Source organism: Schistocerca piceifrons, chromosome 4, assembly GCF_021461385.2.
Source record: "Schistocerca piceifrons isolate TAMUIC-IGC-003096 chromosome 4, iqSchPice1.1, whole genome shotgun sequence".
NCBI lineage: Eukaryota > Metazoa > Arthropoda > Insecta > Orthoptera > Acrididae > Schistocerca > Schistocerca piceifrons.
The window spans coordinates 804,705,138-804,777,226 of record NC_060141.1 but is presented as its reverse complement, the minus strand read 5'-3'; positions in this window follow the sequence as shown (position 1 = coordinate 804,777,226).

The window sequence follows — 72,089 nt, the reverse complement described above, 5'->3', positions numbered from 1 at the left end:
AACACATAGTATTTCATAGCGACGCAATTTCTGTGTTAATTAGTCAATGTGAGGAAGCGAGGGATGCGTTAAAGAAGGAATAGTGCATCGGACAGGAGAAACTCGTGTCCCAAATGAATATCCAATCGTTTCCGTAGAAACGTTACTCAATTTAGAAGGAGATGTCATAGAACGTATAGTATTTCATAGCGACGCAATTTCCTTGTTAATTCGTCAATGTGAGGGAGCCAGGCATGCGTTACAGGTGGAATAGTGCATCGGAAAGGACATAGTCGTATCCCAAAGGAGAATCCTGTTGTTTCCTTAGAAACGTTACTCTCTTAAGAAGGAGATGTCATAGAACCCATAGTATTTCATAGCGACGCAATTTCTGTGTTAATTCGTCAATGTGAGGGAGCGCGGGATGCGTTAAAGAACGAATAGTGCATCGGACAGGAGAAACTCGTGTCCCAAAAGAATATCCAATCGTTTCCGTAGAAACGTTACTCAATTTAGAAGGAGATGTCATAGAACCCATAGTATTTCATAGCGACGCAATTTCTGTGTTAATTCGTCAATGTGAGGGAGCGAGGGATTCGTTGAAGAAGGAATAGTGCATCGGACAGGAGAAATTCGTGTCCCAAAAGAATATCCAATCGTTTCCATAGAAACGTTACTCAGTTTAGAAGGAGATGTCATAGAACCCATAGTATTTCATAGCGACGCAATTTCTGTGTTAATTCGTCAATGTGAGGGAGCCAGGGATGCGTTAAAGGAGGAATAGTGCATCGGAAAGGACATAGACGTATCCCAAAAGAGAATCCTGTTGCTTCCTTAGAAACGTTACTCTCTTAAGAAGGAGATGTCATAGAACCCATAGTATTTCATAGCGACGCAATTTCTGTGTTAATTCGTCAATGTGAGGGAGCGAGGGATGCGTTAAAGAAGGAATAGTGCATCGGACAGGAGAAACTTGAGTCCCAAAAGAATATCCAATCGTTTCCTTAAAAACGTAACTCTATTTTGAAGGAGATGTCATAGAACCCATAGTATTTCATAGCGACGCAATTTCTGTGTTACTTCGACAATGTCAGGGAGCGAGGGATGCGATAAAGGAGGAATAGTATATCGGAAAGGACATAGTCGTATCCCAAAAGAGAATCCTGTTGTTTCCTTAGAAACGTTACTCTCTTAAAAGGAGATGTCATAGAACCCATAGTATTTCATAGCGACGCAATTTCTGTGTTAATTCGTCAATGTGAGGGAGCGAGGGATGCGTCAAAGAAGGAATAGTGCATAGGACAGGAGAGACTCGTGTCCCAAAAGAATATCCAATCGTTTCCGTAGAAACGTTACTCAATTTAGAAGGAGATGTCATATAACCCATAGTATTTCATAGCGACGCAATTTCTGTGTTAATTCGACAAGGTGAGGGAGCGAGGGATGCGTAAATTAGGAATAGTATATCGGAAAGGACACAGTCGTATCTCAAAAGAGAATCCTGTTGTTTCCTTAGAAACGTTACTCTCTTAAAAGGAGATGTCATAGAACTCATAGTATTTCATAGCGACGCAATTTCTTTGTTTATTCGTCAATGTGAGGGAGCGAGGAATGCGTTAAAGAAGGAATAGTGCATCGGACACGAGAAATTCGTGTCCCAAAAGAATATCCAATCGTTTCCATAGAAACGTTACTCATTTTAGAAGGAGATGTCACAGAACCCATAGTATTTCATAGCGACGCAATTTCTGTGTTAATTCGTCAATGTGAGGGAGCGAGGGATGCGTTAAAGGAGGAATAGTGCATCGGAAAGGACATAGTCGTATCCCAAAAGGGAATACTGTTGCTTCCTTAGAATTGTTACTCTCTTAAGAAGGAGATGCCATAGAACCCACAGTATTTCATAGCGACGCAATTTCTGTGTTAATTCGACAATGTGAGGGAGCGAGGGATGCGTTAAAGAAGGAATAGTGCATCGGACAGGAGAAACTCGAGTCCCAAACGAACATCCATCCGTTTCCGTGAAAACGTTACTCAATTTAGAAGGAGATGTCATATAACCCATAGTATTTCATAGCAACGCAATTTCTGGGTCAATTCGACAAGGTGAGGGAGCGAGGGATGCGTTAAAGGAGGAATAGTATATCGGAAAGGACATAGTCGTATCCCAAAAGAAAATCCTGTTGTTTCTTTAGAAACGTTACTCTCTTAAAAGGAGATGTCATAGAACCCATAGTATTTCATAGCAACGCAATTTCTGTGTTTATTCGTCAAGGTGAGGGAGCGAGGGATGCGTTAAAGAAGAAATAGAGCATCGGACAGGAGAAACTCGTGTCCCAAATGAATATCCAATCGTTTCCGTAGAAAAGTTACTCAGTTTAGAAGGAGATGTCATAGAACCCATAGTATTTCATAGCGACGCAATTTCTGTGTTAATTCGTCAATGTGAGGGAGCGAGGGATGCGTTAAAGAAGGAATAGTGCATCTGACAGGAGAAATTCGTGTCCCAAAAGAATATCCAATCGTTTCCATAGAAACATTACTCAATTTAGAAGGAGATGTCATAGAACCCATAGTGTTTCATAGCGACGCAATTTCTGTGTTAATTCGTCAATGTGAGGGAGCGAGGGAGGCGTTAAAGGAGGAATAGTGCATCGGAAAGGACATAGTCGTATCCCAAGAGAGAATCCTGTTGCTTCCTTGGAAACGTTACTTTCTTAAGAAGGAGATGTCATAGAACCCATTGTATTTCATAGCGACGGAATTTCTGTGTTAATTCGTCAATGTGAGGGAGCGAGGGATGCGTTAAAGAAGGAATAGTGCATCGGACAGGAGAAACTCGTGTTCCAAATGAATATCCAATCGTTTCCGTAAAAACGTTACTCAATTTTGAAGGAGATGTCATAGAACCCATAGTATGTCATAGCGACGCAATTTCTGTGTTACTTCGACAATGTGAGGTAGCGAGGGATGCGATAAAGGAGGAATAGTATATCGGAAAGGACATAGTCGTATCCCAAAAGAGAATCCTGTTGTTTCCTTAGAAACGTTACTCTCTTAAAAGGAGATGTCATAGAACCCATTGTATTTCATAGCGACGCAATTTCTGTGTTAATTCGACAATGTGAGGGAGCGGGGGATGCGTAAAGGAAGAAATAGTGCATCGGACAGGAGGAATTCGTGTCCCAAAAGAATATCCAATCGTTTCCGTAGAAACGTTACTCAATTTAGAAGGAGATGTCATAGAAACCATAGTATTTCATAGCGACGCAATTTATGTGTTAATTCGTCAATGTGAGGGAGCGAGGAATGCGTTAAAGAAGGTATAGTGCATCGGACAGGAGAAATTCGTGTCCCAAAAGAATATCCAATCGTTTCCATAGAAACGTTACTCAATTTAGAAGGAGATGTCATAGAACCCATAGTATTTCATAGCGACGCAATTTCTGTGTTAATTCGTCAATGTGAGGGAGCGAGGGATGCGTTAAAGGAGGAATAGTGCATCGGAAAGGACATAGTCGTATCCCAAAAGTGAATCCTGTTGCTTCCTTAGAATTGTTACTCTCTTGAGAAGGAGATGTCATAGAACCCATAGTATTTCATAGCGACATAATTTCTGTGTTAATTCGTCAATGTGAGGGAGCGAGGGATGCGTTAAAGAAGGAATAGTGCATCGCACAGGAGAAACTCGAGTCCCAAAAGAATATCCAACAGTTTCCGTGAAAACGTTACTCAATTTAGAAGGAGATGTCATAGAACCCATAGTATTTCATAGCGACGCAATTTCTGTGTTACTTCGACAATGTGAGGGAGCGAGGGATGCGATAAAGGAGGAATAGTATATCGGAAAGGACATAGTCGTATCCCAATAGAGAGTCCTGTTGTTTCCTTAGAAACGTTACTCTCTTAAAACGAGATGTCATAGAACCCATAGTATTTCATAGCGACGCAATTTCTGTGTTAATTCGACAATGTGAGAGAGCGTGGGATGCGTTAAAGGAGGAATAGTATATCGTAAAGGACATAGTCGTATCCCAAAAGAGAATCCTGTTGTTTCCTTAGAAACGTTACTCTCTTAAGAAGGAGATGTCATAGAACCCATAGTATTTAATAGCGATGCAATTTCTGTGTTAATTCGTCAATGTGAGGGAGCGAGGGATGCGTTAAAGATGGACAAGTGCATCGGACAGGAGAAACTCGTGTCCCAAAAGAATATCCAATCGTATCCGTAGAAACGTTACTCAAGTTAGAAGGAGATGTCATATAACCCATAGTATTTCATAGCAACGCAATTTCTGGGTCAATTCGACAAGGTGAGGGAGCGAGGGATGCGTTAAAGGAGGAATAGTCTATCGGAAAGGACATAGTCGTATCCCAAAAGAAAATCCTATTGTTTCTTTAGAAACGTTACTCTCTTAAAAGGAGATGTCATAGAACCCATAGTATTTCATAGCAACGCAATTTCTGTGTTTATTCGTCAATGTGAGGGAGCGAGGGATGCGTTAAAGAAGAAATAGAGCATCGGACAGGAGAAACTCGTGTCCCAAATGAATATCCAATCGTTTCCGTAGAAAAGTTACTCAGTTTAGTAGGAGATGTCATAGAACCCATAGTATTTCATAGCGACGCAATTTCTGTGTTAATTCGTCAATGTGAGGGAGCGAGGGATGCGTTAAAGAAGGAATAGTGCATCGGACAGGAGAAATTCGTGTCCCAAAAGAATATCCAATCGTTTCCATAGAAACATTACTCACTTTAGAAGGAGATGTCATAGAACCCATAGTGTTTCATAGCGACGCAATTTCTGTGTTAATTCGTCAATGTGAGGGAGCGAGGGAGGCGTTAAAGGAGGAATAGTGCATCGGAAAGGACATAGTCGTATCCCAAGAGAGAATCCTGTTGCTTCCTTGGAAACGTTACTTTCTTAAGAAGGAGATGTCATAGAACCCATTGTATTTCATAGCGACGGAATTTCTGTGTTAATTCGTCAATGTGAGGGAGCGAGGGATGCGTTAAAGAAGGAATAGTGCATCGGACAGGAGAAACTCGTGTTCCAAAAGAATATCCAATCGTTTCCGTAAAAACGTTACTCAATTTTGAAGGAGATGTCATAGAACCCATAGTATGTCATAGCGACGCAATTTCTGTGTTACTTCGACAATGTGTGGTAGCGAGGGATGCGATAAAGGAGGGATAGTATATCGGAAAGGACATAGTCGTATCCCAAAAGAGAATCCTGTTGTTTCCTTAGAAACGTTACTCTCTTAAAAGGAGATGTCATAGAACCCATTGTATTTCATAGCGACGCAATTTCTGTGTTAATTCGACAATGTGAGGGAGCGGGGGATGCGTTAAGGAAGGAATAGTGCATCGGACAGGAGGAACTCGTGTCCCAAAAGAATATCCAATCGTTTCCGTAGAAACGTTACTCAATTTAGAAGGAGATGTCATAGAAACAATAGTATTTCATAGCGACGCAATTTATGTGTTAATTCGTCAATGTGAGGGAGCGAGGAATGCGTTAAAGAAGGTATAGTGCATCGGACAGGAGAAACTCGTGTCCCAAAAGAATATCCAATCGTTTCCGTAAAAACGTTACTCAATTTTGAAGGAGATGTCATAGAACCCATAGTATGTCATAGCGACGCAATTTCTGTGTTACTTCGACAATGTGAGGTAGCGAGGGATGCGTTAAAGGAGGAATAGTGCATCGGAAAGGACATTGTCCTATCCCAAAAGAGAATCCTGTTGCTTCCTTATAAACGTTACTCTCTTAAGAAGGAGATGTCATAGAACCCATAGTATTTCATAGCGACGCAATTTCTGTGTTAATTCGTCAATGTGAGGGAGCGAGGGATGCGTTAAAGAATGAATAGTGCATCGGACAGTAGAAACTCGAGTCCCAAAAGAATATCCAATCGTTTCCGTAAAAACGATACTCAATTTAGAAGGAGATGTCATAGAACCCACAGTATTTCATAGCGACGCAATTTCTGTGTTACTTCGACAATGTGAGGGAGCGAGGGATGCGATAAAGGAGGAATAGTATATCGGAAAGGACATAGTCGTATCCCAAAAGAGAATCCTGTGGTTTCCTTAGAAACGTTACTCTCTTAAAAGGAGATGTCATAGAACCCATAGTATTTCATAGCGACGCAATTTCTGTGTTAATTCGTCATTGTGAGGGAGCGAGGGATGCGTTAAAGAAGGAATAGTGCATCGGCCAGGAGAAACTCGTGTCCCAAAAGAATATCCAATCGTTTCCGTAGAAACTTTACTCAATTTAGAAGGAGATGTCATATAAACCATAGTATTTCATAGCGACGCAATTTCTGTGTTAATTCGACAATGTGAGGTAGCGAGGGATGCGTTAATGGAGGAATAGTATATAGGAAAGGACATAGTCGTATCCCAAAAGAGAATCCTGTTGTTTCCTTAGAAACGTTACTCTCTTAAACGGAGATGTCATAGAACCCATAGTATTTCATAGCGACGCAATTCCTGTGTTAATTCGTCAATGTGAGGGAGCGAGGGATGCGTTAAAGAAGGAATAGTGCATCTGACAGGAGAAACTAGTGTATCAAAAGAATATCCAATCGTTTCCGTAGAAACGTTACTCAATTTAGAAGGAGAAGTCATAGAACCCATAGTATTTCTTAGCGACGCAATTTCTGTGTTAATTCGTCAATGTGAGGGAGCGAGGGATGCGTTAAAGAATGAATAGTGCATCGGACAGTAGAAACTCGAGTCCCAAAAGAATATCCAATCGTTTCCGTAAAAACGATACTCAATTTAGAAGGAGATGTCATAGAACCCACAGTATTTCATAGCGACGCAATTTCTGTGTTACTTCGACAATGTGAGGGAGCGAGGGATGCGATAAAGGAGGAATAGTATATCGGAAAGGACATAGTCGTATCCCAAAAGAGAATCCTGTGGTTTCCTTAGAAACGTTACTCTCTTAAAAGGAGATGTCATAGAACCCATAGTATTTCATAGCGACGCAATTTCTGTGTTAATTCGTCATTGTGAGGGAGCGAGGGATGCGTTAAAGAAGGAATAGTGCATCGGCCAGGAGAAACTCGTGTCCCAAAAGAATATCCAATCGTTTCCGTAGAAACGTTACTCAATTTAGAAGGAGATGTCATATAAACCATAGTATTTCATAGCGACGCAATTTCTGTGTTAATTCGACAATGTGAGGTAGCGAGGGATGCGTTAATGGAGGAATAGTATATAGGAAAGGACATAGTCGTATCCCAAAAGAGAATCCTGTTGTTTCCTTAGAAACGTTACTCTCTTAAACGGAGATGTCATAGAACCCATAGTATTTCATAGCGACGCAATTCCTGTGTTAATTCGTCAATGTGAGGGAGCGAGGGATGCGTTAAAGGAGGAATAGTGCATCGGACAGGAGAAACTCGTGTCCCATAAGAATATCCAATCGTTTCCGTAGAAACGTTACTCAATTTAGAAGGAGATGTCATAGAACCCTTAGTATTTCATAGCGACGCAATTTCTGTGTTAATTCGTCAATGTGAGGGAGCGAGGGATGCGTTAAAGGAGGAATAGTGCATCGGAAAGGACTTAGTCGTATCCCAAAAGAGAATCCTGTTGTTTCCTTAGAAACGTTACTCTCTTAAGAAGGAGATGTCATAGAACCCATAGTATTTCATAGCGACGCAATTTCTGTGTTAATTAGTCAATGTGAGGAAGCGAGGGATGCGTTAAAGAAGGAATAGTGCATCGGACAGGAGAAACTCGTGTCCCAAATGAATATGCAATCGTTTCCGTAGAAACGTTACTCAATTTAGAAGGAGATGTCATAGAACCCATAGTATTTCATAGCGACGCAATTTCCTTGTTAATTCGTCAATGTGAGGGAGCCAGGCATGCGTTACAGGTGGAATAGTGCATCGGAAAGGACATAGTCGTATCCCAAAAGAGAATCCTGTTGTTTCCTTAGAAACGTTACTCTCTTAAGAAGGAGATGTCATACAACCCATAGTATTTCATAGCGACGCAATTTCTGTGTTAATTCGTCAATGTGAGGGAGCGCGGGATGCGTTAAAGAACGAATAGTGCATCGGACAGGAGAAACTCGTGTCCCAAAAGAATATCCAATCGTTTCCGTAGAAACGTTACTCAATTTAGAAGGAGATGTCATAGAACCCATAGTATTTCATAGCGACGCAATTTCTGTGTTAATTCGTCAATGTGAGGGAGCGAGGGATTCGTTGAAGAAGGAATAGTGCATCGGACAGGAGAAATTCGTGTCCCAAAAGAATATCCAATCGTTTCCATAGAAACGTTACTCAATTTAGAAGGAGATGTCATAGAACCCATAGTATTTCATAGCGACGCAATTTCTGTGTTAATTCGTCAATGTGAGGGAGCCAGGGATGCGTTAAGGAGGAATAGTGCATCGGAAAGGACATAGACGTACCCCAAAAGAGAATCCTGTTGCTTCCTTAGAAACGTTACTCTCTTAAGAAGGAGATGTCATAGAACCCATAGTATTTCATAGCGACGCAATTTCTGTGTTAATTCGTCAATGTGAGGGAGCGAGGGATGCGTTAAAGAAGGAATAGTGCATCGGACAGGAGAAACTCGAGTCCCAAAAGAATATCCAATCGTTTCCTTAAAAACGTAACTCTATTTTGAAGGAGATGTCATAGAACCCATAGTATTTCATAGCGACGCAATTTCTGTGTTACTTCGACAATGTCAGGGAGCGAGGGATGCGATAAAGGAGGAATAGTATATCGGAAAGGACATAGTCGTATCCCAAAAGAGAATCCTGTTGTTTCCTTAGAAACGTTACTCTCTTAAAAGGAGATGTCATAGAACCCATAGTATTTCATAGCGACGTAATTTCTGTGTTAATTCGTCAATGTGAGGGAGCGAGGGATGCGTCAAAGAAGGAATAGTGCATCGGACAGGAGAGACTCGTGTCCCAAAAGAACATCCAATCGTTTCCGTAGAAACGTTACTCAATTTAGAAGGAGATGTCATATAACCCATAGTATTTCATAGCGACGCAATTTCTGTGTTAATTCGACAAGGTGAGGGAGCGAGGGATGCGTAAATTAGGAATAGTATATCGGAAAGGACACAGTCGTATCTCAAAAGAGAATCCTGTTGTTTCCTTAGAAACGTTACTCTCTTAAAAGGAGATGTCATAGAACGCATAGTATTTCATAGCGACGCAATTTCTTTGTTTATTCGTCAATGTGAGGGAGCGAGGAATGCGTTAAAGAAGGAATAGTGCATCGGACAGGAGAAATTCGTGTCCCAAAAGAATATCCAATCGTTTCCATAGAAACGTTACTCAATTTAGAAGGAGATGTCATAGAACCCATAGTATTTCATAGCGACGCAATTTCTGTGTTAATTCGTCAATGTGAGGGAGCGAGGGATGCGTTAAAGGAGGAATAGTGCATCGGAAAGGACATAGTCGTATCCCAAAAGAGAATACTGTTGCTTCCTTAGAATTGTTACTCTCTTAAGAAGGAGATGCCATAGAACCCACAGTATTTCATAGCGACGCAATTTCTGTGTTAATTCGACAATGTGAGGGAGCGAGGGATGCGTTAAAGAAGGAATAGTGCATCGGACAGGAGAAACTCGAGTCCCAAACGAACATCCAACCGTTTCCGTGAAAACGTTACTCAATTTAGAATTAGATGTCATATAACCCATAGTATTTCATAGCAACGCAATTTCTGGGTCAATTCGACAAGGTGAGGGAGCGAGGGATGCGTTAAAGGAGGAATAGTATATCGGAAAGGACATAGTCGTATCCCAAAAGAAAATCCTGTTGTTTCTTTAGAAACGTTACTCTCTTAAAAGGAGATGTCATAGAACCCATAGTATTTCATAGCAACGCGATTTCTGTGTTTATTCGTCAAGGTGAGGGAGCGAGGGATGCGTTAAAGAAGAAATAGAGCATCGGACAGGAGAAACTCGTGTCCCAAATGAATATCCAATCGTTTCCGTAGAAAAGTTACTCAGTTTAGAAGGAGATGTCATAGAACCCATAGTATTTCATAGCGACGCAATTTCTGTGTTAATTCGTCAATGTGAGGGAGCGAGGGATGCGTTAAAGAAGGAATAGTGCATCGGACAGGAGAAATTCGTGTCCCAAAAGAATATCCAATCGTTTCCATAGAAACATTACTCAATTTAGAAGGAGATGTCATAGAACCCATAGTGTTTCATAGCGACGCAATTTCTGTGTTAATTCGTAAATGTGAGGGAGCGAGGGAGGCGTTAAAGGAGGAATAGTGCATCGGAAAGGACATAGTCGTATCCCAAGAGAGAATCCTGTTGCTTCCTTGGAAACGTTACTTTCTTAAGAAGGAGATGTCATAGAACCCATTGTATTTCATAGCGACGCAATTTCTGTGTTAATTCGACAATGTGAGGGAGCGGGGGATGCGTTAAGGAAGAAATAGTGCATCGGACAGGAGGAACTCGTGTCCCAAAAGAATATCCAATCGTTTCCGTAGAAACGTTACTCAATTTAGAAGGAGATGTCATAGAAACCATAGTATTTCATAGCGACGCAATTTATGTGTTAATTCGTCAATGTGAGGGAGCGAGGAATGCGTTAAAGAAGGTATAGTGCATCGGACAGGAGAAATTCGTGTCCCAAAAGAATATCCAATCGTTTCCATAGAAACGTTACTCAATTTAGAAGGAGATGTCATAGAACCCATAGTATTTCATAGCGACGCAATTTCTGTGTTAATTCGTCAATGTGAGGGAGCGAGGGATGCGTTAAAGGAGGAATAGTGCATCGGAAAGGACATAGTCGTATCCCAAAAGTGAATCCTGTTGCTTCCTTAGAATTGTTACTCTCTTGAGAAGGAGATGTCATAGAACCCATAGTATTTCATAGCGACATAATTTCTGTGTTAATTCGTCAATGTGAGGGAGCGAGGGATGCGTTAAAGAAGGAATAGTGCATCGCACAGGAGAAACTCGAGTCCCAAAAGAATATCCAACAGTTTCCGTGAAAACGTTACTCAATTTAGAAGGAGATGTCATAGAACCCATAGTATTTCATAGCGACGCAATTTCTGTGTTACTTCGACAATGTGAGGGAGCGAGGGATGCGATAAAGGAGGAATAGTATATCGGAAAGGACATAGTCGTATCCCAATAGAGAATCCTGTTGTTTCCTTAGAAACGTTACTCTCTTAAAAGGAGATGTCATAGAACCCATAGTATTTCATAGCGACGCAATTTCTGTGTTAATTCGACAATGTGAGAGAGCGAGGGATGCGTTAAAGGAGGAATAGTATATCGGAAAGGACATAGTCGTATCCCAAAAGAGAATCCTGTTGTTTCCTTAGAAACGTTACTCTCTTAAGAAGGAGATGTCATAGAACCCATAGTATTTAATAGCGATGCAATTTCTGTGTTAATTCGTCAATGTGAGGGAGCGAGGGATGCGTTAAAGATGGACAAGTGCATCGGACAGGAGAAACTCGTGTCCCAAAAGAATATCCAATCGTATCCGTAGAAACGTTACTCAATTTAGAAGGAGATGTCATATAACCCATAGTATTTCATAGCGACGCAATTTATGTGTTAATTCGTCAATGTGAGGGAGCGAGGAATGCGTTAAAGAAGGTATAGTGCATCGGACAGGAGAAATTCGTGTCCCAAAAGAATATCCAATCGTTTCCATAGAAACGTTACTCAATTTAGAAGGAGATGTCATAGAACCCATAGTATTTCATAGCGACGCAATTTCTGTGTTAATTCGTCAATGTGAGGGAGCGAGGGATGCGTTAAAGGAGGAATAGTGCATCGGAAAGGACATAGTTGTATCCCAAAAGTGAATCTTGTTGCTTCCTTAAAATTGTTACTCTCTTGAGAAGGAGATGTCATAGAACCCATAGTATTTCATAGCGACATAATTTCTGTGTTAATTCGTCAATGTGAGGGAGCGAGGGATGCGTTAAAGAAGGAATAGTGCATCGCACAGGAGAAACTCGAGTCCCAAAAGAATATCCAACAGTTTCCGTGAAAACGTTACTCAATTTAGAAGGAGATGTCATAGAACCCATAGTATTTCATAGCGACGCAATTTCTGTGTTACTTCGACAATGTGAGGGAGCGAGGGATGCGATAAAGGAGGAATAGTATATCGGAAAGGACATAGTCGTATCCCAATAGAGAATCCTGTTGTTTCCTTAGAAACGTTACTCTCTTAAAAGGAGATGTCATAGAACCCATAGTATTTCATAGCGACGCAATTTCTGTGTTAATTCGACAATGTGAGAGAGCGAGGGATGCGTTAAAGGAGGAATAGTATATCGGAAAGGACATAGTCGTATCCCAAAAGAGAATCCTGTTGTTTCCTTAGAAACATTACTCTCTTAAGAAGGAGATGTCATAGAACCCATAGTATTTAATAGCGATGCAATTTCTGTGTTAATTCGTCAATGTGAGGGAGCGAGGGATGCGTTAAAGATGGACAAGTGCATCGGACAGGAGAAACTCGTGTCCCAAAAGAATATCCAATCGTATCCGTAGAAACGTTACTCAATTTAGAAGGAGATGTCATATAACCCATAGTATTTCATAGCAACGCAATTTCTGGGTCAATTCGACAAGGTGAGGGAGCGAGGGATGCGTTAAAGGAGGAATAGTATATCGGAAAGGACATAGTCGTATCCCAAAAGAAAATCCTATTGTTTCTTTAGAAACGTTACTCTCTTAAAAGGAGATGTCATAGAACCCATAGTATTTCATAGCAACGCAATTTCTGTGTTTATTCGTCAATGTGAGGGAGCGAGGGATGCGTTAAAGAAGAAATAGAGCATCGGACAGGAGAAACTCGTGTCCCAAATGAATATTCAATCGTTTCCGTAGAAAAGTTACTCAGTTTAGTAGGAGATGTCATAGAACCCATAGTATTTCATAGCGACGCAATTTCTGTGTTAATTCGTCAATGTGAGGGAGCGAGGGATGCGTTAAAGAAGGAATAGTGCATCGGACAGGAGAAATTCGTGTCCCAAAAGAATATCCAATCGTTTCCATAGAAACATTACTCAATTTAGAAGGAGATGTCATAGAACCCATAGTGTTTCATAGCGACGCAATTTCTGTGTTAATTCGTCAATGTCAGGGAGCGAGGGAGGCGTTAAAGGAGGAATAGTGCATCGGAAAGGACATAGTCGTATCCCAAGAGAGAATCCTGTTGCTTCCTTGGAAACGTTACTTTCTTAAGAAGGAGATGTCATAGAACCCATTGTATTTCATAGCGACGGAATTTCTGTGTTAATTCGTCAATGTGAGGGAGCGAGGGATGCGTTAAAGAAGGAATAGTGCATCGGACAGGAGAAACTCGTGTTCCAAAAGAATATCCAATCGTTTCCGTAAAAACGTTACTCAATTTTGAAGGAGATGTCATAGAACCCATAGTATGTCATAGCGACGCAATTTCTGTGTTACTTCGACAATGTGAGGTAGCGAGGGATGCGATAAAGGAGGGATAGTATATCGGAAAGGACATAGTCGTATCCCAAAAGAGAATCCTGTTGTTTCCTTAGAAACGTTACTCTCTTAAAAGGAGATGTCATAGAACCCATTGTATTTCATAGCGACGCAATTTCTGTGTTAATTCGACAATGTGAGGGAGCGGGGGATGCGTTAAGGAAGGAATAGTGCATCGGACAGGAGGAACTCGTGTCCCAAAAGAATATCCAATCGTTTCCGTAGAAACGTTACTCAATTCAGAAGGAGATGTCATAGAAACCATAGTATTTCATAGCGACGCGATTTATGTGTTAATTCGTCAATGTGAGGGAGCGAGGAATGCGTTAAAGAAGGTATAGTGCATCGGACAGGAGAAATTCGTGTCCCAAAAGAATATCCAATCGTTTCCATAGAAACGTTACTCAATTTAGAAGGAGATGTCATAGAACCCATAGTATTTCATAGCGACGCAATTTCTGTGTTAATTCGTCAATGTGAGGGAGCGAGGGATGCGTTAAAGGAGGAATAGTGCATCGGAAAGGACATAGTCGTATCCCAAAAGTGAATCCTGTTGCTTCCTTAGAATTGTTACTCTCTTGAGAAGGAGATGTCATAGAACCCATAGTATTTCATAGCGACATAATTTCTGTGTTAATTCGTCAATGTGAGGGAGCGAGGGATGCGTTAAAGAAGGAATAGTGCATCGCACAGGAGAAACTCGAGTCCCAAAAGAATATCCAACAGTTTCCGTGAAAACGTTACTCAATTTAGAAGGAGATGTCATAGAACCCATAGTATTTCATAGCGACGCAATTTCTGTGTTACTTCGACAATGTGAGGGAGCGAGGGATGCGATAAAGGAGGATAATATATCGGAAAGGACATAGTCGTATCCCAATAGAGAATCCTGTTGTTTCCTTAGAAACGTTACTCTCTTAAAAGGAGATGTCATAGAACTCATAGTATATCATAGCGACGCAATTTCTGTGTTAATTCGACAATGTGAGAGAGCGAGGGATGCGTTAAAGGAGGAATAGTATATCGGAAAGGACATAGTCGTATCCCAAAAGAGAATCCTGTTGTTTCCTTCGAAACGTTACTCTCTTAAGAAGGAGATGTCATAGAACGCATAGTATTTCACAGCGACGCAATTTCTGTGTTAATTCGTCAATGTGAGGGAGCGTGGGATGCGTTAAAGGTGGAATAGTGCATCGGACAGGAGAAACTCGTGTCCCAAAAGAATATCCAATCGTATCCGTTGAAACGTTACTCAATTTAGAAGGAGATGTCATATAACCCATAGTATTTCATAGCAACGCAATTTCTGGGTCAATTCGACAGGGTGAGGGAGCGAGGGATGCGTTAAAGGAGGAATAGTATATCGGAAAGGACATAGTCGTATCCCAAAAGAGAATCCTGTTGTTTCCTTAGAAACGTTACTCTCTTAAAAGGAGATGTCATAGAACCCATAGTATTTCATAGCGACGCAATTTCTGTGTTAATTCGTCAATGTGAGGGAGCGATTGATGCAGTAAAGAAGGAATAGTGCATCGGAAAAGACATAGTCGTATCCCAAAAGAGAATCCTGTCGTTTCCATAGAAACGTTACTCTCTTACGAAGGAGATGTCATAGAACACATAGTATTTCATAGCGACGAAATTTCTGTGTTAATTCGTCAATGTGAGGGAGCGAGGGATGCGTTAAAGAAGGAATAGTGCATCGGACAGGAGAAACTCGTGTCCCAAAAGAATATCCAATCGTTTCCCTAGAAACGTTACTCAATTTAGAAGGAGATGTCATAGAACCCATGGTATTTCATAGCGACGCAATTTCTGTGTTAATTCGTCAATGTGAGGGAGCGAGGGATGCAGTAAAGAAGGAGTAGTGCATCGGAAAGGACATAGTCGTATCCCAAAAGAGAATCCTGTCGCTTCCATAGAAACGTTACTCTCTTAAGAAGGAGATGTTGTAGAACCCATAGTATTTCATAGCGACGCAATTTCTGTGTTAATTCGTCAATGTGAGGGAGCGAGGGATGCGTTAAAGGAGGAATAGTGCATCGGAAAGGACATAGTCGTATCCCAAAAGAAAATCCTGTTGTTTCCTTAGAAACGTTACTCTCTTAAGAAGGAGATGTCATAGAAACCATAGTATTTCATAGCGACGCCATTTCTGTGTTAATTCGTCAATGTGAGGGGGCGAGGGATGCGTTAAAGGAGGAATAGTGCATCGGAACGGACATAGCCGTATCCCAAAAGAGATACCTGTTGTTTCCTTAGAAACGTTACTCTCTTAAGAAGGAGATCTCATAGAACCCATAGTATTTCATAGCGACGGAATTTCTGTGTTAATTCGTCAATGTGAGGGAGCGAGAGATGCGTTAAATAAGGAATAGTGCATCGGAAAGGAGAAACTCCTGCCCCAAAATAATATCCAATCGTTTCCGTAGAAACGTTACTCAATTCAGAAGGAGATGTCATAGAACAAATAGTATTTCATAGCGACGCAATTTCTGTGTTAATTCGTCAATGTAAGAGAGCGAGGGATGCGTTAAAGGAGGAATAGTGCATCGGAAAGGACATAGTCGTATCCCAAAAGAGGATCCTTTTGTTTCCTTAGAAACGTCACTCTCTTAAAAAGGAGATGTCATAGAACCCATAGTATTTCATAGCGACGCAATTTCTGTGTTAATTCGTCAATGTGAGGGAGCGAGGGATGTGTTAAAGAAGGAATAGTGAATCGGACAGGAGAAACTCGTGTCCTAAAAGAATATCCAATCATTTCCGTAGAAACGTACCTCAATTTAGAAGGATATGTCATAAAACCCATAGTATTTCATAGCGACGCAATTTCTGTGTTAATTCGTCAATGTCAGGGACCGAGGTATGCGTTAAAGGAGGACTAGTGCATCGGAAAGGACATAGTCGTATCCCAAAAAAGAATCCTTTTGTTTCCTTAGAAACGTTACTCTCTTAAGAAAGAGATGTCATAGAACCCAGAGTATTTCATAGCGACGCAATTTCTGTGTTAATTCGTCAATGTGAGGGAGCGAGGGATGCGTTAAAGGAGGAATAGTGCATCGGAAAGGACATAGTCGTATCCCAAAAGAAAATCCTGTTGTTTCCTTAGAACCGTTACTGTCTTAAGAAGGAGATGTCATAGAACACATAGTATTTCATTGCGACGCCATTTCTGTGTTAATTCGTCAATGTGAGGGGGCGAGGGATTCGTTAAAGGAGGAATAGTGCATCGGAAAGGACATAGTCGTATCCCAAAAGAGAATCCTGTTGTTTCCTTAGAAACGTTACTCTCTTAAGAAGGAGATCTCATAGAACCCATAGTATTTCATAGCGACGCAATTTCTGTGTTAATTCGTCAATGTGAGGGAGCGAGGGATGCGTTGAAGAAGGAATAGTGCATCGGACAGGAGAAATTCGTGTCCCAAAAGAATATCCAATCGTTTCCATAGAAACGTTACTCAATTTAGAAGGAGATGTCATAGAACCCATAGTATTTCATAGCGACGCAATTTCTGTGTTAATTCGTCAATGTGAGGGAGCGAGGGATGCAGTAAAGAAGGAGTAGTGCATCGGAAAGGACATAGTCGTATCCCAAAAGAGAATCCTGTCGCTTCCATAGAAACGTTACTCTCTTAAGAAGGAGATGTCATAGAACCCATAGTATTTCATAGCGACGCAATTTCTGTGTTAATTCGTCAATGTGAGGGAGCGAGGGATGCGTTAAAGGAGGAATAGTGCATCGGAAAGGACATAGTCGTATCCCAAAAGAAAATCCTGTTGTTTCCTTAGAATCGTTACTCTCTTAAGAAGGAGATGTCATAGAAACCATAGTATTTCATAGCGACGCCATTTCTGTGTTAATTCGTCAATGTGAGGGGGCGAGGGATGCGTTAAAGGAGGAATAGTGCATCGGAACGGACATAGTCGTATCCCAAAAGAGATACCTGTTGTTTCCTTAGAAACGTTACTCTCTTAAGAAGGAGATCTCATAGAACCCATAGTATTTCATAGCGACGCAATTTCTGTGTTAATTCGTCAATGTGAGGGAGCGAGAGATGCGTTAAATAAGGAATAGTGCATCGGAATGGAGAAACTCCTGCCCCAAAAGAATATCCAATCGTTTCCGCAGAAACGTACCTCAATTTAGAAGGAGATGTCATAAAACCCCTAGTATTTCATAGCGATGCAATCTCTGTGTTAATTCGTCAATGTGAGGGACCGAGGTATGCGTTAAAGGAGGACTAGTGCATCGGAAAGGACATAGTCGTATCCCAAAAAAGAATCCTATTGTTTCCTTAGAAACGTTACTCTCTTAAGAAGGAGATGTCATAGAACCCAAAGTATTTCATAGCGACGCAATTTCTGTGTTAATTCGTCAATGTGAGGGAGCGAGGGATGCGTTAAAGGAGGAATAGTGCATCGCAAAGGACATAGTCGTATCCCAAAAGAAAATCCTGTTGTTTCCTTAGAACCGTTACTGTCTTAAGAAGGAGATGTTATAGAACACACAGTATTTCATAGCGACGCCATTTCTGTGTTAATTCGTCAATGTGAGGGGGCGAGTTATTCGTTAAAGGAGGAATAGTGCATCGGAAAGGACATAGTCGTATCCCAAAAGAGAATCCTGTTGTTTCCTTAGAAACGTTACTCTCTTAAGAAGGAGATCTCATAGAACCCATAGTATTTCATAGCGACGCAATTTCTGTGTTAATTCGTCAATGTGAGGGAGCCAGGGATGCGTTAAAGGAGGAATAGTGCATCGGAAAGGACATAGCCGTATCCCAAAAGAGAATACTTTTGTTTCCTTAGAAACGTTACTCTCTTAAAAAGGAGATGTCATAGAACCCATAGTATCTCATAGCGACGCAATTTCTGTGTTAATTCGTCAATGTGAGGGAGCGAGGGATGCGTTAAAGAAGGAATAGTGCATCGGACAGGAGAAACTCGAGTCCCAAAAGAATATCCAACCGTTTCCGTGAAAACGTTACTCAATTTAGAAGGAGATGTCATAGAACCCATAGTATTTCATAGCGACGCAATTTCTGTGTTACTTCGACAATGTGAGGGAGCGAGGGATGCGATAAAGGAGGAATAGTATATCGGAAAGGACATAGTCGTATCCCAATAGAGAATCCTGTTGTTTCCTTAGAAACGTTACTCTCTTAAAAGGAGATGTCATAGAACCCATAGTATATCATAGCGACGCAATTTCTGTGTTAATTCGACAATGTGAGAGAGCGAGGGATGCGTTAAAGGAGGAATAGTATATCGGAAAGGACATAGTCGTATCCCAAAAGAGAATCCTGTTGTTTCCTTAGAAACGTTACTCTCTTAAGAAGGAGATGTCATAGAACGCATAGTATTTCATAGCGACGCAATTTCTGTGTTAATTCGTCAATGTGAGGGAGCGAGGGATGCGTTAAAGATGGAATAGTGCATCGGACAGGAGAAACTCGTGTCCCAAAAGAATATCCAATCATATCCGTTGAAACGTTACTCAATTAAGAAGGAGATGTCATATAACCCATAGTATTTCATAGCAACGCAATTTCTGTGTTAATTCGTCAATGTGAGGGAGCGAGGGATGCGTTAAAGGAGGAATAGTGCATCGGAAAGGACAAAGTCGTATCCCAAAAGAGAATCCTGTTGTTTCCTTAGAAACGTTACTCTCTTAAGAAGGAGATGTCATAGAACCCATAGTATTTCATAGCGATGCAATTTCTGTGTTAATTCGTCAATGTGAGGGAGCGAGGGATGCGTTAAAGAAGGAATAGTGCATCGGACAGGAGAAACTCGTGTCCCAAAAGAATATCCAATCGTTTCCGTAGAAACGTTACTCAATTTAGAAGGAGATGTCATAGAACCCATAGTATTTCATAGCGACGCAATTTCTGTGTTAATTAGTAAATGTGAGGGAGCGAGGGATGCGTTAAAGGAGGAATAGTGCATCGGAAAGGACATCGTCGTATCCCAAAAGAGAATCTTTTTTTTTTCCTTAGAAACGTAATACTCTTAAGAAGGAGATGTCATAGAACCCATAGTATTTCATAGCGACGCAATTTCTGTGCTAAATCGTCAATGTGAGGGAGCGAGGGATGCAGTAAAGAAGGAATAGTGCATCGGAAACGACATAGTCGTATCCCAAAAGAGAATCCTGTCGCTTCCATAGAAACGTTACTCTCTTAAGAAGGAGATGTCGTAGAACCCATAGTATTTCATAGCGACGCAATTTCTGTGTTAATTCGTCAATGTGAGGGAGCGAGGGATGCGTTAAAGGAGGAATAGTGCATCGGAAAGGACATAGTCGTATCCCAAAAGAAAATCCTGTTGTTTCCTTAGAATCGTTACTCTCTTAAGAAGGAGATGTCATAGAAACCATAGTATTTCATAGCGACGCCATTTCTGTGTTAATTCGTCAATGTGAGGGGGCGAGGGATGCGTTAAAGGAGGAATAGTGCATCGGAACGGACTTAGTCGTATCCCAAAAGAGATACCTGTTGTTTCCTTAGAAACGTTACTCTCTTAAGAAGGAGATCTCATAGAACCCATAGTATTTCATAGCGACGGAATTTCTGTGTTAATTCGTCAATGTGAGGGAGCGAGAGATGTGTTAAATAAGGAATAGTGCATCGGAAAGGAGAAACCCCTGCCCCAAAATAATATCCAATCGTTTCCGTAGAAACGTTACTCAATTCAGAAGGAGATGTCATAGAACAAATAGTATTTCATAGCGACGCAATTTCTGTGTTAATTCGTCAATGTGAGAGAGCGAGGGATGCGTTAAAGGAGGAATAGTGCATCGGAAAGGACATAGTCGTATCCCAAAAGAGGATCCTTTTGTTTCCTTAGAAACGTTACTCTCTTAAAAAGGAGATGTCATAGAACCCATAGTATTTCATAGCGACGCAATTTCTGTGTTAATTTGTCAATGTGAGGGAGCGAGGGATGTGTTAAAGAAGGAATAGTGCATCGGACAGGAGAAACTCGTGTCCTAAAAGAATATCCAGTCGTTTCCGTAAAAACGTTACTCAATTTTGAAGGAGATGTCATAGAACCCATAGTATTTCATAGCGACGCAATTTCTGTGTTAATTCGTCAATGTGAGGGAGCGAGGGATGCGTTAAAGGAGGAATAGTGCATCGGAAAGGACATAGTCGTATCCCAAAAGAAAATCCTGTTGTTTCCTTAGAACCGTTACTGTCTTATGAAGGAGATGTCATAGAACACATAGTATTTCATTGCGACGCCATTTCTGTGTTAATTCGTCAATGTGAGGGGGCGAGGGATTCGTTAAAGGAGGAATAGTGCATCGGAAAGGACATAGTCGTATCCCAAAAGAGAATCCTGTTGTTTCCTTAGAAACGTTACTCTCTTAAGAAGGAGATCTCATAGAAGCCATAGTATTTCATAGCGACGCAATTTCTGTGTTAATTCGTCAATGTGAGGGAGCGAGGGATGCGTTGAAGAAGGAATAGTGCCTCGGACAGGAGAAATTCGTGTCCCAAAAGAATATCCAATCGTTTCCATAGAAACATTACTCAATTTAGAAGGAGATGTCATAGAACCCATAGTGTTTCATAGCGACGCAATTTCTGTGTTAATTCGTCAATGTGAGGGAGCGAGGGAGGCGTTAAAGGAGGAATAGTGCATCGGAAAGGACATAGTCGTATCCCAAGAGAGAATCCTGTTGCTTCCTTAGAAACGTTACTTTCTTAAGAAGGAGATGTCATAGAACCCATTGTATTTCATAGCGACGAAATGTCTGTGTTAATTCGTCAATGTGAGGGAGCGAGGGATGCGTTAAAGAAGGAATAGTGCATCGGACACGAGAAACTCGTGTCCCAAAAGAATATCCAATCGTTTCCGTAAAAACGTTACTCAATTTTGAAGGAGATGTCATAGAACCCATAGTATGTCATAGCGACGCTATTTCTGTGTTACTTCGACAGTGTGAGGTAGCGAGGGATGCGATAAAGGAGGAATAGTATATCGGAAAGGACATAGTCGTATCCCAAAAGAGAATCCTGTTGTTTCCTTAGAAACGTTACTCTCTTAAATGGAGATGTCATAGAACCCATAGTATTTCATAGCGACGCAATTTCTGTGTTAATTCGACAATGTGAGGGAGCGGGGGATGCGTTAAGGAAGGAATAGTGCATCGGACAGGAGGAACTCGTGTCCCAAAAGAATATCCAATCGTTTCCGTAGAAACGTTACTCAATTTAGAAGGAGATGTCATAGAACACATAGTATTTCATAGCGACGCAATTTATGTGTTAATTCGTCAATGTGAGGGAGCGAGGAATGCGTTAAAGAAGGAATAGTGCATCGGACAGGAGAAATTCGTGTCCCAAAAGAATATCCAATCGTTTCCATAGAAACGTTACTCAATTTAGAAGGAGATGTCATGGAACCCATAGTATTTCATAGCGACGCAATTTCTGTGTTAATTCGTCAATGTGAGGGAGCGAGGGATGCGTTAAAGGAGGAATAGTGCATCGGAAAGGACATAGTCGTATCCCAAAAATGAATCCTGTTGCTTCCTTAGAATTGTTACTCTCTTAAGAGGGAGATGTCATAGAACCCATAGTATTTCATAGCGACGCAATTTCTGTGTTAATTCGTCAATGTGAGGGAGCGAGGGATGCGTTAAAGAAGGAATAGTGCATCGGACAGGAGAAACTCGAGTCCCAAAAGAATATCCAACCGTTTCCGTGAAAACGTTACTCAATTTAGAAGGAGATGTCATAGAACCCATAGTATTTCATAGCGACGCAATTTCTGTGTTACTTCGACAATGTGAGGGAGCGAGGGATGCGATAAAGGAGGAATAGTATATCGGAAAGGACATAGTCGTATCCCAATAGAGAATCCTGTTGTTTCCTTAGAAACGTTACTCTCTTAAAAGGAGATGTCATAGAACCCATAGTATATCATAGCGACGCAATTTCTGTGTTAATTCGACAATGTGAGAGAGCGAGGGATGCGTTAAAGGAGGAATAGTATATCGGAAAGGACATAGTCGTCTCCCAAAAGAGAATCCTGTTGTTTCCTTAGAAATGTTACTCTCTTAAGAAGGAGATGTCATAGAACGCATAGTATTTCATAGCGACGCAATTTCTGTGTTAATTCGTCAATGTGAGGGAGCGAGGGATGCGTTAAAGATGGAATAGTGCATCGGACAGGAGAAACTCGTGTCCCAAAAGAATATCCAATCGTATCCGTTGAAACGTTACTCAATTTAGAAGGAGATGTCATATAACCCATAGTATTTCATAGCAACGCAATTTCTGGGTCAATTCGACAAGGTGAGGGAGCGAGGGATGCGTTAAAGGAGGAATAGTATATCGGAAAGGACATAGTCGTATCCCAAAAGAGAATCCTGTTGTTTCCTTAGAAACGTTACTCTCTTAAAAGGAGATGTCATAGAACCCATAGTATTTCATAGCGACGCAATTTCTGTGTTTATTAGTCAATGTGACCGAGCGAGGGATGCGTTAAAGAAGGAATAGTGCATCGGACAGGAGAAACTCGTGTCCCAAATGAATATCCAATCGTTTCCGTAGAAACGTTACTCAGTTTAGAAGGAGATGTCATAGAACCCATAGTATTTCATAGCGACGCAATTTCTGTGTTAATTCGTCAATGTGAGGGAGCGAGGGATGCGTTAAAGAAGGAATAGTGCATCGGAAAGGAGAAATTCGTGTCCCAAGAGAATATCCAATCGTTTCCATAGAAACGTTACTCAATTTAGAAGGAGATGTCATAGAACCCATAGTGTTTCATAGCGACGCAATTTCTGTGTTAATTCGTCAATGTAAGGGAGCGAGGGAGGCGTTAAAGGAGGAATAGTGCATCGGAAAGGACATAGTCGTATCCCAAGAGAGAATCCTGTTGCTTCCTTAGAAACGTTACTCTCTTAAGAAGGAGATGTCATAGAACACATAGTATTTCATAGCGACGAAATTTCTGTGTTAATTCGTCAATGTGAGGGAGCGAGGGATGCGTTAAAGAAGGAATAGTGCAACGGACAGGAGAAACTCGTGTCCCAAAAGAATATCCAATCGTTTCCATAGAAACGTTACTCAATTTAGAAGGAGATGTCATAGAACACATAGTATTTCATAGCGACGCAATTTCTGTGTTAATTCGTCAATGTGAGGGAGCGGGGGATGCAGTAAAGAAGGAGTAGTGCATCGGAAAGGACATAGTCGTATCCCAAAAGAGAATCCTGTCGCTTCCATAGAAACGTTACTCTCTTAAGAAGGAGATGTCAAGGAACCCATAGTATTTCATAGCGACGCAATTTCTGTGTTAATTCGTCAATGTGAGGGAGCGAGGGATGCGTTAAAGGAGGAATAGTGCATCGGAAAGTACATAGTCGTATCCCAAAAGAAAATCCTGTTGTTTCCTTAGAATCGTTACTCTCTTAAGAAGGAGATGTCATAGAAACCATAGTATTTCATAGCGACGCCATTTCTGTGTTAATTCGTCAATGTGAGGGGGCGAGGGATGCGTTAAAGGAGGAATAGTGCATCGGAACGGACATAGTCGTATCCCAAAAGAGATACCTGTTGTTTCCTTAGAAACGTTACTCTCTGAAGAAGGAGATCTCATAGAACCCATAGTATTTCATAGCGACGGAATTTCTGTGTTAATTCGTCAATGTGAGGGAGCGAGAGATGCGTTAAATAAGGAATAGTGCATCGGAAAGGAGAAACTCCTGCCCCAAAATAATATCCAATCGTTTCCGTAGAAACGTTACTCAATTCAGAAGGAGATGTCATAGAACAAATAGTATTTCATAGCGACGCAATTTCTGTGTTAATTCGTCAATGTGAGAGAGCGAGGGATGCGTTAAAGGAGGAATAGTGCATCGGAAAGGACATAGTCGTATCCCAGAAGAGGATCTTTTTGTTTCCTTAGAAACGTTACTCTCTTAAAAAGGAGATGTCATAGAACCCATAGTATTTCATAGCGACGCAATTTCTGTGTTAATTCGTCAATGTGAGGGAGCGAGGGATGTGTTAAAGAAGGAATAGTGAATCGGACAGGAGAAACTCGTGTCCTAAAAGAATATCCAATCGTTTCCGTAGAAACGTACCTCAATTTAGAAGGAGATGTCATAAAACCCATAGTATTTCATAGCGACGCAATTCCTGTGTTAATTCGTCAATGTGAGGGAGCGAGGGATGCGTTAAAGGAGGAATAGTGCATCGGAAAGGACATAGTCTTATCCCAAAAGAAAATCCTGTTGTTTCCTTAGAACCGTTACTGTCTTAAGAAGGAGATGTCATAGAACACATAGTATTTCATAGCGACGCCATTTCTGTGTTAATTCGTCAATGTGAGGGGGCGAGGGATTCCTTAAAGGAGGAATAGTGCATCGGAAAGGACATAGTCGTATCCCAAAAGAGAATCCTTTTGTTTCCTTAGAAACGTTACTCTCTTAAGAAGGAGATGTCATAGAACACATAGTATTTCATAGCGACGGAATTTCTGTGTTAATTCGTCAGTGTGATGGAGCGACGGATGCGTTAAAAGAGGAATAGCGCATCGGAAAGGACATAGTCGTATCCCAAAAGATAATCCTGTTGTTTCCTAAGAAACGTTACTCTCTTAAGAAGGAGATGTCATAGAACCCATAGTATTTCATAGCGACGCAATTTCTGTGTTAATTCGTCAATGTGAGGGAGCGAGGGATGCGTTAAAGAAGGAATAGTGCATCGGACAGGGGAAACTCGTGTCCCAAAAGGATATCCAATCGTTTCCGTAGAAACGTTACTCAATTTAGAAGGAAATGTCATAGAACCCATAGTATTTCATAGCGACGCAATTTCTGTGTTAATTCGTCAATGTGAGGGAGCGAGGGATGCGTTAAAGGAGGAATAGTGCATCGGAAAGGACATAGCCGTATCGCATAAGAGAAGCCTGTTGTTTCCTTAGAAACGTTACTCTCTTAAGAAGGAGATGTCATAGAACCCATAGTATTTCATTGCGACGCAATTTCTGTGTTAATTCGACAATGTGAGGGAGCGAGGGATGCGTTAAAGGAGGAATAGTACGAGGGCAGTTCAATAAGTAATGCAACACATTTTTTTCTCGGCCAATTTTGGTTGAAAACACCGGAAAATTCTTGTGGAGTATTTTCAAACATTCCCGCTTCGTCTCGTATAGTTTCATTGACTTCCGACAGGTGGCAGACCTGTACGAAGCTGTTAAAATGGCGTCTGTAACGGATGTGCGTTGCAAACAACGGGCAGTGATAGAGTTTCTTTTGGCGGCAAAACCAGGGCATCTCAGATATTCATAGGCGCTTGCAGAATGTCTACGGTGATCTGGCAGTGGACAAATGCACGGTGAGTCGTTGGGCAAAGCGTGTTTCATCATCGCCGCAAGGTCAAGCAAGACTGTCTGATCTCCCGCGTGCGGGCCGGCCGTGCACAGCTGTGACTCCTGCAATGGCGGAGCGTGCGAACACACTAGTTCGAGATGATCGACGGATCACCATCAAACAACTCAGTGCTCAACTTGACATCTCTGTTGGTAGTGCTATCACAATTGTTCACCAGTTGGGATATTCAAAGGTTTGTTCCCGCTGGGTCCCTCGTTGTCTAACCGAACACCATAGAGAGCAAAGGAGAACCATCTGTGCGGAATTGCTTGCTCGTCATGTGGCTGAGGGTGACAATTTCTTGTCAAAGATTGTTACAGGCGATGAAACATGGTTTCATCACTTCGAACCTGAAACAAAACGGCAATCAATGGAGTGGCGCCACACCCACTCCCCTACCAAGAAAAAGTTTAAAGCCATACCCTCAGCCGGTAAAGTCATGGTTACAGTCTTCTGGGACGCTGAAGGGGTTATTCTGTTCGATGTCCTTCCCCATGGTCAAACGATCAACTCTGAAGTGTATTGTGCTACTCTTCAGAAATTGAAGAAACGACTTCAGCGTGTTCGTAGGCACAAAAATCTGAACGAACTTCTCCTTCTTCATGACAACGCAAGACCTCACGCAAGTCTTCGCACCCGAGAGGAGCTCACAAAACTTCAGTGGACTGTTCTTCCTCATGCACCCTACAGCCCCGATCTCGGACCGTCGGATTTCCATATGTTTGGCCCAATGAAGGACGCAATCTGTGGGAGGTACTACGCGGATGATGAAGAAGTTATTGCTGCAGTACGACGTTGGCTCCGACATCGACCAGTGGAATGGTACCGTGCAGGCATACAGGCCCTCATTTCAAGGTGGCGTAAGGCCGTAGCATTGAATGGAGATTATGTTGAAAAATAATGTTGTGTAGCTAAAAGATTGGGGAATAACCTGGTGTATTTCAATGCTGAATAAAACAACCCCTGTTTCAGAAAAAAAATGTGTTGCATTACTTATTGAACTGACCTCGTATATCGGAAAGCACATAGTCGTATCCCAAAAGAGAATCCTGTTGTTTCCTTTGAAACGTTACTCTCTTAAAAGGAGATGTCATAGAACTAATAGTATTTCATAGCGACGCAATTTCTGTGTTTATTCGTCAATGTGAGGGAGCGAGGGATGCGTTAAAGAAGGAATAGTGCATCGGACAGGAAAAACTCGTGTCCCAAAAGAATATCCAATCGTTTCCGTAGAAACGTTACTCAATTTAGAAGGAGATGTCATAGAACCTATAGTATTTCATAGCGACGCAATTTCTGTGTTAATTCGTCAATGTGAGGGAGCGAGGGATGCGTTAAAGACGGAATAGTGCATCGGACAGGAGAAACTCGTATCCCAAAAGAATAACCAATCGTTTCCATAGAAACGTTACTCAATTTAGAAGGAGATGTCGTAGAACCCATAGTATTTCATAGCGACGCAATTTCTGTGTTAATTCGTCAATGTGAGGGAGCGAGGGATGCGTTAAAGGAGGATGAGTGCATCGGAAAGGACATAGACGTATCCCAATAGAGAATCCTGTTGTTTCCTGACAAACGTTATACTCTTAAGAAGGAGATGTCATAGAACCCATAGTATTACATAGCGACGCAATTTCTGTGTTAATTCGTCAATGTGAGGGAGCGAGGGATGCAATAAAGAAGGAATAGTGCATCGGAAAAGACATAGTCGTATCCCAAAAGAGAATCATGTCGTTTCCATAGAAACGTTACTCTCTTAAGAAGGAGATGTCATAGAACAAATAGTATTTCATAGCGACGCAATTTCTGTGTTAATTCGACAATGTGAGGGAGCGAGGGATGCGTTAAAGAAGGAATAGTGCATCGGACAGGAGAAACTCGTGTCCCAAAAGAATATCCAATCGTTTCCGTAGAAACGTACCTCAATTTAGAAGGAGATGTCATGGAACCCATAGTATTTCATAGCGACGCAATTTCTGTGTTAATTCGTCAATGTGAGGGAGCGAGGGATGCGTTAAAAGAGGAATAGTGCATCGGAAAGGACATAGTCGTATCCCAAAAGCGACTCCTGTTGTTTCCTTAGAAACGTTACTCTCTTAAGAAGGAGATGTCATAGAACCCATAGTATTTCATAGCGACGCAATTTCTGTGTTTATTCGTCAATGGGAGGGAGCGAGGGATGCGTTAAAGGAGGAATAGTGCATCGGAAAGGACATAGTCGTATCCCAAAAGATAATCCTGTTGTTTCCTTAGAAACGTTACTCTCTTAAGAAGGAGATGTCATAGAACCCATAGTATTTCATAGCGACGCAATTTCTGTGTTAATTCGTCAATGTGAGGGCGCGAGGGATGCGTTAAAGGAGGAATAGTGCATCGAAAAGGACATAGTCGTATCCCAAAAGAAAATCCTGTTGTTTCCTTAGAAACGTTACTCTCTTAAGAAGGAGATGTCATAGAACCCATAGTATTTCATAGCGACGCAATTTCTGTGTTAATTGGTCAATGTGAGGGAGCGAGGGATGCGTTAAAGAAGGAATAGTGCATCGGACAGGAAAAACTCGTGTCCCAAAAGAATATCCAATCGTTTCCGTAGAAACGTTACTCAATTTAGAAGGAGATGTCATAGAACCTATAGTATTTCATAGCGACGCAATTTCTGTGTTAATTCGTCAATGTGAGGGAGCGAGGGATGCGTTAAAGAAAGAATAGTGCATCGGACAGGATAAACTCGTGTCCCAAAAGAATATCCAATCGTTTACATAGAAACGTTACTCAATTTACAAGGAGATGTCATAGAACCCATAGTATTTCATAGCGACGCAATTTCTGTGTTAATTTGTCAATGTGAGGGAGCGAGGGATGCAGTAAAGAAGGAATAGTGCATCGGAAAAGACATAGTCGTATCCCAAAAGAGAATCCTGTCGTTTCAATAGAAACGTTACTCTCTTAAGAAGGAGATGTCATAGAACCCATAGTATTTCATAGCGACGCAATTTCTGTGTTAATTCGTCAATGTGAGGGAGCGAGGGATGCGTTAAAGAAGGAATAGTGCATCGGACAGGGGAAACTCATGTCCCAAAAGAATATCCAATCGTTTCCGTAGAAACGTTACTCAATTTAGAAGGAGATGCCATAGAACCCATAGTATTTCATAGCGACGCAATTTCTGTGTTAATTCGTCAATGTGAGGGAGCGTGGGATGCGTTAAAGGAGGAATAGTGTATCTGAAGGGACATAGACGTATCCCAAAAGATAATCCTGTTGTTTCCTTAGAAACGTTACTCTCTTAAGAAGGAGATGTCATGGAACCCATAGTATTTCATAGCGACGCAATTTCTGTGTTAATTCGTCAATGTGAGGGAGTGACGGATGCGTTAAAGAAGGAAAAGTGCATCGGACAGGAGAAACTCGTGTCCCAGAAGAATATCCAATCGTTTCCGTAGAAACGTTACTGAATTTAGAAGGAGATGTCATAGAACCCATAGTATTTCATAGCGACGCAATTTCTGTGTTAATTCGTCAATGTGAGGGAGCGAGGGATGCGTTAAAGGAGGAACAGTGCATCTGAAAAGACATAGTCGTATCCCAAAAGAGAATCCTGTTGTTTCCTTAGAAACGTTACTCTCTTAAGTAGGAGATGTCATAGAACCCATAGTATTTCATAGCGACGCAATTTCTGTGTTAATTCGACAATGTGAGGGAGAGAGGGATGCGTTAAAGGAGGAATAGTATATCGGAAAGGACATAGTCGTATCCCAAAAGAGAATCCTGTTGTTTCCTTAGAAACGTTACTCTCTTAAAAGGAGATGTCATAGAACCCATAGTATTTCATAGCGACGCAATTTCTGTGTTTATTCGTCAATGTGAGGGAGCGAGGGATGCGTTAAAGAAGGAATAGTATAGCGGACAGGAAAAACTCGTGTCCCTAAAGAATATCCAATCGTTTCCGTAGAAACGTTACTCAATTTAGAAGGAGATGTCATAGAACCTATAGAATTTCATAGCGACGCAATTTCTGTGTTAATTCGTCAATGTGAGGGAGCGAGGGATGCGTTAAAGAAGGAATAGTGCATCGGACAGGAGAAACTCGTGTCCCAAAAGAATATCCAATAGTTTCCATAGAAACGTTACTCAATTTAGAAGGAGATGTCGTAGAACCCATAGTATTTCATAGCGACGCAATTTCTGTGTTAATTCGTCAATGTGAGGGAGCGAGGGATGCGTTAAAGGAGGAATAGTGCATCGGAAAGGACATAGTCCTATCCCAAAAGAGAATCCTGTTGTTTCCTTAGAAACGTTACTCTCTTAAGAAGGAGATGTCATAGAACCCATAGTATTTCATAGCGACGCAATTTCTGTGTTAATTCGTCAATGTGAGTGAGCGAGGGATGCGTTAAAGAAGGAATAGTGCATCGGACAGGAGAAACTCGCGTCCCAAAAGAATATCCAATCGTTTCTGTAGAAACGTTACTCAATTTAGAAGGAGATATCATAGAACCCATAGTATTTCATAGCGACGCAATTTCTGTGTTAATTCGTAAATGTGAGGGAGCGAGGGATGCGGTAAAGGAGGAATAGTGCATCGGAAAGGACATCGTCGTATCCCAAAAGAGAATCCTGTTGTTTCCTTAGAAACGTTATACTCTTTAGAAGGAGATGTCATAGAACCCATAGTATTTCATAGCGACGCAATTTCTGTGTTAATTCATCAATGTGAGGGAGCGAGGGATGCAGTAAAGAAGGAATAGTGCATCGGAAAAGACATAGTCGTATCCAAAAAGAGAATCCTGTCGTTTCCATAGAAACGTTACTCTCTTAAGAAGGAGATGTCATAGAACACATAGTATTTCATAGCGACGCAATTTCTGTGTTAATTCGTCAATGTGAGGGAGCGAGGGATGCGTTAAAGAAGGAATAGTGCATCGGACAGGAGAAACTCGTGTCCCAAAAGAATATCCAATCGTTTACATAGAAACGTTACTCAATTTACAAGGAGATGTCATAGAACCCATAGTATTTCATAGCGACGCAATCTCTGTGTTAATTTGTCAATGTGAGGGAGCGACTGATGCAGTAAAGAAGGAATAGTGCATCGGAAAAGACATAGTCGTATCCCAAAAGAGAATCCTGTCGTTTCCATAGAAACGTTACTCTCTTAAGAAGGAGATGTCATAGAACCCATTGTATTTCATAGCGACGCAATTTCTGTGTTAATTCGACAATGTGAGGGAGAGAGGGATGCGTTAAAAGAGGAATAGTATATCGGAAAGGACATAGTCGTATCCCAAAAGAGAATCCTGTTGTTTCCTTAGAAACTTTACTCTCTTAAAAGGAGATGTCATAGAACCCATAGTATTTCATAGCGACGCAATTTCTGTGTTTATTCGTCAATGTGAGGGAGCGAGGGATACGTTAAAGAAGGAATAGTATATCGGACAGGAAAAACTCGTGTCCCAAAAGAATATCCAATCGTTTCCGTAGAAACGTTACTCAATTTAGAAGGAGATGTCATAGAACCTATAGTATTTCATAGCGACGCAATTTCTGTGTTAATTCGTCAATGTGAGGGAGCGAGGGATGCGTTAAAGAAGGAATAGTGCATCGGACAGGAGAAACTCGTGTCCCAAAAGAATATCCAATCGTTTCCATAGAAACGTTACTCAATTTAGAAGGAGATGTCGTAGAACCCATAGTATTTCATAGCGACGCAATTTCTGTGTTAATTCGTCAATGTGAGGGAGCGAGGGATGCGTTAAAGGAGGAATAGTGCATCGGAAAGGACATAGTCGTATCCCAAAAGAGAATCCTGTTGTTTCCTTAGAATCGTTACTCTCTTAAGAACGAGATGTCATAGAACCCATAGTATTTCATAGCGACGCAATTTCTGTGTTAACTCGTCAATGTGAGTGAGCGAGGGATGCGTTAAAGAAGGAATAGTGCATCGGACAGGAGAAACTCGTGTCCCAAAAGAATATCCAATCGTTTCTGTAGAAACGTTACTCAATTTACAAGGAGATGTCATAGAACCCATAGTATTTCATAGCGACGCAATTTCTGTGTTAATTCGTCAATGTGAGGGAGCGAGGGATGCGTTAAAGGAGGAATAGTGCATCTGAAAGGACATAGTCGTATCCCAAAAGAGAATCCTGTTGTTTCCGTAGAAACGTTACTCTCTTAAGTAGGAGATGTCATAGAACCCATAGTATTTCATAGCGACGCAATTTCTGTGTTAATTCGACAATGTGAGGGAGAGAGGGATGCGTTAAAGGAGGAATAGTATATCGGAAAGGACATAGTCGTATCCCAAAAGAGAATCCTGTTGTTTCCTTAGAAACGTTACTCTCTTAAAAGGAGATGTCATAGAACCCATAGTATTTCATAGCGACGCAATTTCTGTGTTTATTCGTCAATGTGAGGGAGCGAGGGATGCGTTAAAGAAGGAATAGTATAGCGGACAGGAAAAACTCGTGTCCCTAAAGAATATCCAATCGTTTCCGTAGAAACGTTACTCAATTTAGAAGGAGATGTCATAGAACCTATAGAATTTCATAGCGACGCAATTTCTGTGTTAATTCGTCAATGTGAGGGAGCGAGGGATGCGTTAAAGAAGGAATAGTGCATCGGACAGGAGAAACTCGTGTCCCAAAAGAATATCAAATCGTTTCCATAGAAACGTTACTCAATTTAGAAGGAGATGTCGTAGAACCCATAGTATTTCATAGCGACGCAATTTCTGTGTTAATTCGTCAATGTGAGGGAGCGAGGGATGCGTTAAAGGAGGAATAGTGCATCGGAAAGGACATAGTCCTATCCCAAAAGAGAATCCTGTTGTTTCCTTAGAAACGTTACTCTCTTAAGAAGGAGATGTCATAGAACCCGTAGTATTTCATAGCGACGCAATTTCTGTGTTAATTCGTCAATGTGAGTGAGCGAGGGATGCGTTAAAGAAGGAATAGTGCATCGGACAGGAGAAACTCGCGTCCCAAAAGAATATCCAATCGTTTCTGTAGAAACGTTACTCAATTTAGAAGGAGATGTCATAGAACCCATAGTATTTCATAGCGACGCAATTTCTGTGTTAATTCGTAAATGTGAGGGAGCGAGGGATGCGTTAAAGGAGGAATAGTGCATCGGAAAGGACATCGTCGTATCCCAAAAGAGAATCCTGTTGTTTCCTTAGAAACGTTATACTCTTTAGAAGGAGATGTCATAGAACCCATAGTATTTCATAGCGACGCAATTTCTGTGTTAATTCATCAATGTGAGGGAGCGAGGGATGCAGTAAAGAAGGAATAGTGCATCGGAAAAGACATAGTCGTATCCAAAAAGAGAATCCTGTCGTTTCCATAGAAACGTTACTCTCTTAAGAAGGAGATGTCATAGAACACATAGTATTTCATAGCGACGCAATTTCTGTGTTAATTCGTCAATGTGAGGGAGCGAGAGATGCGTTAAAAGAGGAATAGTGCATCGGAAAGGACATAGTCGTATCACAAAAGCGACTCCTGTTGTTTCCTTAGAAACGTTACTCTCTTAAGAAGGAGATGTCATAGAACCCATAGTATTTCATAGCGACGCAATTTCTGTGTTTATTCGTCAATGGGAGGGAGCGAGGGATGCGTTAAAGGAGGAATAGTGCATCGGAAAGGACATAGTCGTATCCCAAAAGATAATCCTGTTGTTTCCTTAGAAACGTTACTCTCTTAAGAAGGAGATGTCATAGAACCCATAGTATTTCATAGCGACGCAATTTCTGTGTTAATTCGTCAATGTGAGGGCGCGAGGGATGCGTTAAAGGAGGAATACGGCATCGAAAAGGACATAGTCGTATCCCAAAAGAGAATCCTGTTGTTTCCTTAGAAACGTTACTCTCTTAAGAAGGAGATGTCATAGAACCCATAGTATTTCATAGCGACGCAATTTCTGTGTTAATTGGTCAATGTGAGGGAGCGAGGGATGCGTTAAAGAAGGAATAGTGTATCGGACAGGAAAAACTCGTGTCCCAAAAGAATATCCAATCGTTTCCGTAGAAACGTTGCTCAATTTAGAAGGAGATGTCATAGAACCTATAGTATTTCATAGCGACGCAATTTCTGTGTTAATTCGTCAATGTGAGGGAGCGAGGGATGCGTTAAAGAAAGAATAGTGCATCGGACAGGATAAACTCGTGTCCCAAAAGAATATCCAATCGTTTACATAGAAACGTTACTCAATTTACAAGGAGATGTCATAGAACCCATAGTATTTCATAGCGACGCAATTTCTGTGTTAATTTGTCAATGTGAGGGAGCGAGGGATGCAGTAAAGAAGGAATAGTGCATCGGAAAAGACATAGTCGTATCCGAAAAGAGAATCCTGTAGTTTCAATAGAAACGTTACTCTCTTAAGAAGGAGATGTCATAGAACCCATAGTATTTCATAGCGACGCAATTTCTGTGTTAATTCGTCAATGTGAGGGAGCGAGGGATGCGTTAAAGAAGGAATAGTGCATCGGACAGGGGAAACTCATGTCCCAAAAGAATATCCAATCGTTTCCGTAGAAACGTTACTCAATTTAGAAGGAGATGTCATAGAACCCATAGTATTTCATAGCGACGCAATTTCTGTGTTAATTCGTCAATGTGAGGGAGCGTGGGATGCGTTAAAGGAGGAATAGTGTATCTGAAGGGACATAGACGTATCCCAAAAGATAATCCTGTTGTTTCCTTAGAAACGTTACTCTCTTAAGAAGGAGATGTCATGGAACCCATAGTATTTCATAGCGACGCAATTTCTGTGTTAATTCGTCAATGTGAGGGAGTGACGGATGCGTTAAAGAAGGAAAAGTGCATCGGACAGGAGAAACTCGTGTCCCAGAAGAATATCCAATCGTTTCCGTAGAAACGTTACTGAATTTAGAAGGAGATGTCATAGAACCCATAGTATTTCATAGCGACGCAATTTCTGTGTTAATTCGTCAATGTGAGGGAGCGAGGGATGCGTTAAAGGAGGAATAGTGCATCTGAAAGGACATAGTCGTATCCCAAAAGAGAATCCTGTTGTTTCCTTAGAAACGTTACTCTCTTAAGTAGGAGATGTCATAGAACCCATAGTATTTCATAGCGACGCAATTTCTGTGTTAATTCGACAATGTGAGGGAGAGAGGGATGCGTTAAAGGAGGAATAGTATATCGGAAAGGACATAGTCGTATCCCAAAAGAGAATCCTGTTGTTTCCTTAGAAACGTTACTCTCTTAAACGGAGATGTCATAGAACCCATAGTATTTCATAGCGACGCAATTTCTGTGTTTATTCGTCAATGTGAGGGAGCGAGGGATGCGTTAAAGAAGGAATAGTATAGCGGACAGGAAAAACTCGTGTCCCTAAAGAATATCCAATCGTTTCCGTAGAAACGTTACTCAATTTAGAAGGAGATGTCATAGAACCTATAGAATTTCATAGCGACGCAATTTCTGTGTTAATTCGTCAATGTGAGGGAGCGAGGGATGCGTTAAAGAAGGAATAGTGCATCGGACAGGAGAAACTCGTGTCCCAAAAGAATATCCAATCGTTTCCATAGAAACGTTACTCAATTTAGAAGGAGATGTCGTAGAACCCATAGTATTTCATAGCGACGCAATTTCTGTGTTAATTCGTCAATGTGAGGGAGCGAGGGATGCGTTAAAGGAGGAATAGTGCATCGGAAAGGACATAGTCCTATCCCAAAAGAGAATCCTGTTGTTTCCTTAGAAACGTTACTCTCTTAAGAAGGAGATGTCATAGAACCCATAGTATTTCATAGCGACGCAATTTCTGTGTTAATTCGTCAATGTGAGTGAGCGAGGGATGCGTTAAAGAAGGAATAGTGCATCGGACAGGAGAAACTCGCGTCCCAAAAGAATATCCAATCGTTTCTGTAGAAACGTTACTCAATTTAGAAGGAGATATCATAGAACCCATAGTATTTCATAGCGACGCAATTTCTGTGTTAATTCGTAAATGTGAGGGAGCGAGGGATGCGTTAAAGGAGGAATAGTGCATCGGAAAGGACATCGTCGTATCCCAAAAGAGAATCCTGTTGTTTCCTTAGAAACGTTATACTCTTTAGAAGGAGATGTCATAGAACCCATAGTATTTCATAGCGACGCAATTTCTGTGTTAATTCATCAATGTGAGGGAGCGAGGGATGCAGTAAAGAAGGAATAGTGCATCGGAAAAGACATAGTCGTATCCAAAAAGAGAATCCTGTCGTTTCCATAGAAACGTTACTCTCTTAAGAAGGAGATGTCATAGAACACATAGTATTTCATAGCGACGCAATTTCTGTGTTAATTCGTCAATGTGAGGGAGCGAGGGATGCGTTAAAGAAGGAATAGTGCATCGGACAGGAGAAACTCGTGTCCCAAAATAATATCCAATCGTTTACATAGAAACGTTACTCAATTTACAAGGAGATGTCATAGAACCCATAGTATTTCATAGCGACGCAATCTCTGTGTTAATTTGTCAATGTGAGGGAGCGACTGATGCAGTAAAGAAGGAATAGTGCATCGGAAAAGACATAGTCGTATCCCAAAAGAGAATCCTGTCGTTTCCATAGAAACGTTACTCTCTTAAGAAGGAGATGTCATAGAACCCATTGTATTTCATAGCGACGCAATTTCTGTGTTAATTCGACAATGTGAGGGAGAGAGGGATGCGTTAAAGGAGGAATAGTATATCGGAAAGGACATAGTCGTATCCCAAAAGAGAATCCTGTTGTTTCCTTAGAAACTTTACTCTCTTAAAAGGAGATGTCATAGAACCCATAGTATTTCATAGCGACGCAATTTCTGTGTTTATTCGTCAATGTGAGGGAGCGAGGGATACGTTAAAGAAGGAATAGTATATCGGACAGGAAAAACTCGTGTCCCAAAAGAATATCCAATCGTTTCCGTAGAAACGTTACTCAATTTAGAAGGAGATGTCATAGAACCTATAATATTTCATAGCGACGCAATTTCTGTGTTAATTCGTCAATGTGAGGGAGCGAGGGATGCGTTAAAGAAGGAATAGTGCATCGGACAGGAGAAACTCGTGTCCCAAAAGAATATCCAATCGTTTCCATAGAAACGTTACTCAATTTAGAAGGAGATGTCGTAGAACCTATAGTATTTCATAGCGACGCAATTTCTGTGTTAATTCGTCAATGTGAGGGAGCGAGGGATGCGTTAAAGGAGGAATAGTGCATCGGAAAGGACATAGTCGTATCCCAAAAGAGAATCCTGTTGTTTCCTTAGAATCGTTACTCTCTTAAGAACGAGATGTCATAGAACCCATAGTATTTCATAGCGACGCAATTTCTGTGTTAACTCGTCAATGTGAGTGAGCGAGGGATGCGTTAAAGAAGGAATAGTGCATTGGACAGGAGAAACTCGTGTCCCAAAAGAATATCCAATCGTTTCTGTAGAAACGTTACTCAATTTACAAGGAGATGTCATAGAACCCATAGTATTTCATAGCGACGCAATTTCTGTGTTAATTCGTCAATGTGAGGGAGCGAGGGATGCGTTAAAGGAGGAATAGTGCATCTGAAAGGACATAGTCGTATCCCAAAAGAGAATCCTGTTGTTTCCTTAGAAACGTTACTCTCTTAAGTAGGAGATGTCATAGAACCCATAGTATTTCATAGCGACGCAATTTCTGTGTTAATTCGACAATGTGAGGGAGAGAGGGATGCGTTAAAGGAGGAATAGTATATCGGAAAGGACATAGTCGTATCCCAAAAGAGAATCCTGTTGTTTCCTTAGAAACGTTACTCTCTTAAAAGGAGATGTCATAGAACCCATAGTATTTCATAGCGACGCAATTTCTGTGTTTATTCGTCAATGTGAGGGAGCGAGGGATGCGTTAAAGAAGGAATAGTATAGCGGACAGGAAAAACTCGTGTCCCTAAAGAATATCCAATCGTTTCCGTAGAAACGTTACTCAATTTAGAAAGAGATGTCATAGAACCTATAGAATTTCATAGCGACGCAATTTCTGTGTTAATTCGTCAATGTGAGGGAGCGAGGGATGCGTTAAAGAAGGAATAGTGCATCGGACAGGAGAAACTCGTGTCCCAAAAGAATATCAAATCGTTTCCATAGAAACGTTACTCAATTTAGAAGGAGATGTCGTAGAACCCATAGTATTTCATAGCGACGCAATTTCTGTGTTAATTCGTCAATGTGAGGGAGCGAGGGATGCGTTAAAGGAGGAATAGTGCATCGGAAAGGACATAGTCCTATCCCAAAAGAGAATCCTGTTGTTTCCTTAGAAACGTTACTCTCTTAAGAAGGAGATGTCATAGAACCCGTAGTATTTCATAGCGACGCAATTTCTGTGTTAATTCGTCAATGTGAGTGACCGAGGGATGCGTTAAAGAAGGAATAGTGCATCGGACAGGAGAAACTCGCGTCCCAAAAGAATATCCAATCGTTTCTGTAGAAACGTTACTCAATTTAGAAGGAGATGTCATAGAACCCATAGTATTTCATAGCGACGCAATTTCTGTGTTAATTCGTAAATGTGAGGGAGCGAGGGATGCGTTAAAGGAGGAATAGTGCATCGGAAAGGACATCGTCGTATCCCAAAAGAGAATCCTGTTGTTTCCTTAGAAACGTTATACTCTTTAGAAGGAGATGTCATAGAACCCATAGTATTTCATAGCGACGCAATTTCTGTGTTAATTCATCAATGTGAGGGAGCGAGGGATGCAGTAAAGAAGGAATAGTGCATCGGAAAAGACATAGTCGTATCCAAAAAGAGAATCCTGTCGTTTCCATAGAAACGTTACTCTCTTAAGAAGGAGATGTCATAGAACACATAGTATTTCATAGCGACGCAATTTCTGTGTTAATTCGTCAATGTGAGGGAGCGAGGGATGCGTTATAGAAGGAATAGTGCATCGGACAGGTGAAACTCGTGTCCCAAAAGAATATCCAATCGTTTACATAGAAACGTTACTCAATTTACAAGGAGATGTCATAGAACCCATAGTATTTCATAGCGACGCAATCTCTGTGTTAATTTGTCAATGTGAGGGAGCGAGGGATGCAGTAAAGAAGGAATAGTGCATCGGAAAAGACATAGTCGTATCCCAAAAGAGAATCCTGCCGTTTCCATAGAAACGTTACTCTCTTAAGAAGGATATGACATAGAACCCATTGTATTTCATAGCGACGCAATTTCTGTGTTAATTCGACAATGTGAGGGAGAGAGGGATGCGTTAAAGGAGGAATAGTATATCGGAAAGGACATAGTCGTATCCCAAAAGAGAATCCTGTTGTTTCCCTAGAAACTTTACTCTCTTAAAAGGAGATGTCATAGAACCCATAGTATTTCATAGCGACGCAATTTCTGTGTTTATTCGTCAATGTGAGGGAGCGAGGGATACGTTAAAGAAGGAATAGTATATCGGACAGGAAAAACTCGTGTCCCAAAAGAATATCCAATCGTTTCCGTAGAAACGTTACTCAATTTAGAAGGAGATGTCATAGAACCTATAGTATTTCATAGCGACGCAATTTCTGTGTTAATTCGTCAATGTGAGGGAGCGAGGGATGCGTTAAAGAAGGAATAGTGCATCGGACAGGAGAAACTCGTGTCCCAAAAGAATATCCCATCGTTTCCATAGAAACGTTACTCAATTTAGAAGGAGATGTCGTAGAACCCATAGTATTTCATAGCGACGCAAATTCTGTGTTAATTCGTCAATGTGAGGGAGCGAGGGATGCGTTAAAGGAGGAATAGCGCATCGGAAAGGACATAGTCGTATCCCAAAAGAGAATCCTGTTATTTCCTTAGAATCGTTACTCTCTTAAGAAGGAGATGTCATAGAACCCATAGTATTTCATAGCGACGCAATTTCTGTGTTAATTCGTCAATGTGAGTGAGCGAGGGATGCGTTAAAGAAGGAATAGTGCATCGGACAGGAGAAACTCGTGTCCCAAAAGAATATCCAATCGTTTCTGTAGAAACGTTACTCAATTTAGAAGGAGATGTCATAGAACCCATAGTATTTCATGGCGACGCAATTTCTGTGTTAATTCGTAAATGTGAGGGAGCGAGGGATGCGTTAAAGGAGGAATAGTGCATCGAAAAGGACATCGTCGTATCCCAAAAGAGAATCCTGTTGTTTCCTTAGAAACGTTATACTCATTAGAAGGAGATGTCATAGAACCCACAGTATTTCATAGCGACGCAATTTCTGTGTTAATTCATCAATGTGAGGGAGCGAGGGATGCAGTAAAGAAGGAATAGTGCATCGGAAAAGACATAGTCGTATCCAAAAAGAGAATCCTGTCGTTTCCATAGAAACGTTACTCTCTTAAGAAGGAGATGTCATAGAACACATAGTATTTCAATACGACGCAATTTCTGTGTTAATTCGTCAATGTGAGGGAGCGAGGGATGCGTTAAAGAAGGAATAGTGCATCGGACAGGAGAAACTCGTGTCCCAAAAGAATATCCAATCGTTTACATAGAAACGTTACTCAATTTACAAGGAGATGTCATAGAACCCATAGTATTTCATAGCGACGCAATTTCTGTGTTATTTTGTCAATGTGAGGGAGCGAGGGATGCAGTAAAGAAGGAATAGTGCATCGGAAAAGACATAGTCGTATCCCAAAAGAGAATCCTGTCGTTTCCATAGAAACGTTACTCTCTTAAGAAGGAGATGTCATAGAACCCATAGTATTTCATAGCGACGCAATTTCTGTGTTAATTCGTCGATGTGAGGGAGCGAGGGATGCGTTAAAGGAGGAATAGTGCATCGGAAAGGACATAGTCGTATCCCAAAAGATAATCCTGTTGTTTCATAAGAAACGTTACTCTCTTAAGAAGGAGATGTCATAGAACCCATAGTATTTCATAGCGACGCAATTTCTGTGTTAATTCGTCAATGTGAGGGAGCGAGGGATGCGTTAAAGGAGGAATAGTGCATCGGAAAGGCCATAGTCGTATCCCAAAAGAGAATCCTGTTGTTTCCTTAAAAACGTTACTCTCTTAAGAAGGAGATGTCATAGAACCCATAGTATTTCATGGCGACGCAATTTCTGTGTTAATTCGACAATGTGAGGGAGAGAGGGATGGGTTAAAGGAGGAATAGTATATCGGAAAGGACATAGTCGTATCCCAAAAGAGAATCCTGTTGTTTCCTTAGAAACATTACTCTCTTAGAAGGAGATGTCATAGAACCCATAGTATTTCATAGCGACGCAATTTCTGTGTTTATTCGTCAATGTGAGGGAGCGAGGTATGCGTTAAAGAAGGAATAGTATATCGGACAGGAAAAACTCGTGTCCCAAAAGAATATCCAATCCTTTCCGTAGAAACGTTACTCAATTTAGAAGGAGATGTCATAGAACCTATAGTATTTCATAGCGACGCAATTTCTGTGTTAATTCGTCAATGTGAGGGAGCGAGGGATGCGTTAAAGAAGGAATAGTGCATCGGACAGGAGAAACTCGTGTCCCAAAAGAATATCCAATCGTTTCCATAGAAACGTTACTCAATTTAGAAGGAGATGTCGTAGAACCCATAGTATTTCATAGCGACGCAATTTCTGTGTTAATTCGTCAATGTGAGGGAGCGCGGGATGCGTTAAAGGAGGAATAGTGCATCGGAAAGGACATAGTCGTATCCCAAAAGAAAATCCTGTTGTTTCCTTAGAAACGTTACTCTCTTAAGAAGGAGATGTCATAGAACCCATAGTATTTCATAGCGACGCAATATCTGTGTTAATTCGTGAATGTGAGGGGGCGAGGGATGGGTTAAAGGAGGAATAGTGCGTCGGAAAGGACATAGTCGTATCCCAAAAGAGAATCCTGTTGTTTCCTTAGAAACGTTACTCTCTTAAGAAGGAGATGTCATAGAACACATAGTATTTCATAGCGACGCAATTTCTGTGTTAATTCGTCAATGTGAGGGAGCGAGGGATGCGTTAAAGAAGGAATAGTGCATCGGAAAGGAGAAACTCCTGCCCCAAAAGAATATCCAATCGTTTCCGTACAAACGTTACTCTAATTAGAAGGAGATGTCATAGAACCCATAGTATTTCATAGCGACGCAATTTCTGTGTTAATTCGTCAATCTGAGGGAGCGAGGGATGCGTTAAAGGAGGAATAGTGCATCGGAAAGGACATCGTCGTATCCCAAAAGAGAATCCTGTTGTTTCCATAGAAACGTTACTCTCTTAAGAAGGAGATGTCATAGAACACATAGTATTTCATAGCGACGCAATTTCTGTGTTAATTCGTCAATGTGAGGGAGCGAGGGATGCGTTAAAGAAGGAATAGTGCATCGGACAGGAGAAACTCGTGTCCCAAAAGAATATCCAATAGTTTACATAGAAACGTTACTCAATTTACAAGGAGATGTCATAGAACCCATAGTATTTCATAGCGACGCAATTTCTGTGTTAATTTGTCAATGTGAGGGAGCGAGGGATGCAGTAAAGAAGGAATAGTGCATCGGAAAAGACATAGTCGTATCCCAAAAGAGAATCCCTTTGTTTCCTTAGAAACGTTACTCTCTTAAGAAGGAGATGTCATAGAACCCATAGTATTTCATAGCGACGCAATTTCTGTGTTTATTCGTCAATGGGTGGGAGCGAGGGATGCGTTAAAGGAGGAATAGTGCATCGGAAAGGACATAGTCGTATCCCAATAGAGAATCCTGTTGTTTCCTTAGAAACGATACTCTCTTAAGAAGGAGAAGTCATAGAACCCATTGTATTTCATAGCGACGCAATTTCTGTGTTAATTCGTCAATGTGAGGGAGCGAGGGATGCGTTAAAGAAGGAATAGTGCATCGGACAGGGGAAACTCGTGTCCCAAAAGAATATCCAATCGTTTCCGTAGAAACGTTACTCAATTTAGAAGGAGATGTCATAGAACCCATAGTATTTCATAGCGACGCAATTTCTGTGTTAATTCGTCAATGTGAGGGAGCGTGGGATGCGTTAAAGGAGGAATAGTGCATCGGAAGGGACATAGACGTATCCCAAAAGAGAATCCTGTTGTTTCCTTAGAAACGTTACTCTCTTAAGAAGGAGATGTCATAGAACCCATAGTATTTCATAGCGACGCTATTTCTGTGTTAATTCGTCAATGTGTGTGAGCGAGGGATGCGTTAAGGAAGGAATAGTGCTTCGGACAGGAGAAACTCGTGTCCCAAAAGAATATCCAATCGTTTCTGTAGAAACGTTACTCAATTTAGAAGGAGATGTCATAGAACCCATAGTATTTCATAGCGACGCAATTTCTGTGTTAACTCGTAAATGTGAGGGAGCGAGGGATGCGTTAAAGGAGGAATAGTGCATCGGAAAGGACATCGTCGTATCCCAAAAGAGAATCCTGTTGTTTCCTTAGAAACGTTATACTCTTTAGAAGGAGATGTCATAACCCATAGTATTTCATAGCGACGCAATTTCTGTGTTAATTCATCAATGTCAGGGAGCGAGGGATGCAGTAAAGAAGGAATAGTGCATCGGAAAAGACATAGTCGTATCCAAAAAGAGAATCCTGTCGTTTCCATACAAACGTTACTCTCTTAAGAAGGAGATGTCATAGAACACATAGTATTTCATAGCGACGCAATTTCTGTGTTAATTCGTCAATGTGAGGGAGCGAGGGATGCGTTAAAGAAGGAATAGTGCATCGGACAGGAGAAACTCGTGTCCCAAAAGAATATCCAATCGTTTACATAGAAACGTTACTCAATTGACAAGGAGATGTCATAGAACCCATAGTATTTCATAGCGACGCAATTTCTGTGTTAATTTGTCAATGTGAGGGAGCGAGGGATGCAGTAAAGAAGGAATAGTGCATCGGAAAAGACATAGTCGTATCCCAAAAGAGAATCCTGTCGTTTCCATAGAAACGTTACTCTCTCAAGAAGGAGATGTCATAGAACCCATAGTATTTCATAGCGACGCAATTTCTGTGTTAATTCGTCGATGTGAGGGAGCGAGGGATGCGTTAAAGGAGGAATAGTGCATCGGAAAGGACATAGTCGTATCCCAAAAGAAAATCCTGTTGTTTCCTTAGAAACGTTACTCTCTTAAGAAGGAGATGTCATAGAACCCATAGTATTTCATAGCGACGCAATATCTGTGTTAATTCGTGAATGTGAGGGGGCGAGGGATGGGTTAAAGGAGGAATAGTGCATCGGAAAGGACATAGTCGTATCCCAAAAGAGAATCGTGTTGTTTCCTTAGAAACGTTACTCTCTTAAGAAGGAGATGTCATAGAACCCATAGTATTTCATAGCGACGCAATTTCTGAGTTAATTCGTCAATGTGAGGGAGCGAGGGATGCGTTAATGAAGGAATAGTGCATCGGAAAGGAGAAACTCCTGCCCCAAAAGAATATCCAATCGTTTCCGTACAAACGTTACTCTATTTAGAAGGAGATGTCATAGAACCCATAGTATTTCATAGCGACGCAATTTCTGTGTTAATTCGTCAATCTGAGGGAGCGAGGGATGCGTTAAAGGAGGAATAGTGCATCGGAAAGGACATCGTCGTATCCCAAAAGAGAATCTTGTTGTTTCCATAGAAACGTTACTCTCTTAAGAAGGAGATGTCATAGAACACATAGTATTTCATAGCGACGCAATTTCTGTGTTAATTCGTCAATGTGAGGGAGCGAGGGATGCGTTAAAGAAGGAATAGTGCATCGGACAGGAGAAACTCGTGTCCCAAAAGAATATCCAATCGTTTACATAGAAACGTTACTCAATTTACAAGGAGATGTCATAGAACCCATAGTATTTCATAGCGACGCAATTTCTGTGTTAATTTGTCAATGTGAGGGAGCGAGGGATGCAGTAAAGAAGGAATAGTGCATCGGAAAAGACATAGTCGTATCCCAAAAGAGAATCCTTTTGTTTCCTTAGAAACGTTACTCTCTTAAAAAGGAGATGTCATAGAACCCATAGTATTTCATAGCCACGCAATTTCTGTGTTAATTCGTCAATGTGAGGGACCGAGGGATGCGTTAAAGGAGGAATAGTGCATCGGAAAGGACATAGTCTTATTTCAAAAGAGAATCCCTTTGTTTCCTTAGAAACGTTACTCTCTTAAGAAGGAGATGTCATAGAACCCATAGTATTTCATAGCGACGCAATTTCTGTGTTTATTCGTCAATGGGAGGGAGCGAGGGATGCGTTAAAGGAGGAATAGTGCATCGGAAAGGACATAGTCGTATCCCAAAAGAGAATCCTGTTGTTTCCTTAGAAACGATACTCTCTTAAGAAGGAGAAGTCATAGAACCCATTGTATTTCATAGCGACGCAATTTCTGTGTTAATTCGTCAATGTGAGGGAGCGAGGGATGCGTTAAAGAAGGAATAGTGCATCGGACAGGGGAAACTCGTGTCCCAAAAGAATATCCAATCGTTTCCGTAGAAACGTTACTCAATTTAGAAGGAGATGTCATAGAACACATAGTATTTCATAGCGACGAAATTTCTGTGTTAATTCGTCAATGTGAGGGAGCGTGGGATGCGTTAAAGGAGGAATAGTGCATCGGAAGGGACATAGACGTATCCCAAAAGAGAATCCTGTTGTTTCCTTAGAAACGTTACTCTCTTAAGAAGGAGATGTCATAGAACCCATAGTATTTCATAGCGACGCAATTTCTGTGTTAATTCGTCAATGGGTGGGAGCGAGGGATGCGTTAAAGAAGGAATAGTGCATCGGACAGGAGAAACTCGTGTCCCAAAAGAATATCAAATCGTTTCCATAGAAACGTTACTCAATTTAGAAAGAGATGTCATAGAACCCATAGTGATTCATAGCGACGCAATTTCTGTGTTAATTCGTCAATGTGAGGGAGGGAGGGATGCGTTAAAAAAGGAATAGTGCATCGGACGGGAGAAACTCGTGTCCCAAAAGAATATCCAATCGTTTCCATAGAAACCTTACTCAATTTAGAAGGAGATGACATAGAACCCATAGTATTTCATAGCGACGCAATTTCTGTGTTAATTCGTCAATGTGAGGGAGCGAGGGATGCAGTAAAGAAGGAATAGTGCATCGCAAAGGAGATACTCGTATCCCAAAAAAAAAAATCCTGTCGTTTCCATGGATACGTTACTCAACTTAGAAGGAGATGTCATAGAACCCATTGTATTCCATAGCGACGCAATTTCTGTGTTAATTCGTCAATGTGAGGGAGCGAGGGATGCGTTAAAGAAGGAATAGTGCATCGGACAGGAGAAACTCGTGTCCCAAAAGAATATCCAATCGTTTACATAGAAACGTTACTCAATTTACAAGGAGATGTCATAGAACCCATAGTATTTCATAGCGACATAATTTCTGTGTTATTTTGTCAATGTGAGGGAGCGAGGGATGCAGTAAAGAAGGAATAGTGCATCGGAAAAGACATAGTCGTATCCCAAAAGAGAATCCTGTCGTTTCCATAGAAACGTTACTCTCTTAAGAAGGAGATGTCATACAACCCATAGTATTTCATAGCGACGCAATTTCTGTGTTAATTCGTCGATGTGAGGGAGCGAGGGATGCGTTAAAGGAGGAATAGTGCATCGGAAAGGACATAGTCGTATCCCAAAAGATAATCCTGTTGTTTCATAAGAAACGTTACTCTCTTAAGAAGGAGATGTCATAGAACCCATAGTATTTCATAGCGACGCAATTTCTGTGTTAATTCGTCAATGTGAGGGAGCGAGGGATGCGTTAAAGGAGGAATAGTGCATCGGAAAGGCCATAGTCGTATCCCAAAAGAGAATCCTGTTGTTTCCTTAAAAACGTTACTCTCTTAAGAAGGAGATGTCATAGAACCCATAGTATTTCATGGCGACGCAATTTCTGTGTTAATTCGACAATGTGAGGGAGAGAGGGATGCGTTAAAGGAGGAATAGTATATCGGAAAGGACATAGTCGTATCCCAAAAGAGAATCCTGTTGTTTCCTTAGAAACGTTACTCTCTTAAAAGGAGATGTCATAGAACCCATAGTATTTCATAGCGACGCAATTTCTGTGTTTATTCGTCAATGTGAGGGAGCGAGGTATGCGTTAAAGAAGGAATAGTATATCGGACAGGAAAAACTCGTGTCCCAAAAGAATATCCAATCCTTTCCGTAGAAACGTTACTCAATTTAGAAGGAGATGTCATAGAACCTATAGTATTTCATAGCGACGCAATTTCTGTGTTAATTCGTCAATGTGAGGGAGCGAGGGATGCGTTAAACAAGGAATAGTGCATCGGACAGGAGAAACTCGTGTCCCAAAAGAATATCCAATCGTTTCCATAGAAACGTTACTCAATTTAGAAGGAGATGTCGTAGAACCCATAGTATTTCATAGCGACGCAATTTCTGTGTTAATTCGTCAATGTGAGGGAGCGCGGGATGCGTTAAAGGAGGAATAGTGCATCGGAAAGGACATAGTCGTATCCCAAAAGAAAATCCTGTTGTTTCCTTAGAAACGTTACTCTCTTAAGAAGGAGATGTCATAGAACCCATAGTATTTCATAGCGACGCAATATCTGTGTTAATTCGTGAATGTGAGGGGGCGAGGGATGGGTTAAAGGAGGAATAGTGCGTCGGAAAGGACATAGTCGTATCCCAAAAGAGAATCCTGTTGTTTCCTTAGAAACGTTACTCTCTTAAGAAGGAGATGTCATAGAACACATAGTATTTCATAGCGACGCAATTTCTGTGTTAATTCGTCAATGTGAGGGAGCGAGGGATGCGTTAAAGAAGGAATAGTGCATCGGAAAGGAGAAACTCCTGCCCCAAAAGAATATCCAATCGTTTCCGTACAAACGTTACTCTATTTAGAAGGAGATGTCATAGAACCCATAGTATTGCATAGCGACGCAATTTCTGTGTTAATTCGTCAATCTGAGGGAGCGAGGGATGCGTTAAAGGAGGAATAGTGCATCGGAAAGGACATCGTCGTATCCCAAATGAGAATCCTGTTGTTTCCATAGAAACGTTACTCTCTTAAGAAGGAGATGTCATAGAACACATAGTATTTCATAGCGACGCAATTTCTATGTTAATTCGTCAATGTGAGGGAGCGAGGGATGCGTTAAAGAAGGAATAGTGCATCGGACAGGAGAAACTCGTGTCCCAAAAGAATATCCAATAGTTTACATAGAAACGTTACTCAATTTACAAGGAGATGTCATAGAACCCATAGTATTTCATAGCGACGCAATTTCTGTGTTAATTTGTCAATGTGAGGGAGCGAGGGATGCAGTAAAGAAGGAATAGTGCATCGGAAAAGACATAGTCGTATCCCAAAAGAGAATCCCTTTGTTTCCTTAGAAACGTTACTCTCTTAAGAAGGAGATGTCATAGAACCCATAGTATTTCATAGCGACGCAATTTCTGTGTTTATTCGTCAATGGGAGGGAGCGAGGGATGCGTTAAAGGAGGAATAGTGCATCGGAAAGGACATAGTCGTATCCCAATAGAGAATCCTGTTGTTTCCTTAGAAACGATACTCTCTTAAGAAGGAGAAGTCATAGAACCCATTGTATTTCATAGCGACGCAATTTCTGTGTTAATTCGTCAATGTGAGGGAGAGAGGGATGCGTTAAAGAAGGAATAGTGCATCGGACAGGGGAAACTCGTGTCCCAAAAGAATATCCAATCGTTTCCATAGAAACGTTACTCAATTTAGAAGGAGATGTCATAGAACCCATAGTATTTCATAGCGACGCAATTTCTGTGTTAATTCGTCAATGTGAGGGAGCGTGGGATGCGTTAAAGGAGGAATAGTGCATCGGAAGGGACATAGACGTATCCCAAAAGAGAATCCTGTTGTTTCCTTAGAAACGTTACTCTCTTAAGAAGGAGATGTCATAGAACCCATAGTATTTCATAGCGACGCTATTTCTGTGTTAATTCGTCAATGTGAGTGAGCGAGGGATGCGTTAAGGAAGGAATAGTGCATCGGACAGGAGAAACTCGTGTCCCAAAAGAATATCCAATCGTTTCTGTAGAAACGTTACTCAATTTAGAAGGAGATGTCATAGAACCCATAGTATTTCATAGCGACGCAATTTCTGTGTTAACTCGTAAATGTGAGGGAGCGAGGGATGCGTTAAAGGAGGAATAGTGCATCGGAAAGGACATCGTCGTATCCCAAAAGAGAATCCTGTTGTTTCCTTAGAAACGTTATACTCTTTAGAAGGAGATGTCATAGAACCCATAGTATTTCATAGCGACGCAATTTCTGTGTTAATTCGTCAATCTGAGGGAGCGAGGGATGCGTTAAAGGAGGAATAGTGCATCGGAAAGGACATCGTCGTATCCCAAAAGAGAATCCTGTTGTTTCCATAGAAACGTTACTCTCTTAAGAAGGAGATGTCATAGAACACATAGTATTTCATAGCGACGCAATTTCTGTGTTAATTCGTCAATGTGAGGGAGCGAGGGATGCGTTAAAGAAGGAATAGTGCATCGGACAGGAGAAACTCGTGTCCCAAAAGAATATCCAATCGTTTACATAGAAACGTTACTCAATTTACAAGGAGATGTCATAGAACCCATAGTATTTCATAGCGACGCAATTTCTGTGTTAATTTGTCAATGTGAGGGAGCGAGGGATGCAGTAAAGAAGGAATAGTGCATCGGAAAAGACATAGTCGTATCCCAAAAGAGAATCCTTTTGTTTCCTTAGAAACGTTACTCTCTTAAAAAGGAGATGTCATAGAACCCATAGTATTTCATAGCCACGCAATTTCTGTGTTAATTCGTCAATGTGAGGGACCGAGGGATGCGTTAAAGGAGGAATAGTGCATCGGAAAGGACATAGTCTTATCCCAAAAGAGAATCCCTTTGTTTCCTTAGAAACGTTACTCTCTTAAGAAGGAGATGTCATAGAACCCATAGTATTTCATTGCGACGCAATTTCTGTGTTTATTCGTCAATGGGAGGGAGCGAGGGATGCGTTAAAGGAGGAATAGTGCATCGGAAAGGACATAGTCGTATCCCAAAAGAGAATCCTGTTGTTTCCTTAGAAACGATACTCTCTTAAGAAGGAGAAGTCATAGAACCCATTGTATTTCATAGCGACGCAATTTCTGTGTTAATTCGTCAATGTGAGGGAGCGAGGGATGCGTTAAAGAAGGAATAGTGCATCGGACAGGGGAAACTCGTGTCCCAAAAGAATATCCAATCGTTTCCGTAGAAACGTTACTCAATTTAGAAGGAGATGTCATAGAACACATAGTATTTCATAGCGACGCAATTTCTGTGTTAATTCGTCAATGTGAGGGAGCGTGGGATGCGTTAAAGGAGGAATAGTGCATCGGAAGGGACATAGACGTATCCCAAAAGAGAATCCTGTTGTTTCCTTAGAAACGTTACTCTCTTAAGAAGGAGATGTCATAGAACCCATAGTATTTCATAGCGACGCAATTTCTGTGTTAATTCGTCAATGGGTGGGAGCGAGGGATGCGTTAAAGAAGGAATAGTGCATCGGACAGGAGAAACTCGTGTCCCAAAAGAATATCAAATCGTTTCCATAGAAACGTTACTCAATTTAGAAAGAGATGTCATAGAACCCATAGTGATTCATAGCGACGCAATTTCTGTGTTAATTCGTCAATGTGAGGGAGGGAGGGATGCGTTAAAAAAGGAATAGTGCATCGGACGGGAGAAACTCGTGTCCCAAAAGAATATCCAATCGTTTCCATAGAAACCTTACTCAATTTAGAAGGAGATGACATAGAACCCATAGTATTTCATAGCGACGCAATTTCTGTGTTAATTCGTCAATGTGAGGGAGCGAGGGATGCAGTAAAGAAGGAATAGTGCATCGCAAAGGAGATACTCGTATCCCAAAAAAAAAAATCCTGTCGTTTCCATGGATACGTTACTCAACTTAGAAGGAGATGTCATAGAACCCATTGTATTCCATAGCGACGCAATTTCTGTGTTAATTCGTCAATGTGAGGGAGCGAGGGATGCGTTAAAGAAGGAATAGTGCATCGGACAGGAGAAACTCGTGTCCCAAAAGAATATCCAATCGTTTACATAGAAACGTTACTCAATTTACAAGGAGATGTCATAGAACCCATAGTATTTCATAGCGACGCAATTTCTGTGTAATTTTGTCAATGCGAGGGAGCGAGGGATGCAGTAAAGAAGGAATAGTGCATCGGAAAAGACATAGTCGTATCCCAAAAGAGAATCCTGTCGTTTCCATAGAAACGTTACTCTCTTAAGAAGGAGATGTCATACAACCCATAGTATTTCATAGCGACGCAATTTCTGTGTTAATTCGTCGATGTGAGGGAGCGAGGGATGCGTTAAAGGAGGAATAGTGCATCGGAAAGGACATAGTCGTATCCCAAAAGATAATCCTGTTGTTTCATAAGAAACGTTACTCTCTTAAGAAGGAGATGTCATAGAACCCATAGTATTTCATAGCGACGCAATTTCTGTGTTAATTCGTCAATGTGAGGGAGCGAGGGATGCGTTAAAGGAGGAATAGTGCATCGGAAAGGCCATAGTCGTATCCCAAAAGAGAATCCTGTTGTTTCCTTAAAAACGTTACTCTCTTAAGAAGGAGATGTCATAGAACCCATAGTATTTCATGGCGACGCAATTTCTGTGTTAATTCGACAATGTGAGGGAGAGAGGGATGCGTTAAAGGAGGAATAGTATATCGGAAAGGACATAGTCGTATCCCAAAAGAGAATCCTGTTGTTTCCTTAGAAACGTTACTCTCTTAAAAGGAGATGTCATAGAACCCATAGTATTTCATAGCGACGCAATTTCTGTGTTTATTCGTCAATGTGAGGGAGCGAGGTATGCGTTAAAGAAGGAATAGTATATCGGACAGGAAAAACTCGTGTCCCAAAAGAATATCCAATCCTTTCCGTAGAAACGTTACTCAATTTAGAAGGAGATGTCATAGAACCTATAGTATTTCATAGCGACGCATTTTCTGTGTTAATTCGTCAATGTGAGGGAGCGAGGGATGCGTTAAAGAAGGAATAGTGCATCGGACAGGAGAAACTCGTGTCCCAAAAGAATATCCAATCGTTTCCATAGAAACGTTACTCAATTTAGAAGGAGATGTCGTAGAACCCATAGTATTTCATAGCGACGCAATTTCTGTGTTAATTCGTCAATGTGAGGGAGCGCGGGATGCGTTAAAGGAGGAATAGTGCATCGGAAAGGACATAGTCGTATCCCAAAAGAAAATCCTGTTGTTTCCTTAGAAACGTTACTCTCTTAAGAAGGAGATGTCATAGAACCCATAGTATTTCATAGCGACGCAATATCTGTGTTAATTCGTGAATGTGAGGGGGCGAGGGATGGGTTAAAGGAGGAATAGTGCGTCGGAAAGGACATAGTCGTATCCCAAAAGAGAATCCTGTTGTTTCCTTAGAAACGTTACTCTCTTAAGAAGGAGATGTCATAGAACACATAGTATTTCATAGCGACGCAATTTCTGTGTTAATTCGTCAATGTGAGGGAGCGAGGGATGCGTTAAAGAAGGAATAGTGCATCGGAAAGGAGAAACTCCTGCCCCAAAAGAATATCCAATCGTTTCCGTACAAACGTTACTCTATTTAGAAGGAGATGTCATAGAACCCATAGTATTTCATAGCGACGCAATTTCTGTGTTAATTCGTCAATGTGAGGGAGCGTGGGATGCGTTAAAGGAGGAATAGTGCATCGGAAGGGACATAGACGTATCCCAAAAGAGAATCCTGTTGTTTCCTTAGAAACGTTACTCTCTTAAGAAGGAGATGTCATAGAACCCATAGTATTTCATAGCGACGCTATTTCTGTGTTAATTCGTCAATGTGAGTGAGCGAGGGATGCGTTAAGGAAGGAATAGTGCATCGGACAGGAGAAACTCGTGTCCCAAAAGAATATCCAATCGTTTCTGTAGAAACGTTACTCAATTTAGAAGGAGATGTCATAGAACCCATAGTATTTCATAGCGACGCAATTTCTGTGTTAACTCGTAAATGTGAGGGAGCGAGGGATGCGTTAAAGGAGGAATAGTGCATCGGAAAGGACATCGTCGTATCCCAAAAGAGAATCCTGTTGTTTCCTTAGAAACGTTATACTCTTTAGAAGGAGATGTCATAGAACCCATAGTATTTCATAGCGACGCAATTTCTGTGTTAATTCATCAATGTCAGGGAGCGAGGGATGCAGTAAAGAAGGAATAGTGCATCGGAAAAGACATAGTCGTATCCAAAAAGAGAATCCTGTCGTTTCCATACAAACGTTACTCTCTTAAGAAGGAGATGTCATAGAACACATAGTATTTCATAGCGACGCAATTTCTGTGTTAATTCGTCAATGTGAGGGAGCGAGGGATGCGTTAAAGAAGGAATAGTGCATCGGACAGGAGAAACTCGTGTCCCAAAAGAATATCCAATCGTTTACATAGAAACGTTACTCAATTTACAAGGAGATGTCATAGAACCCATAGTATTTCATAGCGACGCAATTTCTGTGTTAATTTGTCAATGTGAGGGAGCGAGGGATGCAGTAAAGAAGGAATAGTGCATCGGAAAAGACATAGTCGTATCCCAAAAGAGAATCCTGTCGTTTCCATAGAAACGTTACTCTCTCAAGAAGGAGATGTCATAGAACCCATAGTATTTCATAGCGACGCAATTTCTGTGTTAATTCGTCGATGTGAGGGAGCGAGGGATGCGTTAAAGGAGGAATAGTGCATCGGAAAGGACATAGTCGTATCCCAAAAGAAAATCCTGTTGTTTCCTTAGAAACGTTACTCTCTTAAGAAGGAGATGTCATAGAACCCATAGTATTTCATAGCGACGCAATATCTGTGTTAGTTCGTGAATGTGAGGGGGCGAGGGATGGGTTAAAGGAGGAATAGTGCGTCGGAAAGGACATAGTCGTATCCCAAAAGAGAATCCTGTTGTTTCCTTAGAAACGTTACTCTCTTAAGAAGGAGATGTCATAGAACCCATAGTATTTCATAGCGACGCAATATCTGTGTTAATTCGTGAATGTGAGGGGGCGAGGGATGGGTTAAAGGAGGAATAGTGCGTCGGAAAGGACATAGTCGTATCCCAAAAGAAAATCCTGTTGTTTCCTTAGAAACGTTACTCTCTTAAGAAGGAGATGTCATAGAACCCATAGTATTTCATAGCGACGCAATATCTGTGTTAATTCGTGAATGTGAGGGGGCGAGGGATGGGTTAAAGGAGGAATAGTGCGTCGGAAAGGACATAGTCGTATCCCAAAAGAGAATCCTGTTGTTTCCTTAGAAACGTTACTCTCTTAAGAAGGAGATGTCATAGAACACATAGTATTTCATAGCGACGCAATTTCTGTGTTAATTCGTCAATGTGAGGGAGCGAGGGATGCGTTAAAGAAGGAATAGTGCATCGGAAAGGAGAAACTCCTGCCCCAAAAGAATATCCAATCGTTTCCGTACAAACGTTACTCTATTTAGAAGGAGATGTCATAGAACCCATAGTATTTCATAGCGACGCAATTTCTGTGTTAATTCGTCAATGTGAGGGAGCGTGGGATGCGTTAAAGGAGGAATAGTGCATCGGAAGGGACATAGACGTATCCCAAAAGAGAATCCTGTTGTTTCCTTAGAAACGTTACTCTCTTAAGAAGGAGATGTCATAGAACCCATAGTATTTCATAGCGACGCTATTTCTGTGTTAATTCGTCAATGTGAGTGAGCGAGGGATGCGTTAAGGAAGGAATAGTGCATCGGACAGGAGAAACTCGTGTCCCAAAAGAATATCCAATCGTTTCTGTAGAAACGTTACTCAATTTAGAAGGAGATGTCATAGAACCCATAGTATTTCATAGCGACGCAATTTCTGTGTTAACTCGTAAATGTGAGGGAGCGAGGGATGCGTTAAAGGAGGAATAGTGCATCGGAAAGGACATCGTCGTATCCCAAAAGAGAATCCTGTTGTTTCCTTAGAAACGTTATACTCTTTAGAAGGAGATGTCATAGAACCCATAGTATTTCATAGCGACGCAATTTCTGTGTTAATTCATCAATGTCAGGGAGCGAGGGATGCAGTAAAGAAGGAATAGTGCATCGGAAAAGACATAGTCGTATCCAAAAAGAGAATCCTGTCGTTTCCATACAAACGTTACTCTCTTAAGAAGGAGATGTCATAGAACACATAGTATTTCATAGCGACGCAATTTCTGTGTTAATTCGTCAATGTGAGGGAGCGAGGGATGCGTTAAAGAAGGAATAGTGCATCGGACAGGAGAAACTCGTGTCCCAAAAGAATATCCAATCGTTTACATAGAAACGTTACTCAATTTACAAGGAGATGTCATAGAACCCATAGTATTTCATAGCGACGCAATTTCTGTGTTAATTTGTCAATGTGAGGGAGCGAGGGATGCAGTAAAGAAGGAATAGTGCATCGGAAAAGACATAGTCGTATCCCAAAAGAGAATCCTGTCGTTTCCATAGAAACGTTACTCTCTCAAGAAGGAGATGTCATAGAACCCATAGTATTTCATAGCGACGCAATTTCTGTGTTAATTCGTCGATGTGAGGGAGCGAGGGATGCGTTAAAGGAGGAATAGTGCATCGGAAAGGACATAGTCGTATCCCAAAAGAAAATCCTGTTGTTTCCTTAGAAACGTTACTCTCTTAAGAAGGAGATGTCATAGAACCCATAGTATTTCATAGCGACGCAATATCTGTGTTAGTTCGTGAATGTGAGGGGGCGAGGGATGGGTTAAAGGAGGAATAGAGCGTCGGAAAGGACATAGTCGTATCCCAAAAGAGAATCCTGTTGTTTCCTTAGAAACGTTACTCTCTTAAAAGGAGATGTCATAGAACCCATAGTATTTCATAGCGACGCAATTTCTGTGTTTATTCGTCAATGTGAGGGAGCGAGGTATGCGTTAAAGAAGGAATAGTATATCGGACAGGAAAAACTCGTGTCCCAAAAGAATATCCAATCCTTTCCGTAGAAACGTTACTCAATTTAGAAGGAGATGTCATAGAACCTATAGTATTTCATAGCGACGCATTTTCTGTGTTAATTCGTCAATGTGAGGGAGCGAGGGATGCGTTAAAGAAGGAATAGTGCATCGGACAGGAGAAACTCGTGTCCCAAAAGAATATCCAATCGTTTCCATAGAAACGTTACTCAATTTAGAAGGAGATGTCGTAGAACCCATAGTATTTCATAGCGACGCAATTTCTGTGTTAATTCGTCAATGTGAGGGAGCGCGGGATGCGTTAAAGGAGGAATAGTGCATCGGAAAGGACATAGTCGTATCCCAAAAGAAAATCCTGTTGTTTCCTTAGAAACGTTACTCTCTTAAGAAGGAGATGTCATAGAACCCATAGTATTTCATAGCGACGCAATATCTGTGTTAATTCGTGAATGTGAGGGGGCGAGGGATGGGTTAAAGGAGGAATAGTGCGTCGGAAAGGACATAGTCGTATCCCAAAAGAGAATCCTGTTGTTTCCTTAGAAACGTTACTCTCTTAAGAAGGAGATGTCATAGAACACATAGTATTTCATAGCGACGCAATTTCTGTGTTAATTCGTCAATGTGAGGGAGCGAGGGATGCGTTAAAGAAGGAATAGTGCATCGGAAAGGAGAAACTCCTGCCCCAAAAGAATATCCAATCGTTTCCGTACAAACGTTACTCTATTTAGAAGGAGATGTCATAGAACCCATAGTATTTCATAGCGACGCAATTTCTGTGTTAATTCGTCAATGTGAGGGAGCGTGGGATGCGTTAAAGGAGGAATAGTGCATCGGAAGGGACATAGACGTATCCCAAAAGAGAATCCTGTTGTTTCCTTAGAAACGTTACTCTCTTAAGAAGGAGATGTCATAGAACCCATAGTATTTCATAGCGACGCTATTTCTGTGTTAATTCGTCAATGTGAGTGAGCGAGGGATGCGTTAAGGAAGGAATAGTGCATCGGACAGGAGAAACTCGTGTCCCAAAAGAATATCCAATCGTTTCTGTAGAAACGTTACTCAATTTAGAAGGAGATGTCATAGAACCCATAGTATTTCATAGCGACGCAATTTCTGTGTTAACTCGTAAATGTGAGGGAGCGAGGGATGCGTTAAAGGAGGAATAGTGCATCGGAAAGGACATCGTCGTATCCCAAAAGAGAATCCTGTTGTTTCCTTAGAAACGTTATACTCTTTAGAAGGAGATGTCATAGAACCCATAGTATTTCATAGCGACGCAATTTCTGTGTTAATTCATCAATGTCAGGGAGCGAGGGATGCAGTAAAGAAGGAATAGTGCATCGGAAAAGACATAGTCGTATCCAAAAAGAGAATCCTGTCGTTTCCATACAAACGTTACTCTCTTAAGAAGGAGATGTCATAGAACACATAGTATTTCATAGCGACGCAATTTCTGTGTTAATTCGTCAATGTGAGGGAGCGAGGGATGCGTTAAAGAAGGAATAGTGCATCGGACAGGAGAAACTCGTGTCCCAAAAGAATATCCAATCGTTTACATAGAAACGTTACTCAATTTACAAGGAGATGTCATAGAACCCATAGTATTTCATAGCGACGCAATTTCTGTGTTAATTTGTCAATGTGAGGGAGCGAGGGATGCAGTAAAGAAGGAATAGTGCATCGGAAAAGACATAGTCGTATCCCAAAAGAGAATCCTGTCGTTTCCATAGAAACGTTACTCTCTCAAGAAGGAGATGTCATAGAACCCATAGTATTTCATAGCGACGCAATTTCTGTGTTAATTCGTCGATGTGAGGGAGCGAGGGATGCGTTAAAGGAGGAATAGTGCATCGGAAAGGACATAGTCGTATCCCAAAAGAAAATCCTGTTGTTTCCTTAGAAACGTTACCCTCTTAAGAAGGAGATGTCATAGAACCCATAGTATTTCATAGCGACGCAATATCTGTGTTAGTTCGTGAATGTGAGGGGGCGAGGGATGGGTTAAAGGAGGAATAGTGCGTCGGAAAGGACATAGTCGTATCCCAAAAGAGAATCCTGTTGTTTCCTTAGAAACGTTACTCTCTTAAGAAGGAGATGTCATAGAACCCATAGTATTTCATAGCGACGCAATTTCTGAATTAATTCGTCAATGTGAGGGAGCGAGGGATGCGTTAATGAAGGAATAGTGCATCGGAAAGGAGAAACTCCTGCCCCAAAAGAATATCCAATCGTTTCCGTACAAACGTTACTCTATTTAGAAGGAGATGTCATAGAACCCATAGTATTTCATAGCGACGCAATTTCTGTGTTAATTCGTCAATCTGAGGGAGCGAGGGATGCGTTAAAGGAGGAATAGTGCATCGGAAAGGACATCGTCGTATCCCAAAAGAGAATCCTGTTGTTTCCATAGAAACGTTACTCTCTTAAGAAGGAGATGTCATAGAACACATAGTATTTCATAGCGACGCAATTTCTGTGTTAATTCGTCAATGTGAGGGAGCGAGGGATGCGTTAAAGAAGGAATAGTGCATCGGACAGGAGAAACTCGTGTCCCAAAAGAATATCCAATCGTTTACATAGAAACGTTACTCAATTTACAAGGAGATGTCATAGAACCCATAGTATTCCATAGCGACGCAATTTCTGTGTTAATTTGTCAATGTGAGGGAGCGAGGGATGCAGTAAAGAAGGAATAGTGCATCGGAAAAGACATAGTCGTATCCCAAAAGAGAATCCTTTTGTTTCCTTAGAAACGTTACTCTCTTAAAAAGGAGATGTCATAGAACCCATAGTATTTCATAGCCACGCAATTTCTGTGTTAATTCGTCAATGTGAGGGACCGAGGGATGCGTTAAAGGAGGAATAGTGCATCGGAAAGGACATAGTCTTATCCCAAAAGAGAATCCCTTTGTTTCCTTAGAAACGTTACTCTCTTAAGAAGGAGATGTCATAGAACCCATAGTATTTCATAGCGACGCAATTTCTGTGTTTATTCGTCAATGGGAGGGAGCGAGGGATGCGTTAAAGGAGGAATAGTGCATCGGAAAGGACATAGTCGTATCCCAAAAGAGAATCCTGTTGTTTCCTTAGAAACGATACTCTCTTAAGAAGGAGAAGTCATAGAACCCATTGTATTTCATAGCGACGCAATTTCTGTGTTAATTCGTCAATGTGAGGGAGCGAGGGATGCGTTAAAGAAGGAATAGTGCATCGGACAGGGGAAACTCGTGTCCCAAAAGAATATCCAATCGTTTCCGTAGAAACGTTACTCAATTTAGAAGGAGATGTCATAGAACACATAGTATTTCATAGCGACGCAATTTCTGTGTTAATTCGTCAATGTGAGGTAGCGTGGGATGCGTTAAAGGAGGAGTAGTGCATCGGAAGGGACATAGACGTATCCCAAAAGAGAATCCTGTTGTTTCCTTAGAAACGTTACTCTCTTAAGAAGGAGATGTCATAGAACCCATAGTATTTCATAGCGACGCAATTTCTGTGTTAATTCGTCAATGGGTAGGAGCGAGGGATGCGTTAAAGAAGGAATAGTGCATCGGACAGGAGAAACTCGTGTCCCAAAAGAATATCAAATCGTTTCCATAGAAACGTTACTCAATTTAGAAAGAGATGTCATAGAACCCATAGTAATTCATAGCGACGCAATTTCTGTGTTAAATCGTCAATGTGAGGGAGGGAGGGATGCGTTAAAGAAGGAATAGTGCATCGGACGGGAGAAACTCGTGTCCCAAAAGAATATCCAATCGTTTCCATAGAAACCTTACTCAATTTAGAAGGAGGTGACATAGAACCCATAGTATTTCATAGCGACGCAATTTCTGTGTTAATTCGTCAATGTGAGGGAGCGAGGGATGCAGTAAAGAAGGAATAGTGCATCGCAAAGGAGATACTCGTATCCCAAAAAAAAAATCCTGCCGTTTCCATGGATACGTTACTCAACTTAGAAGGAGATGTCATAGAACCCATTGTATTCCATAGCGACGCAATTTCTGTGTTAATTCGTCAATGTGAGGGAGCGAGGGATGCGTTAAAGAAGGAATAGTGCATCGGACAGGAGAAACTCGTGTCCCAAAAGAATATCCAATCGTTTACATAGAAACGTTACTCAATTTACAAGGAGATGTCATAGAACCCATAGTATTTCATAGCGACGCAATTTCTGTGTTATTTTGTCAATGTGAGGGAGCGAGGGATGCAGTAAAGAAGGAATAGTGCATCGGAAAAGACATAGTCGTATCCCAAAAGAGAATCCTGTCGTTTCCATAGAAACGTTACTCTCTTAAGAAGGAGATGTCATACAACCCATAGTATTTCATAGCGACGCAATTTCTGTGTTAATTCGTCGATGTGAGGGAGCGAGGGATGCGTTAAAGGAGGAATAGTGCATCGGAAAGGACATAGTCGTATCCCAAAAGATAATCCTGTTGTTTCATAAGAAACGTTACTCTCTTAAGAAGGAGATGTCATAGAACCCATAGTATTTCATAGCGACGCAATTTCTGTGTTAATTCGTCAATGTGAGGGAGCGAGGGATACGTTAAAGGAGGAATAGTGCATCGGAAAGGCCATAGTCGTATCCCAAAAGAGAATCCTGTTGTTTCCTTAAAAACGTTACTCTCTTAAGAAGGAGATGTCATAGAACCCATAGTATTTCATGGCGACGCAATTTCTGTGTTAATTCGACAATGTGAGGGAGAGAGGGATGCGTTAAAGGAGGAATAGTATATCGGAAAGGACATAGTCGTATCCCAAAAGAGAATCCTGTTGTTTCCTTAGAAACGTTACTCTCTTAAAAGGAGATGTCATAGAACCCATAGTATTTCATAGCGACGCAATTTCTGTGTTTATTCGTCAATGTGAGGGAGCGAGGTATGCGTTAAAGAAGGAATAGTATATCGGACAGGAAAAACTCGTGTCCCAAAAGAATATCCAATCCTTTCCGTAGAAACGTTACTCAATTTAGAAGGAGATGTCATAGAACCTATAGTATTTCATAGCGACACAATTTCTGTGTTAATTCGTCAATGTGAGGGAGCGAGGGATGCGTTAAAGAAGGAATAGTGCATCGGACAGGAGAAACTCGTGTCCCAAAAGAATATCCAATCGTTTCCATAGAAACGTTACTCAATTTAGAAGGAGATGTCGTAGAACCCATAGTATTTCATAGCGACGCAATTTCTGTGTTAATTCGTCAATGTGAGGGAGCGCGGGATGCGTTAAAGGAGGAATAGTGCATCGGAAAGGACATAGTCGTATCCCAAAAGAAAATCCTGTTGTTTCCTTAGAAACGTTACTCTCTTAAGAAGGAGATGTCATAGAACCCATAGTATTTCATAGCGACGCAATATCTGTGTTAATTCGTGAATGTGAGGGGGCGAGGGATGGGTTAAAGGAGGAATAGTGCGTCGGAAAGGACATAGTCGTATCCCAAAAGAGAATCCTGTTGTTTCCTTAGAAACGTTACTCTCTTAAGAAGGAGATGTCATAGAACACATAGTATTTCATAGCCACGCAATTTCTGTGTTAATTTGTCAATGTGAGGGAGCGAGGGATGCAGTAAAGAAGGAATAGTGCATCGGAAAAGACATAGTCGTATCCCAAAAGAGAATCCCTTTGTTTCCTTAGAAACGTTACTCTCTTAAGAAGGAGATGTCATAGAACCCATAGTATTTCATAGCGACGCAATTTCTGTGTTTATTCGTCAATGGGAGGGAGCGAGGGATGCGTTAAAGGAGGAATAGTGCATCGGAAAGGACATAGTCGTATCCCAATAGAGAATCCTGTTGTTTCCTTAGAAACGATACTCTCTTAAGAAGGAGAAGTCATAGAACCCATTGTATTTCATAGCGACGCAATTTCTGTGTTAATTCGTCAATGTGAGGGAGCGAGGGATGCGTTAAAGAAGGAATAGTGCATCGGACAGGGGAAACTCGTGTCCTAAAAGAATATCCAATCGTTTCCGTAGAAACGTTACTCAATTTAGAAGGAGATGTCATAGAACCCATAGTATTTCATAGCGACGCAATTTCTGTGTTAATTCGTCAATGTGAGGGAGCGTGGGATGCGTTAAAGGAGGAATAGTGCATCGGAAGGGACATAGACGTATCCCAAAAGAGAATCCTGTTGTTTCCTTAGAAACGTTACTCTCTTAAGAAGGAGATGTCATAGAACCCATAGTATTTCATAGCGACGCTATTTCTGTGTTAATTCGTCAATGTGAGTGAGCGAGGGATGCGTTAAGGAAGGAATAGTGCATCGGACAGGAGAAACTCGTGTCCCAAAAGAATATCCAATCGTTTCTGTAGAAACGTTACTCAATTTAGAAGGAGATGTCATAGAACCCATAGTATTTCATAGCGACGCAATTTCTGTGTTAACTCGTAAATGTGAGGGAGCGAGGGATGCGTTAAAGGAGGAATAGTGCATCGGAAAGGACATCGTCGTATCCCAAAAGAGAATCCTGTTGTTTCCTTAGAAACGTTATACTCTTTAGAAGGAGATGTCATAGAACCCATAGTATTTCATAGCGACGCAATTTCTGTGTTAATTCATCAATGTCAGGGAGCGAGGGATGCAGTAAAGAAGGAATAGTGCATCGGAAAAGACATAGTCGTATCCAAAAAGAGAATCCTGTCGTTTCCATACAAACGTTACTCTCTTAAGAAGGAGATGTCATAGAACACATAGTATTTCATAGCGACGCAATTTCTGTGTTAATTCGTCAATGTGAGGGAGCGAGGGATGCGTTAAAGAAGGAATAGTGCATCGGACAGGAGAAACTCGTGTCCCAAAAGAATATCCAATCGTTTACATAGAAACGTTACTCAATTTACAAGGAGATGTCATAGAACCCATAGTATTTCATAGCGACGCAATTTCTGTGTTAATTTGTCAATGTGAGGGAGCGAGGGATGCAGTAAAGAAGGAATAGTGCATCGGAAAAGACATAGTCGTATCCCAAAAGAGAATCCTGTCGTTTCCATAGAAACGTTACTCTCTCAAGAAGGAGATGTCATAGAACCCATAGTATTTCATAGCGACGCAATTTCTGTGTTAATTCGTCGATGTGAGGGAGCGAGGGATGCGTTAAAGGAGGAATAGTGCATCGGAAAGGACATAGTCGTATCCCAAAAGAAAATCCTGTTGTTTCCTTAGAAACGTTACTCTCTTAAGAAGGAGATGTCATAGAACCCATAGTATTTCATAGCGACGCAATATCTGTGTTAATTCGTGAGTGTGAGGGGGCGAGGGATGGGTTAAAGGAGGAATAGTGCGTCGGAAAGGACATAGTCGTATCCCAAAAGAGAATCGTGTTGTTTCCTTAGAAACGTTACTCTCTTAAGAAGGAGATGTCATAGAACCCATAGTATTTCATAGCGACGCAATTTCTGAGTTAATTCGTCAATGTGAGGGAGCGAGGGATGCGTTAATGAAGGAATAGTGCATCGGAATGGAGAAACTCCTGCCCCAAAAGAATATCCAATCGTTTCCGTACAAACGTTACTCTATTTAGAAGGAGATGTCATAGAACCCATAGTATTTCATAGCGACGCAATTTCTGTGTTAATTCGTCAATCTGAGGGAGCGAGGGATGCGTTAAAGGAGGAATAGTGCATCGGAAAGGACATCGTCGTATCCCAAAAGAGAATCCTGTTGTTTCCATAGAAACGTTACTCTCTTAAGAAGGAGATGTCATAGAACACATAGTATTTCATAGCGACGCAATTTCTGTGTTAATTCGTCAATGTGAGGGAGCGAGGGATGCGTTAAAGAAGGAATAGTGCATCGGACAGGAGAAACTCGTGTCCCAAAAGAATATCCAATCGTTTACATAGAAACGTTACTCAATTTACAAGGAGATGTCATAGAACCCATAGTATTTCATAGCGACGCAATTTCTGTGTTAATTTGTCAATGTGAGGGAGCGAGGGATGCAGTAAAGAAGGAATAGTGCATCGGAAAAGACATAGTCGTATCCCAAAAGAGAATCCTTTTGTTTCCTTAGAAACGTTACTCTCTTAAAAAGGAGATGTCATAGAACCCATAGTATTTCATAGCCACGCAATTTCTGTGTTAATTCGTCAATGTGAGGGACCGAGGGATGCGTTAAAGGAGGAATAGTGCATCGGAAAGGACATAGTCTTATCCCAAAAGAGAATCCCTTTGTTTCCTTAGAAACGTTACTCTCTTAAGAAGGAGATGTCATAGAACCCATAGTATTTCATAGCGACGCAATTTCTGTGTTTATTCGTCAATGGGAGGGAGCGAGGGATGCGTTAAAGGAGGAATAGTGCATCGGAAAGGACATAGCCGTATCCCAAAAGAGAATCCTGTTGTTTCCTTAGAAACGATACTCTCTTAAGAAGGAGAAGTCATAGAACCCATTGTATTTCATAGCGACGCAATTTCTGTGTTAATTCGTCAATGTGAGGGAGCGAGGGATGCGTTAAAGAAGGAATAGTGCATCGGACAGGGGAAACTCGTGTCCCAAAAGAATATCCAATCGTTTCCGTAGAAACGTTACTCAATTTAGAAAGAGATGTCATAGAACACATAGTATTTCATAGCGACGCAATTTCTGTGTTAATTCGTCAATGTGAGGGAGCGTGGGATGCGTTAAAGGAGGAATAGTGCATCGGAAGGGACATAGACGTATCCCAAAAGAGAATCCTGTTGTTTCCTTAGAAACGTTACTCTCTTAAGAAGGAGATGTCATAGAACCCATAGTATTTCATAGCGACGCAATTTCTGTGTTAATTCGTCAATGGGTGGGAGCGAGGGATGCGTTAAAGAAGGAATAGTGCATCGGACAGGAGAAACTCGTGTCCCAAAAGAATATCAAATCGTTTCCATAGAAACGTTACTCAATTTAGAAAGAGATGTCATAGAACCCATAGTAATTCATAGCGACGCAATTTCTGTGTTAAATCGTCAATGTGAGGGAGGGAGGGATGCGTTAAAGAAGGAATAGTGCATCGGACGGGAGAAACTCGTGTCCCAAAAGAATATCCAATCGTTTCCATAGAAACCTTACTCAATTTAGAAGGAGATGACATAGAACCCATAGTATTTCATAGCGACGCAATTTCTGTGTTAATTCGTCAATGTGAGGGAGCGAGGGATGCAGTAAAGAAGGAATAGTGCATCGCAAAGGAGATACTCGTATCTCAAAAAAAAAAATCCTGTCGTTTCCATGGATACGTTACTCAACTTAGAAGGAGATGTCATAGAACCCATTGTATTCCATAGCGACGCAATTTCTGTGTTAATTCGTCAATGTGAGGGAGCGAGGGATGCAGTAAAGAAGGAATAGTGCATCGGAAATGACATAGTCGTATCCCAAAAGAGAATCCTGTCGTTTCCATAGAAACGTTACCCTCTTAAGAAGGAGATGTCATAGAACCCATAGTATTTCATAGCGACGCAATTTCTGTGTTAATTCGTCAATGTGAGGGAGCGAGGGATGCGTTAAAGGAGGAATAGTGCATCGGAAAGGACATAGTCGTATCCCAAAAGAAAATCCTGTTGTTTCCTTAGAAACGTTACTCTCTTAAGAAGGAGATGTCATAGAACCCAGAGTATTTCATAGCGACGATATATCTGTGTTAATTCGTCAATGTGAGGGAGCGAGGGATGCGTTAAAGAAGGAATAGTGCACCGGAAAGGACATAGTCGTATCCCAAAAGAGAATCGTGTTGTTTCCTTAGCAACGTTACTCTCTTAAGAAGGAGATGTCATAGAACACATTGTATTTCATAGCGACGCAATTTCTGTGTTAATTCGTTAATGTGAGGGAGCGAGGAATGCGTTAAAGAAGGAATAGTGCATCGGAAAGGAGAAACTCGTGTCCCAAAAGAATATCCAATCGTTTCCGTAGAAACGTTACTCAATTTAGAAGGAGATGTCATAGAACCCATAGTATTTCATAGCGGCGCAATTTCTGTGTTAATTCGTCAATGTGAGGGAGCAAGGGATGCGTTAAAGAAGGAATAGTCCATCGGACAGGAGAAACTCGTGTCCCAAAAGAATATCCAATCGTTTCCATAGAAACGTTACTCAATTTAGAAGGAGATGTCATAGAACACATAGTATTTCATAGCGACGCAATTTCTGTGTTAATTCGTCAATGTGAGGGAGCGAGGGATGCAGTAAAGAAGGAATAGTGCATCGGAAAGGACATAGTCGTATCCCAAAAGAAAATCCTGTCGTTTCCTTAGAAACGTTACTCTCTTAAGAAGGAGATGTCATAGAACCCATAGTATTTCATAGCGACGCAATTTCTGTGTTAATTCGTCAATGTGAGGGGGCGAGGGATGCGTTAAAGGAGGAATAGTGCATCGGAAAGGACATAGTCGTATCCCAAAAGAGAATCCTGTTGTTTCCTTAGAAACGTTACTCTCTTAGGAAGGAGATGTCATAGAACCCATAGTATTTCATAGCGACGCAATTTGTGTGTTAATTCGTCAATGTGATGGAGCGAGGGATGCGTTAAAGAAGGAATAGTGCATCGGAAACGAGAAACCCCTTCCCCAAAAGAATATCCAATCGTTTCCGTAGGAACGTTACTCAATTTAGAAGGAGATGTCATAGAACCCATAGTATTTCATAGCGACGCAATTTCTGTGTTAATTCGTCAATGTGAGGGAGCGAGGGATGCGTTAATGGAGGAATAGTGCATCGGAAAGGACATAGTCGTATCCCAAAAGAGAATCCTTTTGTTTCCTTCGAAACGTTACTCTCTTAGAAAGGAGATGTCATAGAACCCATAGTATTTCATAGCGACACAATTTCTGTGTTAATTCGTCAATGTGAGGGAGCGAGGGATGCGTTAAAGAAGGAATAGTGCATCGGACAGGAGAAACTCGTGTCCCAAAAGAATATCCAATCGTTTCCGTAGATACGTTACTCAATTTAGAAGGAGATGTCATAGAACACATAGTATTTCATAGCGACGCAATTTCTGTGTTAATTCGTCAATGTGAGGGAGCGAGGGATGCGTTAAAGGAGGAATAGTGCAACGGAAAGGACATAGTCGTATCCCAAAAGAAAATCCTGTTGTTTGCTTAGAAACGTTACTCTCTTAAGAAGGAGATGTCATAGAACACATAGTATTTCATAGCGACGCAATTTCTGTGTTAATTCGTCAATGTGAGGGAGCGAGGGATGCGTTAAAGGAGGAATAGTGCATCGGAAAGGACATAGTCGTATCCCAAAAGAGAATCCTGTTGTTTCCTTAGAAACGTTACTCTCTTAAGAAGGAGATGTCATAGAACCCATAGTATTTCATAGCGACGCAATTTCTGTGTTTATTCGTCAATGTGAGGGAGCGAGGGATGTGTTAAAGGAGGAATAGTGCATCGGAAAGGACATAGTCGTATCCCAAAAGAGAATCCTGTTGTTTCCTTTGCAACGTTACTCTCTTAAGAATGAGATGTCATAGAACCCATAGTATTTCATAGCGACGCAATTTCTGTGTTTATTCGTCAATGTGAGGGAGCGAGGGATGCGTTAAAGAAGGAATAGTATATCGGACAGGAAAAACTCGTGTCCCAAAAGAATATGCAATCCTTTCCGTAGAAACGTTACTCAATTTAGAAGGAGATGTCATAGAACCTATAGTATTTCATAGCGACGCAATTTCTGTGTTAATTCGTCAATGTGAGGGAGCGAGGGATGCGTTAAAGAAGGAATAGTGCATCGGACAGGAGAAACTCGTGTCCCAAAAGAATATCCAATCGTTTCCATAGAAACGTTACTCAATTTAGAAGGAGATGTCGTAGAACCCATAGTATTTCATAGCGACGCAATTTCTGTGTTAATTCGTCAATGTGAGGGAGCGCGGGATGCGTTAAAGGAGGAATAGTGCATCGGAAAGGACATAGTCGTATCCCAAAAGAGAATCCTGTTGTTTCCTTAGAAACGTTACTCTCTTAAGAAGGAGATGTCATAGAACCCATAGTATTTCTTAGCGACGCAATTTCTGTGTTAATTCGTCAATGTGAGTGAGCGAGGGATGCGTTAAAGAAGGAATAGTGCATCGGACAGGAGAAACTCGTGTCCCAAAAGAATATCCAATCGTTTCTGTAGAAACGTTACTCAATTTAGAAGGAGATGTCATAGAACCCATAGTATTTCATAGCGACGCAATTTCTGTGTTAACTCGTAAATGTGAGGGAGCGAGGGATGCGTTAAAGGAGGAATAGTGCATCGGAAAGGACATCGTCGTATCCCAAAAGAGAATCCTGTTGTTTCCTTAGAAACGTTATACTCTTTAGAAGGAGATGTCATAGAACCCATAGTATTTCATAGCGACGCAATTTCTGTGTTAATTCATCAATGTGAGGGAGCGAGGGATGCAGTAAAGAAGGAATAGTGCATCGGAAAAGACATAGTCGTATCCAAAAAGAGAATCCTGTCGTTTCCATAGAAACGTTACTCTCTTAAGAAGGAGATGTCATAGAACACACAGTATTTCATAGCGACGCAATTTCTGTGTTAATTCGTCAATGTGAGGGAGCGAGGGATGCGTTAAAGAAGGAATAGTGCATCGGAAAGGAGAAACTCGTGTCCCAAAAGAATATCCAATCGTTTACATAGAAACGTTACTCAATTTACAAGGAGATGTCATAGAACCCATAGTATTTCATAGCGACGCAATTTCTGTGTTAATTTGTCAATGTGAGGGAGGGAGGGATGCGTTAAAGAAGGAATAGTGCATCGGACGGGAGAAACTCGTGTCCCAAAAGAATATCCAATCGTTTCCATAGAAACCTTACTCAGTTTAGAAGGAGATGACATAGAACCCATAGTATTTCATAGCGACGCAATTTCTGTGTTAATTCGTCAATGTGAGGGAGCGAGGGATGCAGTAAAGAAGGAATAGTGCATCGCAAAGGAGATACTCGTATCCCAAAAAAAAAATCCTCTCGTTTCCATGGATACGTTACTCAACTTAGAAGGAGATGTCATAGAACCCATTGTATTCCATAGTGACGCAATTTCTGTGTTAATTCGTCAATGTGAGGGAGCGAGGGATGCAGTAAAGAAGGAATAGTGCATCGGAAATGACATAGTCGTATCCCAAAAGAGAATCCTGTCGTTTCCATAGAAACGTTACTCTCTTAAGAAGGAGATGTCATAGAACCCATAGTATTTCATAGCGTCGCAATTTCTGTGTTAATTCGTCAATGTGAGGGAGCGAGGGATGCGTTAAAGGAGGAATAGTGCATCGGAAAGGACATAGTCGTATCCCAAAAGAAAATCCTGTTGTTTCCTTAGAAACGTTACTCTCTTAAGAAGGAGATGTCATAGAACCCAGAGTATTTCATAGCGACGATATATCTGTGTTAATTCGTCAATGTGAGGGAGCGAGGGATGCGTTAAAGAAGGAATAGTGCACCGGAAAGGACATAGTCGTATCCCAAAAGAGAATCGTGTTGTTTCCTTAGCAACGTTACTCTCTTAAGAAGGAGATGTCATAGAACACATTGTATTTCATAGCGACGCAATTTCTGTGTTAATTCGTCAATGTGAGGGAGCGAGGAATGCGTTAAAGAAGGAATAGTGCATCGGAAAGGAGAAACTCGTGTCCCAAAAGAATATCCAATCGTTTCCGTAGAAACGTTACTCAATTTAGAAGGAGATGTCATAGAACCCATAGTATTTCATAGCGGCGCAATTTCTGTGTTAATTCGTCAATGTGAGGGAGCAAGGGATGCGTTAAAGGAGGAATAGTCCATCGGACAGGAGAAACTCGTGTCCCAAAAGAATATCCAATCGTTTCCATAGAAACGTTACTCAATTTAGAAGGAGATGTCATAGAACACATAGTATTTCATAGCGACGCAATTTCTGTGTTAATTCGTCAATGTGAGGGAGCGAGGGATGCAGTAAAGAAGGAATAGTGCATCGGAAAGGACATAGTCGTATCCCAAAAGAAAATCCTGTTGTTTCCTTAGAAACGTTACTCTCTTAAGAAGGAGATGTCATAGAACCCATAGTATTTCATAGCGACGCAATTTCTGTGTTAATTCGTCAATGTGAGGGGGCGAGGGATGCGTTAAAGGAGGAATAGTGCATCGGAAAGGACATAGTCGTATCCCAAAAGAGAATCCTGTTGTTTCCTTAGAAACGTTACTCTCTTAAGAAGGAGATGTCATAGAACCCATAGTATTTCATAGCGACGCAATTTGTGTGTTAATTCGTCAATGTGAGGGAGCGAGGGATGCGTTAAAGAAGGAATAGTGCATCGGAAACGAGAAACCCCTTCCCCAAAAGAATATCCAATCGTTTCCGTAGGAACGTTACTCAATTTAGAAGGAGATGTCATAGAACCCATAGTATTTCATAGCGACGCAATTTCTGTGTTAATTCGTCAATGTGAGGGAGCGAGGGATGCGTTAATGGAGGAATAGTGCATCGGAAAGGACATACTCGTATCCCAAAAGAGAATCCTTTTGTTTCCTTCGAAACGTTACTCTCTTAGAAAGGAGATGTCATAGAACCCATAGTATTTCATAGCGACACAATTTCTGTGTTAATTCGTCAATGTGAGGGAGCGAGGGATGCGTTAAAGAAGGAATAGTGCATCGGACAGGAGAAACTCGTGTCCGAAAAGAATATGCAATCGTTTCCGTAGAAACGTTACTCAATTTAGAAGGAGATGTCATAGAACACATAGTATTTCATAGCGACGCAATTTCTGTGTTAATTCGTCAATGTGAGGGAGCGAGGGATGCGTTAAAGGAGGAATAGTGCAACGGAAAGGACATAGTCGTATCCCAAAAGAAAATCCTGTTGTTTGCTTAGAAACGTTACTCTCTTAAGAAGGAGATGTCATAGAACACACAGTATTTCATAGCGACGCAATTTCTGTGTTAATTCGTCAATGTGAGGGAGCGAGGGATGCGTTAAAGGAGGAATAGTGCATCGGAAAGGACATAGTCGTATCCCAAAAGAGAATCCTGTTGTTTCCTTTGCAACGTTACTCTCTTAAGAAGGAGATGTCATAGAACCCATAGTATTTCATAGCGACGCAATTTCTGTGTTTATTCGTCAATGTGAGGGAGCGAGGGATGCGTTAAAGAAGGAATAGTATATCGGACAGGAAAAACTCGTGTCCCAAAAGAATATCCAATCCTTTCCGTAGAAACGTTACTCAATTTAGAAGGAGATGTCATAGAACCTATAGTATTTCATAGCGACGCAATTTCTGTGTTAATTCGTCAATGTGAGGGAGCGAGGGATGCGTTAAAGAAGGAATAGTGCATCGGACAGGAGAAACTCGTGTCCCAAAAGAATATCCAATCGTTTCCATAGAAACGTTACTCAATTTAGAAGGAGATGTCGTAGAACCCATAGTACTTCATAGCGACGCAATTTCTGTGTTAATTCGTCAATGTGAGGGAGCGCGGGATGCGTTAAAGGAGGATTAGTGCATCGGAAAGGACATAGTCGTATCCCAAAAGAGAATCCTGTTGTTTCCTTAGAAACGTTACTCTCTTAAGAAGGAGATGTCATAGAACCCATAGTATTTCATAGCGACGCAATTTCTGTGTTAATTCGTCAATGTGAGTGAGCGAGGGATGCGTCAAAGAAGGAATAGAGCATCGGACAGGAGAAACTCGTGTCCCAAAAGAATATCCAATCGTTTCTGTAGAAACGTTACTCAATTTAGAAGGAGATGTCATAGAACCCATAGTATTTCATAGCGACGCAATTTCTGTGTTAACTCGTAAATGTGAGGGAGCGAGGGATGCGTTAAAGGAGGAATAGTGCATCGGAAAGGACATCGTCGTATCCCAAAAGAGAATCCTGTTGTTTCCTTAGAAACGTTATACTCTTTAGAAGGAGATGTCATAGAACCCATAGTATTTCATAGCGACGCAATTTCTGTGTTAATTCATCAATGTGAGGGAGCGAGGGATGCAGTAAAGAAGGAATAGTGCATCGGAAAAGACATAGTCGTATCCAAAAAGAGAATCCTGTCGTTTCCATAGAAACGTTACTCTCTTAAGAAGGAGATGTCATACAACACACAGTATTTCATAGCGACGCAATTTCTGTGTTAATTCGTCAATGTGAGGGAGCGAGGGATGCGTTAAAGAAGGAATAGGGCATCGGAAAGGAGAAACTCGTGTCCCAAAAGAATATTCAATCGTTTACATAGAAACGTTACTCAATTTACAAGGAGATGTCATAGAACCCATAGTATTTCATAGCGACGCAATTTCTGTGTTAATTTGTCAATGTGAGGGAGGGAG